At 36.4% G+C, this 72,089-nt stretch overlaps 2 protein-coding genes across 3 annotated transcripts; both read right to left on the bottom strand.

Annotated features, from left to right (window-relative positions):
- Positions 1-4,372: 4,372 nt before the first annotated feature.
- On the bottom strand, positions 4,373-10,794 carry LOC122139846 (overexpressed in colon carcinoma 1 protein homolog). Of its 2 annotated transcripts, none has more exons than XM_042739965.1 (5): positions 10,517-10,794; positions 9,142-9,166; positions 8,209-8,369; positions 6,333-6,367; positions 4,373-5,380 (listed from the first exon to the last, which is right to left on the bottom strand). In XM_042739965.1, the coding sequence occupies exons 1-4, from the start codon at positions 10,554-10,556 to the stop codon at positions 6,363-6,365; spliced, it is 231 nt and encodes a 76-aa protein (XP_042595899.1). In that variant the 5' UTR covers positions 10,557-10,794; the 3' UTR covers positions 4,373-5,380; positions 6,333-6,362. The 2 variants fall into 2 exon arrangements, with proteins under 2 accessions (XP_042595899.1, XP_042595906.1); XM_042739972.1 differs by having other exon boundaries at positions 8,209-8,324; positions 10,517-10,791.
- Positions 10,795-15,687: 4,893 nt separating this feature from the next.
- Positions 15,688-53,582, bottom strand: LOC109057221 (plexin-B2-like). Its single transcript, XM_042739984.1, is given in 38 exon segments — positions 15,688-16,286; positions 16,415-16,489; positions 16,955-17,030; positions 17,121-17,185; positions 17,280-17,427; positions 19,537-19,697; positions 19,815-19,966; positions 20,234-20,318; positions 20,972-21,072; positions 21,510-21,666; positions 22,205-22,351; positions 22,428-22,494; positions 23,195-23,376; positions 23,483-23,712; positions 23,873-23,931; positions 24,243-24,260; positions 24,427-24,590; positions 24,674-24,853; positions 24,995-25,204; positions 26,267-26,378; positions 26,530-26,709; positions 26,792-26,928; positions 27,943-28,078; positions 28,266-28,414; positions 28,881-29,041; positions 29,842-29,929; positions 30,228-30,323; positions 30,867-30,968; positions 31,107-31,218; positions 31,308-31,419; positions 32,137-32,293; positions 33,016-33,148; positions 33,452-33,552; positions 34,349-34,477; positions 34,757-34,945; positions 35,033-36,150; positions 53,205-53,419; positions 53,506-53,582. Coding segments are annotated over 38 exon segments (5,871 nt in total). The 5' UTR covers positions 53,568-53,582; the 3' UTR covers positions 15,688-16,181.
- Between the last annotated feature and the right edge of the window lie 18,507 nt (positions 53,583-72,089).

Consider the following 72,089-nt stretch of genomic DNA (forward strand, 5'->3'; position numbering starts at 1 on the left):
AATTACGTTAACATGTATATTGTTTACATCTTGTGTTTATACTAAACAGTGAGTATTTTAATGTTTACAAATTGGCCCCATTCATTTCCATTGTAAGTTCTGCACTGTTAACCATATTGTTGTAAAAGATAATTAAAATTATGAAATAAGTGCAGTATACTTAAAAAAAAAAAAATGTATCCTGTACCAAAACCGGAACATTCTTTAAAATGTTAAAACTTCATTGGTCAGTTTTGTTGGTCAACTAAGTTTAACTGCAAGGCTTAGATAGTCTCAGTTTTATGTTAGTATTACGATTACAGTGTTTTAAAATAGCTTTTTTTTTTCAGGTTTTATTTTAACATTAGTTTAAGTTTAAATTTAATTCATCATTAAGCTTTTGGCACTATACATCTCACACATTAAACTCTGCATTAAAGGGATAGTTCAACTTCAGTTGCTGGTCCTCTTAGACATGCGTGTATATATATATATATATATATATATATATATATATATATATATATATATATATATATATATATATATATATATATATATATTTTTTTTTTTTTTTTTTTTTTCCCAAGTCAATGGGGACCAGGAACTGAAGGTGAACTATCCCTTTAACCCCTAAACATTCAACCGACTGATACTCATGTAACCCACAGATGCAACTTTTATTTGGAAGAAATGTATTTTTTCCCCTCTCTCTATTTCTCCTCATTAGGCAGGTCATGGGTCACATTTGTAATACTTCTGTCTGAAGAATGCACTGTTGCATGTACCTTGTGAACTTGACTCTCTGCTTCCTCAAGAGAAAATAAGGCTTTTAAAAAAAACGAAAGAAAATTTGAGGCTAGTCAATAAAGATAGGCAGCTAATGGGATGTGTGTTTGTGTGTTTAGCAAGAGTTGCCGTTTTGAGCTCTGAACATCTTAATAGCACATAATGAATGGTTTCCTGAGCAATAATGCAAAATAAACTCAGCAACCCATGTTTTCCAAAATGCAAGATGGCTCTGAATCTCAGACAGACATATCTAAATCTGCAGTGCTGGACTGATGTGTTGCGACTTGCAACCCAAATAAGGATCACAGGTCTGTCCTGTCAAGATTGCTGACAGCAGAAGGGACAAAAAACATTAATGCAACTGATTATATAATTATGGATAGTTAAACTGTATGTAGTTTTGTTTATTTTTGGTGGAGAGTGGGAAATAAACAAGCCATTTGCCTTACTAGAAGTCAGTGTACTATCAGAATGAAAGTAATATTTCAAGGTAAAACACTTAACTATAAATAATCTTTTAAACTTTTAAAAAGGAGGAATGAAATCCCTTCCTATTCGTCGCTGACGACACAAGCTGTGCATCCAACTGCATTTTAATGCAAATTGCAGTGTCACTGGCTATAAACAAAAACTTGTGTATTACTGAACATGTGTATTATATATAGGCTATATATATTTAATAGGTCCTCTATGTAATATAGTGCAAAACATAATTTGTAATAGCTTAAAAGCATGTGCAATGTTACTGAATGCTTTTAAAAATAAGGTCTGGCTTTAACTGGGTAAACAGAACGGCCCTGCCGAACCTCACCATGTCCATCCATCTCTGCAGCAGCATATTTTAATCAGGAAGCACATAACCTGAAAAGCAAATTTAACTCTCTGTGTCTATTTTGAGGGCGGTATCGCTCTCGCTGTCTCTTGGGCCACTGGTGCACTTCTATGTGGGTTAGAGGGAATAAATTACATCTGCGGGCCTATACTCAGGACAATGAGAATAGGCAATTGTTGACCAAATCTGAAATTTAATACTTAAAATTTTTCCTATTCCTCAACAATCACTTAAATATCTCAGCATATTGGAGTCTGAAGCCCACAATATGTCCTTCAACAACCAAGGAATAATTGAAAAGCCAACTGTCTATTATAAAATATTATTCTTGACAGGTTTACAGACGTCCATAGCAGCCCATAATGTTATATTAATCAAGGTCATTTAAGAAGTAGATGCGCATTATCATTTAAAATTGCACTATGGCGCCACCTTATGACAGAAAGGCATAATTGCACGAAATGTGTTGAGATTATATCACCTATAGGATAAATATAATAAAGCTATACTTCCAAATAGTTAAAGCATATTGCTGAAATGCAGTTAATTCTTTAATCGTGTTAGACTGTGTGAGATATTTTAATTTCTGCCAGTCACACTGTTGGGGGTTCTCCAGTCCTAGAGGGATGTAAGCATGTGAGACTAATCTATGTGAAATGTCAGAGATAATGTATGGAAAAGTTGCCTTTAAAGTGCCAAACACAGCCGTGAGGAAAGGTTACTGTGCCTGCCACTGCTGCTTATTTCCTATCAGGCTGGTTGAAGTCTGGGCTTCAATGAATCATCAGGGGCACCAGTGAGACTCCAGTCTCCCTGCAGACACAGAACTGCCTCACATCTAAATAGAGCTAACCAGCTCTCTGATGGGGGAAAAAAAAAAAATAATATGTGAAACTGACAAAGAGGATGGGTTTGAAAATGTATGTAGTCCCATACAATAACAAATAATATGTACCCTCTATTTTTTGCCTTTTTTTTTTTTTTGCCCTACAATAATGAAGTAACAACTGTAATATATATAATACAATACACAATAATAATAATTATATAAAATATGGATATGAATTGAATCATGTGTTCCAGACAGCAGTGTAATATAAAATTCACTAAGTATTATACCAGTATTATTAGCAAGTGCCTCTTTAATCAAACATAAAGAGACTGATATAAAAGGAACAAACAGACATTGGCAGCAGTAATGAAATGCAGCACAGGAAAAGGCTGTTCACAATTCATTTCTAATGGTAGATTATAAAGCACATTGGAGAAAGAGAGCTCATTGTGCACAGGTTCTGGCAGAATGAATTAGTCCATTATGAGAGCTAACAACCATTACAGAACAAGTACAGGTGATAGAGATTCATACTGCATGCAAAACTGAACTCAGTCACTTGTGTGTGAGATTACAACAGAAATGTCATTGTTTATCATGGCCTGTACAATAACTCATTTCAAAATCAGATTAATTTCACTTTTATTAACATCATGTTGAAATTAAAGACCTTTTGATATGACAGTATTATGTAATAATAATATTTATGTTACTCTGAATTAATTTAAATGAGCATAAAAAAAACACATTTTGGAGTTTTTTGTAATTCCTGAGTACATAATTGGGCATAATTGAGATTTAAAATGCCATTTGTAATCAATCAACCAGTGTTACTGCTCTCAAACAAAGAGCAATGCTTTAACAGAGCCATTGTGCTACACCTTTCTAGAAAAATGAATGGAAATCACCAGAGCAATCACACCGGACATTTTGCCTTTGAACTGTCACTCAGAAGAGTTGCTGGTGGCACTGTAGCCACTCAAGCAGCAAAGAAAAAGGGTTTGGAGTACAACATTTTACAAGAATCTACTGCTTTGCATGTGAAGTTGCTGGTGAGAGCTGCACCTGAGGAACACGCTCATTTTTAGAATCTCTCATTTGTGATGTGTGAAAGAGCTGTCACACACTTGAGATGTGTGAGAAGACAGGTGCAAATGTACTTCAGATTTAAAAGAACTGAATCTCATCTACACCTAAAAATAGAACAAAAACATTCATACAATCATATATTATCTTATATATACAGTGTATATACATATATAAACACATATTGCCATCCAAAAGTTTGGGGTCAGAAAGATTTTATTTATTTATTTATTTATTTTTCAAAATGACAGTAAAGACATATATGATGTTACAGCAGATTTCGATTTCAAATAAATATTGTTTATTTTAAAAAACTTTGAACATCAAAGATTCATGAAAAAGGGTATAATGGTTTCCACAAATATGTTAAGCATAACTGTTTTCAACATTCAGAATAATAAGAAATGTTTCTTGAGCAGCAAATCAGCATATTAGAAAGATTTCTGAAGGATCATGTGACACTGATGACTGGAATAATGGCTTTATTCCTTAACATGAATAAATTACATTTTAAAATATATTATAACAGAGTTCTTTTAAACTGTAATAATATTTCAAAATATTACTGTTTTGCTGTATTTTGATCAAATAAATGCAGCCTTGGTGAGCATGAGACACTTATTTCTTTAAAAGAATCTTATTGACCCCAAACTTAAATTTAAAATCTAAAAGAATAATACTAACAACAATATTACTTTTATGATGTTTTATGGTAATTATTTGACCAGTACATTCTTCAAAAACACAAAATAAAAAAAAAACAAAAAGGAAAAAAAAAACATAAAAGCAAATAAATAAAAAAAAACAAATAAATTACAACACAAACTTTCTTTTTTTGGGAAACTTTCACGGTAGTCATGGGAGTTCAGCTAGAACCCGTGTCACAGTGTCGGCTCACATCCTGCCATCCCTCAGGATCCCTCATTCAGCACCCACTGTGACACAGTCTGGCTCAAGCAGTCCCTTTCTTTCTATCACTCTCTGTCTTTCTCTCCTCATCTCTTTTCCCCTGTGTCCCAGGAGTGTGTGTGTTCCAGCTGACCTGATGCTGAAATGTGTGAGCACTAGCCTACTTACGCAGTCCTCGGAGTTCTCTCAGGTCAAGCACTGCTAGCACAGACACACTCATTTTAAAACTTGTTCTTGAGAGGCTCTCACTGGGTCACTCTAATTGGATTACCGAGATGGAGGGACTTTAAACCAAATCACAAACACATAATCCTTGATTTCACCTCCAGAAGACAGTACAGGGCTTGAGGACTCACCTGATAGACCAGCAACAAGCTCCTTCAAAGGCACTTCATGTACTGTACTACTTTAGTCATCTTGCAAACATGACACTCACCAAATGGATTTTTCTAATACATGCTTATTGTTAAGACTAGAGAAGAGTGTCTGAAAGGATGTGAATCATGTTGAAAGAGTGAAAAAACAAAAACACAGACTCATAAGTGCATAAAAAGTGCCTTAAGAGTCCCATTACCCACTTGAAAACATCTTGTGAAACCTCTTAATAAACATGTGACACAGAGAGCAACATTGTGAGGGGAAAGGTTTGAGCTCAGAGACACATTTACAGCATCTTCATTGCTCTGTGATTGTCATTAACACCTGTGTGTCATTGTCCTGAGAAACAAGGTGCTGGTAGCTGAGTGATGCTAACATTATCAGATTTGTCTTTGACCTCTGACCTTGTCATCAGAACTAATTCTGAGTTCCAGTTTCCAGAGAGTTCAATTAGATGATTGGCTCTCAGAGGATTCCAGCATGTCCCAGCGAGCCAATCACCGATGAAGAAAATTGCGTCCTGTTGAGATTATTACACAGCACTTTTCAGCCAAAATTCCCTCCGGAAAGCCCTGTGAGTTAAATAAGAAAGTGAGAAGTCAAGGTACACACAAATACATTATGTAACTGTCCAATAAATAAATAAATAAAAAATCCAAAAGATAGTAAATGGCCATGAAGAACCTTGAACAGCCATGAAATCTTTGCAGTCCACAATATACTCTTTAAAATACAAATACTAAAAGAGGGTTTTCATAACCATGCAACAACAACCCAAAAGAACCTTTCAGTTCTTAAAAGAACCATTTTTTGTCTTAGTGTGAAAAATAGTTTCATAATCTAAATAACTTTTTTCCAATTTAAAGAACCTTTACTGTGCAATCGAAGGTTAAATGGATGTTAAAGGTTCTTCAAAGAACCTTTAATTTTTAAGGGTGTGGTGGGAAAAGGTTCTTTAGATTATTAAAACTTTCTTTACAATGACAAATGAAATTATTCTTTTAAGTACGGTTCACTTTGGGGAACCAAAAATGGTTCTTCTATGCATTGCTATGAAGCCCCCCTTTCGGAACCTTTCTTTTTAAGCAGCATTTTAAAGGTACGTCAGACACAACATCTGTTCCAAATGGATGTCAATTACCTTGTTTAAACTGAATTTTCAGGCAGAATGAATAACATACATCCTTCTTCAATAAGCTTAGTAAAGAAAATCCACTGTTAGCTTAGTGACATGCTAATGTCAAATTCCACTGAAATCAATTGATTCGTGTCACACAGAGTTGCTGCACAGCATTCCAAATCAGTCACTTATTACAGTTAGGTTCCCTAAAAAGCTAGCTACCTATGTACAGTAGGCAGCTCATTTCGTCATATGATTTATGTTGTTTGCTTTGCTTTTTAAAAGATGTCAAATTAAACACACAAATTTGTAAGAATTTTAAGCCACAATGCTATTAAATCAATAATGATTTAGTTTAAGAAGTGATATACTTTGAAGTTGTAAGAAAGCAAAGATGGGCTTACCTTCATCTGTGCCTTCAGCTCTGAATATCATTATTCTGTTGAAGAAAATATGCATTAGTTTATGTACATACACATACATGCATACAAGGTGAAAACTTTCTCCATAGGCGGCGGCTGACCCAGCTTACATCATACGCACATCTGCACATCTGTGTTTTTATAGTATTATTCATATACTGTTATAATATTTGTTGTTATTTTGAACAAACTTTTATTTTTATATGTTTTAGTAATTAAGTAGTTAAGTTTTAAGTAATTTTGTTGCACGGTTTTCTCACCTAATTTTTTCTAACATTTTTTAAAAATATTTCTTTAAAGCTTTAATTAGTTATTATTTTATGTTTAGTAATTTTAGCTTTTCAAAAATCTTTTTTTATTTAATAATTATATTTCATTTATTTCAATTACTGAAAATGATTTTTAATAAATGTAGTTTTTGTTACCAATAACAACACTGATGCTCTTCCCCTCACACACAAACCTTTAGCTTTGTTAGCACTCTTTTTGGTACTCCGCACTTTCCGCTTTCCCTGCGGAGAGATGTTTCTCCAATTAACACATCCCAGAGCCTCCAGGAACAACTCACCCAACACACCAACACACACACACACACACACACACACACACACACACACACATAAAGTGTCCTAACTCACACTGCAGTCCTAAATATAAGTCATTGCTTTAATTTCAGATTTTTATTATTTAATTTTTTAGAATTCTCCATGTCTCTATTAATTCTTTACATGAGACCAGAGTGAACTGAGGAAATTGGTTTCCATTGTGTGAGTAACAAGTTTCAGGAAGAGGAGGCCGATTCTTAGGACACTGAAGAAACTTTGTTCTGACTGCAGACACACACACACTTCCTCTAGCCTTCTTTCTCTTTTAAAATGTGTCTCTCTCATTGGATTAACAAGGTAAGGAGAGAAACAAGGTACAAAATTCATAAGTAGGTCTATTTTCGACTTAAAACATAATGCCACTGTTCTGGTTTAAGACAGCATCAAATTAACACTTGAACTAAAAAAAAAAATGTGTCCCGAGATTTGAACACCACTATATGTCCTGGATATTAATTTTCCTCTGACTATTACTACACTGACAACAATGACATCATCATAAAATAAGCATTCTGGATTGGGATTTTGTGTTGGGATTTTTTTATTTTTATTTATTTTTTACATCTAAACAGTTAAGTTTTAATTCTTTTTAACCTTCATTAGGCACCTGTTCTGCATTTTGATTGTTTGACACTGACTGTAAAAAAAAAAAAAAAAAAAAAAAAAATTTACATTTTCTTTCATTAGCTAAAACCTAATCAATACAAATCATTGTGCTCTCCCAGCTTAATTAAGTGCCAAGACTTATATTTCTTCAAACATAACAAAAGGTCTGCACTCTAAAGTCTTTTATTTAAATCAAAGCAGAGGAAAACAAACATTTCAGCTATCTGTCTTCATCAGTGTAACAATTCTTTGTTTTTCAATGATTATATAACAAACGACAGACATCAGGTGATTAACAAATCCACAGACTCCACCTTAACATCGAAAATTAATTACAATACCACCTCAGGCAAAAATACCATTTATAAACATTGTACCAAAAAAAAAAAAAAAAAAAAAAAAATAATAAAAATAAAAATACAGAAAACACGAAAGGTCAAATTCCTCATTTAAACCCAAATGTGACACACGGCGAGAAACTTTCACTTCTTCAGTGCTTATACTGTACATGTTAAGTCGTTCTATATCATGGTTACAATCAATAAAATGTCTGCGGAGAAGTAACGTCATGTCTATGAATGTGTTTTTTTTTTTTACAGAAGACACCTGTGGAAGGAAGTGCATGCATCACTGGGTCTGTTTCTCACCTTTGTGTGTGGAGGGTGTTTGTCCGGTAGCCACGTTGCTGAGGTCTGCAGGTAAGCCCACATACACTCCACCATAGTTCCTCCTCTTTTCATCATCCATAGATGAATCGTCTTGCCTGTGGGCCCAGAACCAGAACAGAACCAAGAGATGATCCAATGGGCTGATGTAAGAGGCAAAAAGCACAACTTAGAAAAGTTTGTTGCTTTATTATCCATATTACTGTAAAATTCTCAATAGCAACAAACCTTTTAGCAGCTCTGGAGTATAAATGATTGCATTCGACTGAACACAATTTGAGTATCATATCTGGTAAATTGTATGGTCCATTAAATCTTGAGGGGTCATGCATCGAATTGGGTTGAGGAGATTGGAGAGATTATCCTACAGAGAACCTTGATTAGAAGCTCTGAGAATTGATTAGCAGAGCTTTTAGTATGGCAAGTCTAATACTGTTCTCAAAAGAGACTTTTGTGAACATCTATGATGTTTCAGTGATGGTGTGAGGTGAGTGTGTTTTTTAGTGGCAGTCAAGGACTTGATATGTGCACGCAAGACTCTGTCCTGCTGTGTGGGTGCTTGTTGTTCAGATGTGAGAGAATAATTCCAGGAACTGTTTGGAAAATGAAAGCAGTGTTCAAAACCCCACAATGTTTTTTTTTGTTTGTTTGTTTTTTTTCTAAGAAGGCAAATTGATTGGCAAGCAGTTCCAAAAACTGAAGGGCACTGCGAGGATAACTAATATCTTCCCTCCTGTTCATCTTATCCTCTCATTCTTATAATATAATAACTGTAATTAATATAATTGTTAAAGTTTAACCATCACATTTCATTGCATCTGTGCATACAGTATATGCATTTACATTTTATTTTTTTATTATTATGTGAAAACTATGGGTGCCACGGTATATTTTTGCTGCCCTGGTAATACTCACACATCTTTGGCTGACTCAGATGGACCTGTGGAAATAAACAAACACACAAATTAGTCATGCCACATGTTCCTTGATCATTATTTACAGTATACAGTTTACACACTAAATAATTTTAAAAGAACATATTTATAACTCTCTTGAATCTGCTTAACTGACATTTCCACTGTTTGAAAGAAAACGGATTGATTAAAAATGGATTGATTAAAAATCAGTGTAAGTAATAAATATGTCATTATTGTGTTATTACATTGTAATAAAGCTATAGGGAAAGTGTTGTTGGGCAGATTTGTCATTTGCTGATATGGCAAGAGCTCCATCCAATGTCTGGTCAATCAAACTATGAGTCATCAGCGAACACTAATGTGTGTGCGTGCGCGCAAGTACAGTTCTTAAAGTTAACTGACAGGTGGTTGTGTGTCTATTAATATCATATATGAATACAAAAATACATATTGGCTAGCTCTCCACAGAAATATTAGACCATAGACTTCATTATATCATTACAGTACAATCAGTCATTACATTACATTACATTTTGTTAAGATATACTTTGATTATAAACTAATATTCTAACAATTTGAAATAAATGGAAACAAATTGTTGTAAGGTACAATCTAGCTAAAATCCATAAATTCCTGCAGACACAAGTCTTTATTTACAATGCAAATAACATCTTTTAATAGCCCTGTAATGCTTAAAAGGCTATTCAAAATGACAGTGTGTTTGATGACTCCACTAAGACCCTCACAAAGCAGTTCATATTTATTCATGCCCATTCCTGCCATGGCTCCTGTTTATATATGTGTGTGTGTACCCATGTGAGATGACTCATACTGGAGCGCTGTTCAGATTGCCATCTAACTCTGCTGATTTCTGAAGAAGGACTGAGGACAGAACGTTCACACACACACACACGCGCGCTCATCCACGTCCAGCCGAGAGAGACACATCAGTCTCGTAAGAGGTTCATAGACCATGCAATCCCTTCACAGTGGTGTAAACAAACACCATTCATGAATATAATTTAGTCTCAATGTACCTCCAGGCACTAAGAATTGACCCCACTCAAGAAAACTCTCTTTACTTCTAGCCATTAAACAACTGTTGGATATATATATGATCCAGTTAATCTATAAGGATTGACTGAATCTAGATGTGTGAAAGATTCAGTCCTGACAGACACTCAGAACTCCCATTCACAAAATGAGAGCATCTGGCCAGCAGCCAATGGTTTGTGGGGGAGAGAAAGATGACTGGATGGCTAAACTCACATGAGCAGACATGGGCTTGTTTACAGAGCCCACACACAACAACAAACAGATTCACACACACACTTGTGCACACAGACGAAAAGGTAGAAAAGCAGCACACTTACCTGCAGCTGTGCTGGCAGAGGTGGAATTCCCACAGCCCATGCTTTAAACTTAGTCAAAGTCGATCAAAGAGATGGAAACAGGAGAGACAGACAGTGCTGAGGGGGAGTGACAAGAGGGAAAGAGACAGAGATTACTGGAATTGGTCGGGAGAACGATGAATGGAGGGATGAGGAGAAAGTGAGGATAAGGGAAGTGCAGTCTGATGGCTGAGTCTGAATGTGTCTGAGCTGCTATACTTCCTGCACTTCCCTTGAGAGAGAGAGAGAGAGAGAGAGAGAGAGAGAGAGAGAGAGAGAGGAGGTAAATGTAGGTGGTAAGAATTATTCCTCCACCCTGGCAAGGTTGCCCAGGTAACAGAGATTGTGTGTGTGTGTGTGTGTGTGTGTGTGTGTGTGTGTGTGTGTGTGTGTGTGTGTGTGTGTGTGTGTGTGTGTCAGGAAGAGGAGTGATAACACTGTTGGAATTAAAGGCAAAGCTAATAACAATAAAAAAAAATGCAATGTGTGCAATTTCACATTCTCTTTAGATTAGTGGTTCTTAACCAGGGGTCAAAGCAAACTTGCAAAAAAAAATTCAGTTATAACAAATTATAGTTAATATATGAACATGTATATTAATATATAACATAATAATAATAATGTTTATTTTTAATAATTATAAGACATTTTCACCACTTTTTTGCATTTTGCATATTAATAAATACATTGACATATAAAGTATATTAATATGTAATAAATATAAGAACAATAATAATTTTGCAGCACAAATTTATTATTATTAATAATAATAATAATAATAATAACTAAACAATTCAAATAAAACCAACATATTTTCTAAAATGTACACTAACATTTTGTATGCTTTGCAACTTGCATATTATTACTATTTCTAAATATAAATATTATCTTTAAAGGGATAGTTCAACCAAAAATGAAAATTTGCTGTTTATCTGCTTACCCCCAGGGCATCCAAGATGTAGGTGACTTGATTTTTAACTCCAGCTGTTGCAGTCTCACAGTCTAATAATGCATGGCAATGGTAACAAAATCTATGAGAGTAAAAAGGACATGCACAGACAAATACAAATTAAATCCTGCGCCTCGTGACGATAAATGGATGTGTAAAGACACAAAAAGATCGGTCTGTGCAAGAAACTTAATAGTATTTATATAGTTTTTTACCTTTTCACACAATGTCCGAACTGTTAGAACTCTTGTGAACGTGCTTCACAGCAGCAGGTGCCTGAGGAATCTTCTTCTTCTTCTTCTTGCTTTATGGCGGATCGCAGACTTATAAGTGCATTATCACCACCTATCTCTCAAGTGGACCGTTGATACTCTATCTACAATCTCAATTAGGAGTGTCAATGAACCACTTGATAGACTTGAGAGAGATTGCGTGAATCAGAGGTAAAAAATAATATAAATACTGTTCAGTTTCTTGCACAGACTGATCGTTTTGTGTCTTTACACATCAATGTATCGTCACAAGCCGCAGGGTTTAATTTGGATTTGTCTGTGCATGTTTTTTTTTTTTTTTTTTTTTTTTACTTTCATAGATTTTGTCATCATTGCCATGCATTATACAGCTGAGAGACTGCAACAGCTGGAGTTAAAAATCACCATTTGTGTTCTACTGAAGAAACAAAGTCAACCTACATCTTGGATGCCCTGGGGGTAAGCAGATAAACATCAAATTTTCATTTTTGGGTGAACTATCCCTTTAAGTTACAAAGGTTGAGAACTGCAGATAAATACCACAATAATTACAGTGATGTAACTAGACAGAAGTATGTTGCATGTGAAAATGGTAGAATGACAAATAAACAGTAGATGGATTGTAGCTTATTAGGAGCAGGATTCAGCATCACACAGTAAATGTCTCAGTATCCATGCTATCAGCCTTTTGCCAGTTGTTTTAGCAGGCAGCAGGTGAGGACATTGACTAATTATACGTGCTGCTATGGGTGGAAATGGGTCTCTCTGTACAACGCAAGACAAAGAAGAAAAAAAGGACACTTTAGTGATCAGATGGCTAGAAGATATGATCAGTGAAATCAACAACGCCACACAGAGCATCAGAAAAGAATAAAGACTACAGCACTGTGCTTTATCTGTTATCTGTGGAAGCTTGTTGACAAACTCAGATCTGTAAGATCTTCAGAATTGTGAGATAAGTCACTTCTTTTTTTTCGTGGTGGGAAAAACAACAAAAACAAAAACAACAACAACAACTACTGTGAGATGTAAACTCAGAATTGCAAGAATGTTTTTATCTTGCAATTCTGACTTTTTTCTTCAGAATTGAGAGTCATATCTTGGACTTTATATCTTGCATTTCTGTCTGAATTGTGAAATAAAAAGTCACAATAACTTTTTATTTATTTATATTCCATGGTGGAAACAGGCGACCATAGTTATTTGACTGCGTGTGGATAGCAACTACTGATTAGATCTGTAAAGTTGTCTTCATTTTACGGTGGATACATTTTAGAATATAACTTATTTTCTTATTCTCTCTCTCTGTATTCACCCGGTAGTGAGTCATACACTTGGCCTTTACACAAGCTATACTTCTCTTCACCATGTGCCTCCACTTACATTAGCTTAAAACTCCCTGAGAACGCTTAATGCTTTAGAGTCATCAGGTCAGTCTACAACTCCATTTAGACCTTGGACTATTACGCCATAAACATAATCAAATGATATCCCACACTTTTTTTTTTTTTTTATACTTTCCCATCACAGGAGGTTAATGATATCGCAGGAACATGATTAATTGATTTTTCCCTCCTTCTTTGTCTAGAATGGGTGTAGTGAATGATTTGTGCAGCAGAGGGCAGTATATCAACGTTGTTAACAAGTGTTTATAGCTCATTTACAGTAGGTAAACAAATGTGACACTGGCATTCTATTCCTGGAACAGAGCACCAACATTCAAAATAAACCTCACAAAATGGGGAGGAAAAAGAGGTTTAATAGGCAGAACCTGAAGAGGAAAGCACCTGAAAATAGCTGGATAGTGAAGTGAACAAACAACTCCAGCACACAACATCTAATTTAATGTCCTTTAGCTTGTTGGCCTTCAGTAAATGGCGTCACAGCTTCGTCTTTATGTTGGAATTAACAAACATACTGTATGTCTATGTTTGACTCACACCGGGGACAGGAAGTGATCTGTGTCCTAGTTTACCCTGAAATCTCTCATGCCTTCAGGCAGGACCATTCAGGAGAAAACAACTATTAATGCCTACTTAAAAATAAAGTGAAATATTTAACCGTGTGGAGGGCTATAAGGAGAGAGGGGTTTTGCAATCCTCTTTTTTTTTAAATTCTTATTCTTAACCATGACTGGTCAGATCCAGTGCACAAACAACTAAACAATTATACATTTTCTGCACCACCGACATGCTCCGTTCCAGACCGGATTTCAGTCAGTGTTCCTTGCCAACATGTAAAGAAAAAAAAAACCTGACTTTATTTGGTACTATTTTTGTTGGCAGAGAAAAAAGAAAAATACACAAGAAAGAGTGCTGTTGTACTGAATATCAACACACACAGTGCATTTGAGTTCCTGTAAAACAGTGTTACTTCATATTTATATACTATTATAGTTTTTATTAACATTGATGAGCTTTTATTTTCACATCATTTATTTATTTATTTATTTATTTTTAGAAATGTTTTAATGTGATTTTGACATTTATATTAGTTTTTTGTTATTAGGCTTTTAAAAATATATTTCTGTAAGTTAATGTGATGGCATCCTAATCTACATGCATCACAGCTACAATTTCTTCCTTTAGTATTTATCTCTAGACTAACAGGCCAACACATACATTTAAAGAAGTAGCAATCAATTCTCACAAAAACACAGAAACATGACTAAGGACCCTATTGCAATTTTAATGCAGATACAATCACCACACAATTGATCATTATAACTCGTATTTGTAAGGCACTACCTGGTAAGGAAAGGCAAACAAGAAGCTTTACAATAAGCCACTGACACGGTCATAGCTAGACAACACAGAAGAATTGGCAGGAAGAGCGAGATAAAGGAGAGAAGAATATGAAATCTTGGCAGTTGGTCTATATTTACAGTTCAAAGGCATTTCCTGCTGTGTCCATCATGCTCAGAATTGGCGGTGCCAGCCTCTAATTGGCTGCAGTGTGACTTTGTCACCACCTACCAAAGGCAACACAAGTCACACTAGTGTAGTTCATGAAGAAACAATATTGTCCTCATTACCCTTCTGCCATTAAGAGTGTGAAGTGTTGGACACATTTGAGTCAGAACATACAGGTAGGAAAACCGTACCATTTACAGATTCTATTAGACGACTTACCATCAGCTGCCTTACCATTATAGCTTTTAAAAAAATAAAATTAAACTTTAAGCGGACAGCTGCAAAAAATTTATTTAAACTTTGGTAAGCTCTAAATAAAAATATAACATTTAAAAAAAGAAAGTAAGAAAAAAGTTTGTTTTCAAAATAAAATAGTACCAATTAACAAAATTTAAATTCTAGGATATGATGATTTAATTGGCAAATGAGTAGCTCTCAGTCCAAACTATTGCTGTTAAGGCAAAGTCACATTCTTATTTCATTATTACATTCAATAAAATTCTCTACCATACATGTGTAACTTATTTCTTTAGAAAGGCAACCAGCAATGCAAACTTCCTTGATAAAATCAAATATTGTTGATTTAAAATACAAAATCATAACTGTGTCATAAAATAAGGCAAGCTGTGTGTCAAAGTGCACATACATAAAAGCAAAGATGGTACAAAACATAAAAACGCAACTGCTGGATCAGGCACCAAAGCAAAGGGAGATGAAAGCTTCCGTGGCCTTTGTTCTGAGTGTCTGTGTGTCATGGATCAAATGCACTTTCGCTGTGTTTCTGAGAAGTGGACAAACGCTCAGAAATTATGGCCTGTTCTTTTGCGCTTTGGCTAAATTAGAATCGGACTTGATGACATTACTTTATGCAATCAATGATAAATACACTAAAAAAATTTGGGAGGGACAAAAGAAGCACTGGCTCGGACGTCAGCATCACAAACACCTATACAAACCGATAGTGGTACCACAAACTGAACCGTGAGCCAACGGCATCAAAGAACCCACAGGATGTGAAATCATCATTGCACAGGAATGAGAGTGGCACTTAAAATACACAGGAAAAAAAAACCAGTGGCCTTCCACAGAAACAATAATCAATCTCTTTTGTCTAAAGCCTCTTGCAGCCTTGAGTGTAAAAATATATTTACATATAATACTATTTTAATTCATCTACACAGGAAGAATATACTGAACATTTGATTATTGGCATAGCAGAACACAAAAATAAATGTTGGGTTTTCATTGTGCAGGTGCAGATCTGAGTAGTACCACAGTGAGCTTTTGCTCTCCTCGACGGTTATGATGTTCCCCTCAGGTCAGAGTATATTATACTGGTCCCTCTGAGCAAAGCTGAAAACCGTGTGGAGAGGAAGGGTCTGCAATTAGTCTTTATCTTTCACTTAACGGAGCAGAGGCTCCTTAAACCAGAGTCCTCCAGAAGGTCTGTTCTTATATTTGAGCCCATTAAATTGAGCTCTGTCTTGGATTTAGTAGCACTTCATCTCCTTTCTTGAGTCTGGGCTCCTCCTCCACTAAAGGTCGGTCACTTTATTCTCCAATGCGGCGGCGATCTGCTGCAGTCTGAGGGTCAGCTGTTTGCTCTGGGCGGCAGGATCGTCCTCCAGCGATGAGATGATCTATGGATGGAGAGGCAAGAGACAGAAATTTGTACCGTTTACTTATAAAGTGTACCAGAGTACTGTATGTGTGCAGGTATAGAAATGGCTGGAGTTCAACACATACTCTGATATGTAACAACACCTACCCCATCATAGTACTTGCTGGCATACTGGTAAAGCTGGTGCAATGCAACCTGGGTATTCAATGTATCTGTATGAGACTAGAGAAAGATAAGGAGTTAAATTTGCCGTTTTACAGTAACATGCATGAAATAAAATAAAATACAATATAATAATAAATAAAAAAATTACATCAAATTAAAAAATTTAATAAAAATGAGAAAAATATACATGACATTCAATAAAAAAAACTACTAAAATAAAAAAAAATATGAAAAAATACAAAATATTAAAATCACAAAATATAAAAATGAAAAATAAAAATAAAAATTGCATAAAATACAATATGAACTTGAAATGATACATTTATTAATAAAACAAAATAAAATGCAAATTATATTAAATAAAAATACAACAATAAAAATGACAAAATGATACAAATTTGAAAATACAAGGAAATACTAAAATAAGATAATGACTAAAAATAAAATGACACAATATAAAAATAAAACAATAAAACAAATTACATGAAATAAATAATAAACTTAATGAATAAACAAACTTACACGTGAAACTTCTGCAAGGTGTGTGTTCATGTCTTGGTCACTGACTGGAACCATCTGACGGATGCCTTTATAATAACTAAAGAGCACAGAGAACATGAGTGTGTTGTTGTTGTTTTTTCAACTGTGATTACACATGTACTAACTGATGAACAGAACAGAAACCTACTCATCAACCATCTTCTTATAAGTGGAGATTTCCTTTGCATAAAGCAGTTTGTTGCTGGGAGACTCCTGTGAAGCAGAGAGCAAAAGAGGAAACATGAAACAGAAAGCCAAGACGAAATGATAGGATTGATAAACTACAACTTCAACACTGGCTGCTCACCCGAGTAAGTTTGTGCTCAGTCTTGGTGCAGGCGTCCATGAAGGTCTGGGCGATGACGGACAGAGAGGCATCCACCACTTCAGTCACATGAACGTCAAAGATGAAGTGAGGGTTTTTCAAAATGTTCACCCAGAACCGGAGAGGCAGACTGAAGGAACAAACACACAGATCCACGTACATTTATTTATTTGCAGATGCGTTCTTATTAAATGACTTGCAAGGACAAAACAAAACAAAACAACTGAAAATTTAAAAAAAGGATTGTTTGTGTCAACATTTATAGGTGGAATTCCAAAAAATACAAATAAAATAAAAAATAATAAAAAATTTGTAGGACTGCAAAAATAAAAAAAAAATTAATTAAAATAAATATAAATAGTTTGAAGGACATTTTTTAAGATACTCAGGGCACAGATGGAAGTAAAATATTAATAAAAACCTGCCCAGATTTGTCAGTAACATTAAAGATAAAAATGAAAACCCAAGGTAAAACTTTTTTTTTTTTAAATATATCTGTTAAATTACGCACAAAGTACCAATTTAGCTTAATGAAGACAACCTCATCAAACTCTCTACTGAATAGAAATGTCATTTTGCTTTAAATGAGGCACTGTTTTTGTTTAAAGGAATGTAATAGCTAATATTTTCATTCCTCCAGAGCTGGTTTTTTTTAATCCCTTGATCTAATGCATGTACCAGCACCTCCTCATTCAATCAAAGAACATCATTTTTCAAAGAGAGAGAAAAAAAAGTCATCTCAGAGTTTGGTGTGAGATTTTAATATATCAACATCCCAACGGCCCTTTTGGGAAAGGAGCTGCAAGCAGTCCATAAAGAGTCTATACTAGAGTCCCGTTGGCCTCGACTCAGAACAAACCCTTGAAAACAAATCAAACCCTTTGTCATGACTTACCCAGCGGTCACAGTTCTTCTGCAAAACAATAACGAGAGGAGTAATTTAATGGACCGCCGATGGCGTGGAAGAGAGAGGGGATGTGAAAGAGAAGTGCGCACTTCAAGTGCGCTGATAAAGACTTCACATGTCAATGTCTTCGCTCATCGAACAACACACACTGTGAATATTTTATCAGGGCTCAACAAAGCCTGCATAATTTAATCTGCTGCTAATCTGGTCCAGAGTTTTCAAATCTCTGCTGCACAGGACGGTTTATTATTATTGTTGTGAGAACCGTAAAGATATGTGAACAAGTACCTAGTTATGAATAGATACTATTTTAATTTTGTACCAAAAGGTAGGAAATGTGTTTTAATTCAATTAATTCATTGTGAAAGTTAACTTTTTAATCGCAAGAGTTCATGTGTCAAACCAGCATAAAATTCAGTACCATAATTGATAATGAAAGACAAGGAAAGATGCATGGCTGTCACGTCTGTACAAGTGAACTGCCGCGCTTGTGAATTCATGTAGCAGAAAGCTGGTTTTTGTCACAGAAAGAATGTCTGTCACTTTAAACAACCACCTCCTGCTGTGCACATATTGTACAAAATAATACAGGCATCCTACTGTATGGGATGCATTCATGCACAACACAGCTTTATTAACTGATGTAATGACACAGCTGAATTCATTCAGATAATGCTGAATCTAAATTTCAGGCTGCACTGATTATTTGTCATTAATCATTAATAATATAATATAAATTTAAAATGTGTCATAATTATTAATAATATAATTAAATATTATATGTATTTATAATAATATATATTGTATATAATAATAGAAAATATATTTTTAAAAAAAAATTAAATATAATCCTTTGTTATTTAACTTCAAAACTTAATATAATATACGCAGCAAATTAACGTTTTTTTAGGTATTTTTAAAAAAGTCTCTGCATTTTTCCCCCATACAATTAAAGTCAAAAGGGTGAATTTACAGTTAATTATTATAATAAAAATTTTAATTAATATATTCATAATACTATACAATAATATTTTTAAAAGGAAACATTTGTCATTTAACTTTAATATATAATATAATATAATATAATATAATATAATATAATATAATATAATATAATATAATATAATATAATATAATATATAATATAATATAATATAATATAAGAGCCCAATGTTGTTTCATACTCCACTGAATTTCACTGTATAATAATAATAAAAAAACAACAACATAAAAAAAAACAACAGCTGAAACATTATTGGAAAAAAAACAAAACCTTTTTAGTGAACTGTCCCATTAAATGAATGTTGTTCAGAACCGTTAAATGTTTCATACCTGTTGGTCTTCCATATGTGGATGGTCTCATCATCAACATTGTCATGTTTTTGTGCTTGTTCGTCCAGGAAGTCAAAGAAATACTTGACTGCAGGAGGAACCACGGTCCCGGAAGACAACACACTGCGGAAGAAATCATCCACAAACTGCTGCAGCGTGCCCTGTAACACAAGCACATCACAGTACATCACTATCTAATTCAATTTCCAATTCAATTCATGTCTACATGTGAATGAAACAAACATGTTAAATGTAAGTAAATATTCAGTCTAACCCACCTTCATAGAGAGGAGTCTGGTCAGGTAGATCTCAGTGATGGCTTTCGTCGTGCCCTTATCTTTCATACTCCCTCTCTTTGATTTCACTTCATCCAACTCATCTGCTGGTCTCACCAGGTGAAATACTTTATCGTCCTCCAGCAAAGCATTTCCTATTCATCACAAAACAAGCAGATTTGTTTCCTGTTTGGAGAACAGTTATTTTAGGCATACTTGAGAGGCCCATTAGTTTGGGTTCAGTTCTAGTTCACTGTCTATTTAGTGCGTCAGCAGATTTTAGTCATTTCTGTGTTTTTCCATCACTAAGACTGTCAATATGTTTAGACTATTAAGGGGGGATCAATACGAAGCAATGCACTGGTGTCATTAAAGTACAACTGGAGTAGTTAAAAACTTCATTATAACTGAAAGTCACTAACTTTCTTCATGATTGTCTTGGTTCTGGTCAAAAGACTGCTGGGTGTGCAGAACTCGGGACAAGACCAGGGTGGCTCCATCCCTCACCTAATACACACAAACAAGAATATAACACAACAGTTATTAATTTTAATTAAACAAGGAATAATATAACCACACAAAGTGATCTGCAACAAGCAGAGATAATTTTCTATTTTAAAAAAGATCAATATTTAAATGTGTACCTCCCCAAAAATAAAATAAAATAAAATAAAATAAAGCCAGTGATTGAATAAAACAAAACACAATAAAAAATAAAAATCTGTGATCAAATTAAATAAAATATGTTTTAGATACTTTGGGCACAAATAAAGTAAAATATTAATAAAAACTGTCAGGCTTGTTAGTAACACTAAAGACAAGATGAAAACCCAAGGTGAACTGGTTTGTATACAACTCAAAATTATGTAAATTATACTTAATATTGCACTGTTTATATTAATTTCTTTTTTTCTAAATAATTGATTGACTCTGAAATCTATTTGTCTATTTGTAAAATTAAGAATAGAGTACAAATGAATAAAACAAAAATTATTAATCAAAAGGTTTAATCAAAATCAAACCATTTTAATTAACTGACAGTAATAGCACAGTGAAATGTGCTCTTCAAGACAACATTAATCAGCGAGAAACATAAAATGCCATAACTTTTCAAAACACTGAGTGTTTATGTGTATATTTATGTGTAATTGTGCACTCACATTGTAATGGGCCAGTGTGTTGATTCGTTTCCATCTTCCCTCTTTCTGTGAAGTCAAATCCAGATCGGACAGGATCTGGCCTGTAGAGCCAGGGCGCCACTCTGTGGCAAGAAAAGCAAGTATGTCAAAGAAGAAAACAAAAAAACACAAAAAGCTTGGCACGCATTACACTTGATAACCTGAGAAGAAGAAAATTCCTGGCTGGTTTTTCTCTACACTCCTTCATTTAACCAGATTCATCTTTCTGATGGATGATCCGAGACACTGGCTTTAACAATTCAGTACATTTAGAAGAACAACTCATTAAGAACTGCAGGAGTGCCGACCGACATGCACAAGATCCCACCATTAATCAAACCGCTATCTGTTCAGAAGCGAGTCTTCCTCCAGTACTTTTAAATGCAGTGCATTGTTAATAAAGAGAGCTATTTATGTGTGTTACTTCCATAAAGTTGGAAGCTTTTGGAAATTTTCCTGCCGAAATGAATCAAAAGTGCCTGGTGGTACGGCAATTCAAATGCAGGTGGGCAAGTCTAACCGAGTGCGACGCTGTCCACCGTGGGTCTCTGAGAGTAGGGCAGATTCCGGTACACCTGTTCGATGATCTTCTCCTTCACTTGGGAGATGCTGTCACAGTTCAGGACTTTGACAGGAGTCACGTCGGGACCTTCACCGTGAACCAACACCTGCAGGGTCTAGAGAGTTCAAACAGGCTTTAGTCCACTGATACCAACTGTACAAAGATCACCACATCAAATAAACAATTAGACTGAACAAACCGTTAGAGGCAAGAATCACCAATTACAAGTCAATTACTTAGGCGTAATTCTTTGTTTCATGGGAAATTCAACTAAATAAGAGTGCATTTGTTTGTTTTCCCAGATCTCATGAATGGTTTTTCGCTGAGTGGTTTCCTCCAGCGGATAATGGCTGTTCAGTCCCTGAGGAGCAGTGTTACTCATGAATGAGATTATAGACTCACTGCTGGCCAATGAAAGGCGTTAGGAAAACAATGATGAACACACACACACTGTCTCCGCTTTCCTGAGTCTCTCTTACAGCGAGACCCATTCTGTATTAATAAGCTTTCTCGTGAAAAGGTCCCTTACTGACCATTTCTACACAGAAACCATCTTTGGCGTAAACAGACATGCCACACATTTCAAAACCAAGTTTGGATGCTAAAATATGTCTTACAGGTAAGAAATTGTACTGAAAACCACTAGTACTCACCAAAACAGTGTACTCAACATCATCCCCTAGAAGTCCGGTGTCATTCAGCGTGTATTTGGCTTTCTTCATCTTGGCATCAACTGGACCTTTTTCCACCTGGTGTTTAATGGCCTTAAAGAGCTTATAGAGCGGCTCACCGGCTGAGTCCTGTGAAAAACACATTAGTCAGCCTTCACAGCTAGAAAACCATTTCTGCAATTCTATTCATAGCATAATTGCTCACCTTCAGGAACTGGTAGAGACATATGGACATCCAGTTACACAACATCCTCTCCACAACTGTCTCGGACCTAAACAGGAAACATAGACTGATGATTTAACTTGTACATACAGGCAATACCCTAAAAATGGCTTTAACTATTGTCTCATGTCCTGATCAATTATAATCTTCATTTGAACGATCCTGACATTGATGCTTGACATCCCAAAAAAATCTTTTCTCAGTGTCTAATCTCAGTGGTGGCACCAAACCACAAAACTTTCTATAGACTCCTCGAGAACAGCATGTAAAAACATACAACGCAACCTGATTCACAAACAACTGACTCTTATGAGCGGTTTTGTTTAATGAATGGTTCCAAAAGACATGTTGCCAGTATATATATAATTTTCAGCATAGAGAACATTTCTCTCTATGTAAGAATGTGTAAGCAAAATGGATATTATAACTAAAATATACCTGAATAAATCTAAGACAAATCAAAACAGGAATCAAACTGAATTAAGAGCTTGTGAAACAGAATCAAACTGAATCAGGAACTATCTATTAAAGTGTTCTGAGTGGTTTCAGCAATTGCCATGCTGTTTCTAGGGTGTTTAGTTTGTGGTTGTTTACTAGCACAAACCAAAAGGGCTAAGTCTATGATATTCTGGTCCAAAGTCCAGGAATTATTTGTCCGGATGCGAGTATGAATGCATAGAAATGTTAAAGCTAAGTATGAGCAACAATAATGGTGAATTATGTGAATTTGTTATGGAGTCGGTTCTGACCTGCGGAGCATGAGTTTAGGGTTCTTGCTGTGGACATATTCCTCCATCAGCTCCAGCAGGAGGGTTCTCATGATGTCTGTGTAGTACTCCAGCTTGCCATGTAGTGCCACCGTCAACAAGGAAGCAAAGTAAACCTTATTCCTGGCATTGAACTCCTGCCTGCCCTCCAGGGTACGTATGAACTAAAGCACAAAGACATGAGTACATAAGTCAGCTTCTACAGCAAATCCAGTAGTACGTAGACATGTCAGCAGAGCAATTTTATTAGGTTGACGTTGAGGGTCTCACATTGATGAGGAATGTTTTGCTGTTCAGGAGATTGGAAAACTGGTTTAGCGCCTGGTCTACAATGGCTCTGCGGTTTTCTGGGATGTCCAGCTTTCCAGTGATCATGACATCGTTGGCTCCATCTTTGGAGGGCAGGAAGAAAACACGGTTGGTGTAGTTCTTGTAGTCCAGGAATGGGATTCGAGCTTCATTCATATCACTAGTGTGGTCCTCCATCTCTATCATAAGATCTAAGAAACACAGAGAGTTAAGTGTCATATATAAGTTGAAGCTTTCAGAACTACAAAACCCATCCTTGCTCTTTTAACAACTTACCTAAAAAGGAAATATTTGCCGACAAATGAAAATGCCATAAACTGATAAACTATATGAGAAGCAGGAACATCTCACCTGTGAACTCTTTTTTACAGCGATCACGGACACTTTCCTCTAAATTCGCCATCTTACTCCTGCACACACTCAAACACAAACACTACCTTCCATCTACTCCAACCTAACACACTCAAAAACAAACATCATATTATCATTAACTTAAATATAAATTACTTCTAAATCTAATTTACTTCAATACCATGACTTAGGTGCCCTTGAGCAAGGCATCGAACCCCCAACTGCTCCCCGGGCGCCGCAGCATAAAAATGGCTGCCCACTGCTCCGGGTGTGTGCTCACAGTGTGTGTGTGTGTGCACTTCGGATGGGGTTAAATGCAGAGCACGAATTCTGAGTATGGGTCACCATACTTGGCTGAATGTCACGTCACTTTCACTTTTCACTTTCACTAATTTGCAGCATATTATTTTTAACTGAATTATTTATTACTTTTTAATGACAGAGAGAGGACAAGAAATTATGGAGGGAATGAGACCGTATTGAAAGAAAAAAAACTTGAGCAATATGTCTGATGCACTACTTTGAAATCAAAGTTATTAAGTTCACATTATTACAGTCTGGTGCACTCAGAGGTTTGTTACCTGTAGCAATAGATCGACACCACAATGAAGAGTACCATGGGAATGAGGACAGCAGGAATGATGATGTAAAGAGGAACCTCATATTTTCTCTCAAAGCGAACAGAGCCGACTTTCCACTCTCCTTTTCCGAATACGATCTGAAAAAGACAAGAAACGTTGAACGCAGGGTAAAACTAGTGAGAATAACTGGGATTAAAGCTTAAAGAGAGCAATTTCTGACCAACAGCTCCATAGCCTCTGAGCTGGTGTCTCTGCGCTGGCGTCTGGAGGTGGATTTCGGAGGGCTGGAGGGGGCCACGAGGAACAGCTTATCATCCTCCAGGAATGTCACTGTGCATGATACATCACCCACAAATGCCTGGGCCTCTTTGGCAGTCATGGCTTTAGATAAACCTTTACCCTGCATCAGAGAAAAGCAATGAATCAGTGATTTTTTTTTTGAAAGAACATTCAGCAATTACTGAAACGAAAGTCCCTTTAAGGCATAGCTTTTCATTTCATATTTTTCATCCAAAATCTGTCGTTAGCAAAAAACACTTGCATGAACGCTGATGATGCTGTTTTCCGTGATGGCTTTATCTGTCAACGTATCGAACGAGGGGTCTTGATGGTAAACGAACTCCGTCAAGGTCTCCACCAAGTTGTCCAGCTGGATGACCGTTCTTAAGGACTGGTTCATGTATGTCTTGTTCACAACCGGAGAGAGGAACTCCAATACGTTTTCGCTCTTGTTGATAAATTCTTGAACGAACTGCGGGAATAAAAAAAAAGTTAGTTTATCTCTGTATAAAACACATTTCACAAATGTCTGAGCACTAAAAAAGAAATAAGACAGCAGGCTGTCAGCTGCGTGATGAATGTTGCTTATTAACATTAAGAGAAGTGAGACGGAGGAAAGGAAATATTAGGAAGATGCAGACAGAAGAGAGAGAGAGAGCTTGAAATTGAGCAATGGGTTTTGACATCCAGACATTTGATCAAAAAAAGGAAATTAAATCAAAAATAAATTCTGACATTTCTTAAGAGCCAGTCAGTAACATCTGACAGAACAACAATAGGAAACCTGAAGATTTCAAATGAAAGCACAAGCGACTAAGTAAAAAAGCTTTCAATAAATAAGAACTTAAATTTCAATCTTTTCAAAGTTGTTGTATGGCTTCAAAAGATTGAATATAGAGCACAAATTGTTTAGGCTACATTTATGGTGCTTTTTAAAAATCAATTTTGAAGCCTGGAAAATAACCGTTTGCTTTTTGCGTTCCATGGACAAATAACATCTAGTGTTTTTTTAGTATTAATTTTAAACTATATTAATAGACATTAGTACTTTAAATCATTTCTTTTTTATATTTTCAGTTTTAATTTTTAATGTAGTTTGTTTTTGTAATTGTATGTGCTTTGTCATTTTCATTAGCTATAGTTTTTTCTATTACTATTTAGCTTTAATTTTTTTGTCAAGTTTTTGTTTTAGAAATTTTTGTACTTCAACATATTTTTTTTTAGTTGCCAAACCAAAATTTCTAATTTTATATTTTGAATCTAATATTTACATTTTATTTGGTATTTATTTAAATTAACAAAAAATATTTGTAATAGTTAATAAACGACAAAAATAATATTGCATCAAGTTTGAATGACATAAGGGTGAGTAAATGGTGACTTCTGAACCTTAAATGTACATTTTAGTTGAACTATCCCTTTAAGGAAACAGAATCAGAATCTTCTCTTTAAATTCCAGCCTTGCTTACTGTAAGTGACCACAAACTTTACCATAGAAGGGTCCAAAAATGATGATTACAAACATTACACGCACCTCCACATTGCTAGACTTGTGACTGAACTCGTCAGAAGAGGGCAGCACTCGCATGGTGGCTCTCTGCACCTGATCAAATCCAGATCCCATCACTATGATCTTACGACCTCCGCTGAAAACACACAACCATATATTCTCACCCCTGAACCATTAAATACATGCTGACATCTTATTTGTGATCATATTTTCAAAGATATGGCATTCCAACTTTGAAAAGCCCAATAGTGAGGCTGTGTGTGAGCGAGGCTTAAAAATGGACTTACCAAACAAAGCTGGCCCGTGGGGCGTAGTCTGTAACTTTGGGATTGGGTGAGTATTCGAATCCACTGAGTTCTTTGGAAGTGTCCTTGCCATACTTCACATTAACGAGAAACTTATCTGAAGGAATCTTCTGTCCATTATATGGGCCTGTCATGCAGGTGATCTCCTGGCCAAATGTCAACCTGCATGTTTAAAAAATGTAAAGACATGATCAGAATTGGACAAAGATAAATCAAATCTGCTTTTTAACACCTTGTTACTCACACTTTACATGGCACTTTGTCCACTGTGATGCTGATGTCATCTATACTAGCAGTGTCTAGGTACTTTCCCGTGATAGTGATGACAGTTCCTCCAGCAGCTGGGCCTTTAGAGGGGGACACAGCAGTTGGGACAGGATCCTGGGTGGGGGGCAACAACAACAACAGCAACAGAACTTTAACATTTTCTCACTCACAGCTCCAATAATAACAACCTTTTTTTTTTTTTTTTTACATCAGTCTAGCATTATTAAACATTAATAAGGCTATGCTCACACAGTCAGTGGAAGAAAACATAAAATGAATATCTGAAAAGATATACTGTTCAAAAGTTTAGGGTTACTAAGATTTTTAAAGATTTCTAAAAGATCATGTGAATACTGAATGCTGGAATAATGGTTGCTGAAAATTCAGCTTTGCGTCACAGGAATAAAAAAAAAAAAACAATTACGAAAACTGTCACTTGAAATTATTATATTAAAAAAATAACATTAAAAAAATCACAATATTACTGTTTTTAATATTTATTCTTATTAAATAAATGCAACTTTGTTGAACATAAGACTTTAAAAATCAAAAATACAATATCAGTTTCAAACGTACAACACAAGTCTCTCCTACTGAAAACTCTTGTGTTATGAATGCTGGTGTGCTTTCAACTTAAAACAGCATTAAAAAACCATTTTCCTTTTAAGATGTGACTTATTTCCGATTGAAACAATATTCTGCTTGAAAACAAAAGACAAATAAATAAATGAATGAATAACTAAATAATATATATATAATATATATATATATATATATATATATATATATATATATATATATATATATATATATATATATATATATATATATATTATATATATACACACACACACATAAATATATAAATTACTTAGTATATTTTAAAGAATGAAAACACACCTTTTCCTATTAGCCTGGAATATTTCTTAAATAAACTTTAAGTAGCAAGATTTAATTGGTCAACCATCCTTACTAGCTACATTTTGCTGGTTAACATCATTGGAATTCCTCTGTGTTTAAACTGGTCTTTTCAGGTGTGCAATTTACTTTAAATTTACATAGAGAAAGGCAAAAAGGATTGAGGAAAATAAACAGCCACAAAGGACTCATCATAGAGAAAGCATTTACCCTATAAGTGAATAACACATTCGACAGTCCTGTTTTCCCTCCTTCCACTTCCACTTCCACTTCCCCGGAATGGCTGTGGTCACTGGACAGGTCTCCAGAAGGTGGTGAGGGGAAAGGCCCGATCTCACACACAACACTGAGAGAAAAAACAGAAACCGAAACAGAAATCTTTTGTAACATTCTAAATGTCTTTACTGTTACTTTTAATCAATAATCAATATAATGTAACCTTGTTGCATAAATGTAATAATTTCATTTTTAAAAAATCTGGTACATTATATGCTGTGATACCACATTCATCTAATATGGCAGTCATGCTGTACCTGGTACTGACGGAGTATCTCTCCGGCTGATGAGTACATGGCACTTTAGCTACGGTGATTCTCTTAATGTCCTCCTGCTTGATGCCCAAGTTAGATCCTTTTATAGTGACAGAGATCTTTCCCTTCATCGGCCCATACCGAGGAACAATCTGGAACGATGCAGAACAGCACTCAAAACCATAAAATAGAGAGTTACAAAGATCACCCATAACCATTGTGCCCTTGACTGATCCAGCTGCTTTGGAGAAAATCATTTGCCAGATGACAAATAATAAAAAACTATCAGGTGCAGGTGGTGTGATCATTAGAGTCTCAGATGGATTCAACAAAACACTTTGTGATAACCAGCGAAGCCATCTATATATCATTTAGGCATGAGAAATGGTGAAGAGGAGGAAAAGAAATGGTGTTTTCTAGTGAAGAAGAAGAATAGAAATTTATGAAGTGCATTTAAACCGGGAATGGTGAGATTGGTAATAGCTGATGTCAGGCCAATGAGATATTCTTGGATGCATTTTGAGTTTAGCTTGAAGTGTGACTGAGTCTAGTGTTAGCAAAGTTTAAAATTGGGTTGAGCAACAGTATAGAGTAAAGAAAGTCAAGAATGGTCCTCACGTCAGTGATCTTTGGAGGAGGACAATCCTCCAGCTCCTGGCTGCACAGGTCTTTGTAGATGCAGGATTTTGTGGTGTCGCACCACACGCATTTATACTTCTGATCAGTGTTCTTACACAAACTGCAGTCCTCACGTCTAACTGAACAGTTGTAGAGCACCACTAGGTAAAAAAAAAATGGAGGAAACAAAACAATTCACAGAACTGACACTAAATTCATCATCTGGAACAAAATATGCTTTAAAAAAATTTTGTAGAGAAATAAACATTTGATTAAACTCTGCTGTTTATCTCTATGTTTTCAGACATTGTGAGTTAAGCAAATTAGGTTGTTTATTGTTGGCATGTGGTGATTAATTTGTCACATTTAGTGCAAAGATTTTTAATGCGGTCAACAAACTGTCCAAAATAAAATCTGATAAACACTGCTCAGAATATGTAGGCTGGCAGATATATATTTTAAAAGATATTGGCTCTAATGTTATGTGATTTGCTATGTTTAAGTAATACGTTGCAGCACAGCTTAGCGTAGCTTGAAGGGATATGTTTAGTTCATTTTTAGCAGATGAGCACTTTCAAAATGACATCTTCCAGTTGAAAAATGCACATCAAATAGACACCTGGATGATGTACTTATGCTAGCTACATGCTATTAATACTCTCATGTAGTTAAAGGGATAGGTCACCCAAAAATTTAAACTATCTGTAATTTTCAATTTTCAAAGTGTTCATCTGCTAAACATGTCTAAAACATTCCTAGTTGAATTAAAATAAAATAAAATAAATAAAAACAAGATTCAGCCAGTCAGTCCCCAAGATGCCAATGATATATAACATATGCTAATCTGCTTATTTTAAGAGGTTTATCACATTGTTTGTACACAACCTTTCTGCATCTTGACGATCCATATGTTTACTGCAGCTTCTGTAAGCTACGATGATGAAAATTCATTTAAATGTACCTCTGAGGGTGCTGTCAATCTTCCTTTCCGTGATTTTATCCTTTATGTAGAACGTCACATTCACTTCTGGCTCTTTGTCATATTCAAACTGGCATAAACAATAGAAAGTGTCATTAAACACACAGATACAGACAAACACATCACTGCATCTGGAACAACTGTGTGCTGCAGAAAATTTCTCCCCTGTCAAAGTGATATCTTTGTGAACTCGATCACTGTTTTTTTGTTACGCCTACATAGGACTGTGCCCTACACACACGTGCAGCTCAATAGCTGTGAATGCCATATGGGCTGGTGCTCAAACTCCAGAAACAAATCGATGTGTGAACAGAGAAGTAGAAAGTGAGGGAGACATAATAGGAGGAATATGAGTGGAGCATACTGACCACAAATCCCTCAAATCTGTACTTTGACCCATCAGCCTCCTGAGTCACCTCGCCCACCTGTTTCATGAGCTCAGTGCCGATCTGAAAGGTTCTGGTCTGAGAGAGATGAAGAAAGAGTAATGCTGTTTATGCAGACTCTAATAACAGGCATTTTACTCTTTAAAAAAAAAATAAAAATTCATCCTGACAAATTGCCTCGTTAAGATATTGGGTAAATATATTTCTTTATTGCATCTTCATTGCTCTCTAAAATATTTGATTCTGACTGGTCAATGGTTATTTTTCTGTGATAAATTATGTAGCTTTGGCAAGTAATATATGAAGTGACACAGACATCACACCAGCAAAAAATATGGAAATTCCTTAATAGTACAACAGGCCCTACTTTACAGACTTTTCTTATAGTGTAAAATCATTTGAATTTATTTAAATCAATCTCTCACATCAATGAAGCCAAAATGTCCAACTGACATGCACTATTTAAAAAAAAAAAGCTTCAAAAAAACGTACGGATATACTCCCTGCATATTATACACACACACACACATACATATATATTCCCTGCATACATTGTATACATTAATATACTAAACGTAACAAAAACACAATGTACCAAAAGAAGTAATGCATGCATCTTACCAAATATTTATCCAAATTCTTGCCCTGAAATTCGATGGGGGTTTTAAATCCAACAGGAATAAACAGAGGTTTTGAGATCTCAAACTGAGGACACATGCCATCCTGCAATAATTATTAAAAAAGCAAATAAAACTGTTATTAGTCCTCTTTTGTCACCAAAGGATGATGGCTCACCATATATTAAAGCACAAACAGACATAGTAATTTATATACGCATACATTCATCCTAACATGACTCACCTGCATGTGTTGGATGATATGATCACCCTTGACACTGTCATCTCTATCACTGCATGTGTGATCCTGACTATTCCATTGGCAGCCCCACTTACTGGTCACACATGCAATGCATCTGCAGAACACAAAGCCAGCCAATCAAAAGACGAATCTAAATAAATGCTATATAGTGTACACATTTTTAAAACACTCCCTCATACTCACGGTGTATTCTCCGATCTCTTCACCACAGCTGCGCAGTTGTAGAACTCAAATGCACTAGATGCTACTTCAATGCCGTCATTTACCGTGATCTTCACTGGCACTGCTACAAAATCTACACACATTCACATGGGAAATGGGAATCATGTTGGTTTTAAAGGTAGTAGTAATTCATACAGCCAGTTCTGAATTTTTTGAGCTTAAGAGGTGCTAGATAAGCCAAGGTCATGGGTTCAATTCCCAAGGAAAGCACAACGTGATAAAAGCTTTTGCTACTGTAGAATAATGGCAAACAGGAATCATATCAGTTTTTAGGCAGGAGTATTTCATACGACCAATTCTAAGTTTCTAGTGCTCAACAGGTGCAAGATATGCCAAGGTCATGGGTTCAATTCCCAAGGAAATCATGACCTTATAAAATCTTCTGTAACTCTAAAATCATGGGAAATTGGAATCACATCAGTTTTTAGGCAAAGGCATTTCATGTGGCTGAACTCAATACTGAACTTCTAGGGTTATAAGGTTATGGGTTTGATTCCCAAGGAAGGGAGGACCTGATAAAAGTTTTCTGTAACTCTAGAATCAATAAGTTAAACTTCAGAATCTATCTGCTATTAGATTCAGCTTCAGTGTAATTGTTACATCTGATCAGTCTCCAAATTAAAAATCACAAAACTAGCAAATTACAAACATGAAGAAATGAAAAACTTTTCATGCCTGACATAATTTTTAGGCAAACACCATCTGTTTGTTTATTGAGTAAAGGAGGCAGTAAGAGGCCGGCTTCACAGTAGGTGATTATTCAAGTTAAAGGCAAACAGGATGCTCTCACCTTGTGTCTCAGGTGTGTGTGGTATTTTCTCAGAGGTCGGGAGATCACAGATGACCTGTGTGCCTTCCATAGTTGCGTGACTTTTGTAGCCACCAAACTCACAGTGAAGACTATCAGCACTGCTGATACTGGGCAGGGAGAGGATGTCAATGATCACCTGCAAGTTTAAAGCAGAAAATAAGGATTCAGGAAAAATAAATAAATAAATAAATAAATAAATGTGGGAAAAATCAGTTCTCACACATTTTGAATTTATAGTTTCATAGTCTTTTATGATTATTAAATAATGATTTTTAAATACTGAATAGTCAAGAAAAAATAAATAATATTAAAAAGATTATAATAATAATAATTAATATTATTTACTTTTAAAATGACATTTTAATCACTTAATAAGGTTTAAGTGTTTACCATAAATGTTTGTGGTGAAAAACACTATTTTAAAATTTCCTGACATTTTCAGGTTTTGCACGACTCTATTTCCCCTGAAATATGCAATAGGAAACATAAAATAATATTGATTTCAGCAAATAAGTTAGAAGTATACTGCCTTTATTCATTACCACTGATCCAGGAAGTTAATAACGGTATACAGGAACCCTCTTTAATCAACCATGACCACTTGAGTTTCTTCTGAGACATATTAGAAATGCATGAAAAGTGCTCTGTGCGTTCATGTGGTATGATACGATAGTTTCAGACGCCTTGTTTAGTAACTTCACCGTGTCAGCTTATAAAAAAAGGATTAGAATTACAGACTGGATCTGTTACAGCCAGTAAATATCAATCTCGAGTCAATCCTTAAGAGGTTAGGGTTTGAAATAACTGCAGACCATATCACAGTGTGTGTGTGTTTGTGTACGTGTTATGCTTTAGTACCTGTGTACGCTCGGTTTTCTTGCAGCTGATGTTGGGGGGATTAAAGGACTGAATAGTTACACATGTTTGGTTTGGACTCCACAACCAGGTGTTCTCTAGTTCTGCTTTGCGACAATCCTTTTTCCTAGTACACCTGAAAGAGCAAAGCAGACAAACATGGGCAATGAGCCATAATGCATTCAATTTAACTGGACTGCATGCAGATATCTAATACATACCGCTTGCTAAAATGTAACAGACAAAAGACTAAGACTTAGATTACACAATATTTTAAACAATTTCAGATTCAGGTTGCTAAACTGTTTCCTAAACATACTTTAATAGGAGCCATGCGTCTTGTCGTGTGGCTGTGTTATTACTTGTCCTGTCCTTTACTGGACAAGAATGCCCAAATGATGTTGTGCTTTTGGTAATAAATCGAATCTAACACACTTACCGGCCTTCCAACACACACCAGCCACAATATGGGTCCCGCTGGGAGACGCATGACTGACAATCATACTTCTCTTCACAGGCCTGCACTGGCACTTTAGTGATCTATGCAAAAGAGAAACAATTAAGACAACAGCCACAACCTTTAAAACGGCAATTTGTTCATTTATTTAAGATGCCTAATAGCTGATGCATCTGCGATTGAAGGCTCTGCTTCTGCATTAAGAGTTTAAGGTGTGATCACATTATCAAAAAAAAAAGGTCCATTGTCAAGCAATTCATGAAATATTCCCACTTTCACATTAAGCATCTTTCTGTTGGTCAAAGTGGGGAATTTGTGTGTATCTGAACACAAGCAAAATCCATACGGGAAACATTTTACCCTCTACCCACAGATTCCTATTGAAATGACTGGATTACCCACACCTTTAGGACCCAAAAGTCATTAAACGTCATAATTGTAAAGTGAGAGAGCTGCAGTATGTCATCTCAGCAACGTCAGAAGTGTCGGTTTGCAAAATAGCGTTTGTTTACAACAAACTGCCAACTTATGAAGCAGCTTATTGCAGTTGAGTTGACTGTTCCACTTCAACACTCTCAGTTTCCTGCTTTTAATATATGGGCCATGTGAATGAGTAAAATGACTGACAGGATGAGAGCGCCTCGAAGTCTTCCGATTAGCTAAAATGATATGATACAGCCTGCTGTTACATTTTTGTGGCAGATTACAGAGTATAGGGATGTCACATGTGATATTTCAAGATATCTCTATACTGTTTGCTTTCTGTACCACTTCATAAAACTTTCCTTCAAGATTGGCAAGCCTACATTATTAAAACCAGTGGATGATCTCTGTTGACTTAATGTGATATAAGAGTTGTGGATGTGTTCATAAACAAACCTTTCTGCCAGTGGTGATGTACAAGATATCTAAAGTTGAATTAAAAAATAGGTTTTTGTTCACGCCACCATCTGTGCGTTCCCCTGGAATCTTGTTATAAAGGTAAGGGTGGCTGGGGTCAAGATGCACCTGTAAGCAGAAAGTTCATTCATTCATTCATTCATTTGGCAAATGCTTTTATCCAAAGCGACTTACAAGTAAACACAGTATTACGGGGCAATACAACTAGAGCAAGTCCTAGGATTAAGTGCATTTCTCAAGTGGTTGTAGCTCATAAATCAACCATTCTTGGGTTTGAACCAACAACCTTTTGGTTACCAGCCCATATTGTTACCCACTAATCCAGACCACCAAAGCAGTCAAACCACAAGAGCTGGGAGAGAAACCAGACCCTGGAATGGGACTCACCTTTAAGACATCTGCTCCACTAGTTCCCAAAAATGCCACAGTGTGCTCGTTCTCCACCGCCACAGCCACAGCTGTCAGCATGTCATTTCGGGTGAGGATGGGATTGACAGCCAGTGCGTACTCAGGTTTACTGGCAAGTGGAGACGGCAGAAAGTCTGCGCCACATTTATAGTCCTTCAACATCTCCTTCTGTTGGGCAAAAAGACATACAACTTTCAGAAGGGTCACAAAACACCATACAACATGGAACAGAGTGGAAGAAACACAACATCTCACAGTTCTCTGGGTCCCGCAGATGGCCTCGGCCTTGGAGACGTAGGGTGAATAAACAGTCTTTGGTTTCTTGTCCTCCAGAATTTCTCCTATGTAGCAGGACTCAATCACCTCCTCAAGCCTGGCATTAATGCTGCTGAGCGGGTACATGCACAAGGCAGAATGGCCACCATCCTCATCCGCGCTGAACACCGCAAACAGAACCTTATCATTAGGATTCGAAGGGATGATTTTCCCTGCCAAAACTTCTCCTGGTTTGGCCAGATATGCTGCTTGGACCTTGTTGTATGTGCTCTTCTGTTGTTCAGTGCTGACAGAGCAGTTGAGCTGAAGTTCGGTGTAAGAATAATAATGAGGGTCTTTCTCACACAGGCGTGCTATAAATGTGATCTTCCTGCTGTCACTGGTGCCCGGAGTACGCGAGAACAAGAAGTAGATGTAGCGGTCATCTTTGAAAGCAAGGCGAAAGTCGTGGAGGTAACGCTGGACGAAAGGACTAGCTTGCACAGTGGAAGCTTCAACCATGTTCTCAAAGATATCCATTTCTCCGTGCTCCTGCAGCAATCGGGTGCTGATGAGTTTCGAACTGTCCGAGCTACCATACCCCTTCCCCACTAGAAACACACTGAGGTTTGCATTAGTAGAAGCATCTATAAAATAAGAAATTACTCCCACTACGGTAACAGACTCCTCTGTGCTGGCTACATACGTCTTCTCGCCTTTAATGTCACTGTAGTACACCGATTTGTCCACGCTGTTGAGGTTTACCAAAGAACAGATACCCCTGAAAAGGCTTCCACAAACAATCAAAGTGCCGTTGGCGGAGTTAACCAGTAGGAGTTTGTTGATGTTGTCCATATCCTTTGCATCAGTGCACTGTGCAGTGATTGGTGGAGTGCATTGTGGGTTGTCCTGCCTAGGGCCTGTTACAGCACTGCTCTCCTTCTGCAAGTCATAGTTCAGCTGATAGATATGATTTATGGCACCCAGGTAAATTCGGCCAGTTTGAGGGTCCTGAACGACATTGTTGATGATGGTATCAGATGTGAAAGAATCATCACAGCAAGATGAGCCAAAACACAGCAGCAGTGAAAAAACTGCCAGGGCCCTCCACGCCATCTCTTGAAAAGAGAGAAAGAAAACAAGACACATATCACATATGAGGCCAGCGACCAAATTACATGCCGGTGCAATTCATACATATGATGACTTGAATTACACATCTCATATAGTGAGCATGTATTTAATTTCTGATTTAAAATACATTTTGATATTTTGGAAGGGCATAAAGTCAGAAATGTCAGGGTGATACAATTGTCTTATTATAATGAGTCTGGCATAATGTTTTTTTTATTATTATTTTTAGGGGAAAAAGAAGAGAAACAGTTTTGTCAAAAAAAATACATTAATATAAGAAAAACCTTTGTCTGCAAAAAGTCACATAGTGCCACCAACACAGAAAAAATAAAAACACAAAAAAAAAAAAACTTTTTCAAAAGTACATGAATCAAACATGAATACAAAGATGACATTTCTAAGAACTTGGAACACGAGTTTTAAACTAAATTAATAAAAGATTTTCATTTTTGTTAACTTATTTGTCATTGACCCAACAGACATGCTTGTCTTAGCAGGCAGCACTAATAAATTCACACTTGAAGACTGACATTTTTTTGGATGCTGGAGAATTTCTTTGATATGCATCATTATACTATAGTGAAGTAAGCACTAGTCAAAAGTGCTACCAACATAGACTAAGTTAAAAGAAAAATCGATCAGGCCTCTCAACATTTCCCTCAAAGGGGTTGCAGATGGCTGTGTGATTTGACATGCCCGATACAAGCAAAGCATTTCTAAAGAGGCTTGTCCTCCACCCCTGCACTCCTTTCATTTTTCCTTTTCATCCATCCCCTCAGCACTTCAGTTGGTCCTAAAAACACTGGGGCGGAAGTCAAGCGCTCATCAAAGCAATCACAGGGCGGCCTGATTCCAGCATAACAGAAGGTGGCTCAATGAATTATGGGTACAACCTCAGCAGGTGGGCCAAACAATCCTGTCCTCCTTCCTGTAAACAACCTCTATAATAACCAGCATGCCATGCAAAGTTATTTTGTTAGACAGGAGGATCTAAGTCGTTCCTTATATGAACCTTCTTGAGCTAATTTTAGATGTTTACATGTTTCAGCTTACAAAAGTAAGCAAAAGTAGCTGGGGTGATTAATACTAACCATATTTACTCAAAATTCCTGACCATTCCATCACTCCCCAGAATTCCACAGGAACTCAAACTTATGTGCATAAACGTTGTGACCAGTGGCGCCTGCAGGCGTACCATGAACGCTCAGACTGTCCTGAGATTTGCCCTGCAAACATTTCAGCAGTTATCATAGGCCTGCGTGTCCTGTATTTCTGTCGACTGAACCAGCCATGCCATTATTTATGAATTTATCAGTCTTTTGCATGCCAAAATCAATTTCTGCATACAAATATTACGCCAAATAGAAACCAAAAATCGTGCTATACGCACTTTCATGAGATCCTGTTAGCCTACAACAATTAATTTGTAATCTATGTTACAAATGGGAATACAATGAATTAATGACAATGTTTTACATTCAAGCTACCCTTAAAATATATAGTGAAAAGTACTTTAAAAGCATCTGGTAGCAATAAAGTAATTTTTTAAAAGCTGTTTTTAAAGCATTTGCTGCATGGATTATAAAAAAAAATTAAAAAAAACTTAACAACAAACACATAAAAAAATAAGTTACACAAAACACATCAAAACAAAAATATATAATATAATAAATATATAATATAAATAAAAAAAATATATAAATATAAATATAATAGTTATACAATTATTTCTATTTTTGATTTGAATGATTTTATTTTAAAGTAGTAATTTAAAGCTTTCTATATAATTTTATCATGCCTGTGAGGCAATTTGCTGAGTTTAGGTTCATCATTGTGAAGTGCTCCTATTCAAGCCCGAGACGGCAGAAAGTGTTTGTTTTTTTTATTTTATAAAAGCACAACGTTTTGTTGATATTGTGTGCACACAAATAAAAGTAGACCCTTTACAGTGTAGAATGATGTATTACTCTTACATTTATGAGCAAAAATGACTGCGTATTTTAAGTTGTTTCCACTGTTAGAAAAAAAATGTGAGTGATTGCACTGGCGCCTTCATGTCCTGCAGAGCATGCTTCAGCTTCCACTCTCCGCGCAAATGATTGGATATGCATCTAACAGGGCACATTTATATAGGTTAAACATTTAAACCAACACTGTGATATGCTTGAACTGTTTTATATCTATAGATTTTATTTTAGGCAAGTCATGATGATTTGAGAAGGCTAAATTGATCAAACATAGGCTATGATCAACTCACTGTCTGCCGCTGGCCACTTGGTCCTTATTTAAAAAAAAAAAAAAAAAAACTCTGTGCATACCCTCGGAAGAAATTCTGCAGGTGCCCCTGGTGGACACAATCCTCTGGAGTTGACTTCCACAAAACTGACTGTAATGTTTAGATTGCCAGAGCAAATACTTTCACTGCAAATCGAATGGCAGGAGTCTCTCAGACACCATGATCCTGGGCCCAGAGCTCATAAAGAATTCATGCTAAGAGTTTAGTGGATATTACAGCTCTTATTGGCTTTAATGACGGGGCTCCAGAGACACGATATGAGGCAGGGCAGAAGTGACAGGCTTTTTTTTTTTCACTTAGTGTCTCTCAGAGCTCTGTCGTGCAAGGCAATGAGATTATTGATTACTGTGGGGGGAGTGTGTTACATTTTGCATGTGTATATGTGTGAGAGAGTCTAGTGTTAACTGTTAACAGGAGGCGGTCTTTGCTGCTGATTCATAGCGCATGGGGGATTTGTCTGGACTGTACGGTTTTAGAAAAAAAGTGACAGGAAGGAAAGGTTTTGACAGGAAGGAAAGTTTTATTATGAATATTTAGACTGACAAACCCCACCCCCCACCCCCAAACACAAGACCAAATTATTAACAGGAACAATAATGCCAGTCTCTCAGTACAGACTTGATATTTGTGCTGTGTGCGCCACACGGCTCGGACTAAGCAAGTCATGTGATCACAAAAGATGACACACTGCTTGAGTTGCATGTTAACACACACAAACATTAGTCATTGATAGTGCTTGCTAAGGCAGGCTTTCCTGTTGTTCAAAAACAACTGTTTTTAAGAAAAGAATAAAAGTTCTTAGGATAAAAAGTTCAAAAGAATGTTCATAAGAGAGTGCAATTCTTGAAGAAAAAAAAAAAACACCCTTTGAACCAACTCTGGACTCCACGGATTGTCATTGTATAGACAAAAGAAAAAAAGGAAAAATAACAAATTTTTTCATAATATTGGTTCCATGAAGAACCTTTAACATCCATGGAACCATTCCACTGCACAAAAAGGTTCTTTAGATGTTCTTTAAATGTCCTTCACCATAGTTCTTTTAAGAACTGTTAAATTAAACGTTCCTTGGGGAACCCAAAATGGTTCTTCTATGACAGTGGTTCCCAATCCTGGTCCTGGAGAACCCCCAACAGTGCACGTTTTTGGTGTCTCTCTTATCTGACACACATTTGGGGTCTTGGAGTCTTCACTAATGAGCTGATGAGTTGAATCAAGTGTGTTTGAATAGGGAGACATCTAAAATGTGCAGTGTTGGGGTTTCTCCAGGACCAGGATTGGGACCACTGTTCTATTAGCCTGACTAGGTCAGACTTCATACTTAATTTCAGTTCGCTTCTGTACTCAGTCTGAGATAGCAAACCAGCTCCCAGATTTTCTCCAGCTCCGCACCAGCTGTCCAAACAATGAATAGAGGGCGGGCTGAGAGCTGTGACATAGACGCTAAGCGCCAAATTTAAGATTGTAGTTTAGGTTAGGGAAATCGAAAACGACAGCGGACATGGAGACACGGGATGCTATTCGCTCTGTTGTGGAGAATATTCCCGGCATTTGCCAACTTAAGCCTAAACAAGAATAGTGTTTGTTTCACATTTTGATTGGCGGGGATGTTGTGGCCCTACTCCTGAAGGTTTTGGGAAAAGTTTAATTTATCAAATGTTACCGATTGTCAGCGAGAAACTGTGGAGGCCAAAGTCCAGCGAGGCGATAATTGTGATTGTGTCCCCCTTGGTTGCTCTCATGGAGGATCAGGTCAAGGAGGCAGCAAAACTCGGTCTATGTGCTGCACAGCTTGGCGTGCACAATGATCGTGAAATCATGGAGGGGAATTTCAGCCTTATTTTTGGTAACCCCGAATTCTGGATTCTCAATCCAAAATGGCGAGCTATGTTGGCAGTCAATCAATTTTTTTTTGTTACTGGCAAACTTAAGGTCCCAGAATATCACACAAACTTATGGACAGTGGCACACTCAGTACCGTTTTGTCTACCGTCATACACAAACAAGCACACATTGCCAGAACATCCTGCCTACATGTGGCTCCACTGAGAAGGAAATATAATCACTTTGCTATTACATACAAAAACTGAACTATTTTAATAGCTGAAACAGTAGTATAAGCTGTTTAGGGACTGTTTAGCTGTTCAGATCAGACACTAGAGCATCCCTTCATTCAGACACAGTGGAGAATCTGATAAGAATCAGTGTAGAGGGGCCAAGTCTGGAAGATTTTGATGCTGGAGAGAGTGTGGCCAGCTGGTTTAGCCATGGCTAAAGATCAAAAAGGCCATACTACAGGAGTTGGCCATCCGAGTGGCATGTGACTGCAATGGAGGATAGTCCATAAGACATTGAGCCTTGAGATATTCAATTTGAAGCCCTTTAAACACTTAATTTAGATTTTCTTTTTATCTCATTTATCTTGAGATGTTTTAAGTTTAAATTTCAGCTCAGTGAAGCACCAACACTTTTTCAGTAAGTTACATTTCTTGTAGAATTGTGCTTCAAATAAAGAACTTTATGTTGACCAGATTGTTAGTTAATCATTTAAAAGTCAATATTGCCTATATGGACAGCGATTTTTTTTTTTTTTTTTTTAAAAGGGAACTTGTAAAACTGCGGTGTTAAATGCGATGTGGTTGAAAATTGACCTTAAAAAATGTAGTATCATTTTTTTTCTGTCCTGAAAACAAGAACCTAAAAAAAGTAAAAACAATTTTTTTACTTAGTCTAGAGCCCTGCTCTAGGGCTATCTCAACCTGAGCTGCCCCTAAATGAACTCGCAATGCAGCTGAAGTATGAACAGGAGAGGAGGAAAAGAGACCTGCATTTGATGCTCATGTTGTGAGTGGGAGTGTGTATTGCAGTTCGGATCAGCAGCACCAGTCTGTTATTCCTTCTCTCTGTGTTAAGAAACATGACCGGTAGCTCAGTACACAAGCAGACAAATGCTGAACCAGCACTTCTCTGACCGCGGGGCATTACACTGAAATTTCTCTGCCGACAGTTCACAGTAAACCCCACATCTTCTCTGAAACTCCCTCTCAGACTTCCCCTCTCGCATACAAACTTTGTTTGACCCTCCGTAGCAGCTTGTTTACTTACTCTCTCCACAGTCATGTTCAGCTAACCCATGCATCATTTACAATATTCCCTCATATTTTACACATTTCTCCCTTCTCCTGTCACAGCTTAATATGTACCTTTAATTAACCTATTCATTGGCTAATCTGAAAAGTGTACAAAATGTAGTTCTGCAGTGCTATCAAAACATGGCTGTTTGTTGGAGGATTTACTCAATAAAGCAACATCAGCCCATCTCATGCTGTTAGTTTGCTGATGGCAGATCGGGGTTCGTCTGGGAAAACTGCCTCAAACAAAATGTCATGGTTTGTTTGGTTAGCATGGTTCAGTTATTCCCTACTGGTAGATGGATGTTACTACATTGTCCTTTTTATATTTTACTATACTGTTAATATTTTTATTAATCCTTTTATCATTCAGCCTTAAAACAATGTTGTTGTCAAAGTCTTTTTTCTACTTGAAATGTAATTTTTCTATGCAGATGCATTCCTCAACAACTCCCCCCCCCATATCACTCTAGAATGATTATATTCAAATATAGCTATTTGAGTCATCTTGAGTTTTTTTTTTTTCATATTTTTCATATTGCAATATGCAGCACACAAATACTAAATATCACAATTTCAGCTTTTTTCCCTACATCATACAGCCCTATTCTTTACTCTAGTAGATGTTTTGGACCTCTTAAAACTCCACATGCTAACCAGTGCAATGCAGATAGATTTCTCCAGGCATTATAGACCTAGTTGGATTGAAAACAGCCATTATTTTAGCGATTCCGTTTGGTGACACTCTTAGGATGGAAATTACACACTTCACCTTTAAAACTTGCTGTTTGGTAATGCAGAATAGGATGCCAGGTTCTGCCCTCCTGTCATGGCTGCCCCTGCCTTTGCTTTTCAATGACAGTCTCCATGGACGGCTCAGAATGATTGACGGGTGAGACGGACAGACTAATTAAGGCTGGGATCAGAGGGACCACGAGTGGTTGGACATGTACAGGTAAAATCAGGCCAGTATTGAAACAGCTCTTTGAATATGTAAAAGGGAGAGCTTTAAACTATCCCAGTCTCTTTTGCCTCTCACTTTGGCTCTGTCCCAAATGGCACATTCAAAGTGGACTTACGTGGCCTTCATTGGCACGTGTCTGTGAAGTCAACAAGACTGTATTGTGTCACAATTATAGTTTAAAAGGGTACAACATATCATCTTAACCAAAAGTATCAGAATGCCAGTTTTAATGCACTCCATTACTTTGTCACTGACCTGAATTTAATGAAAATTAAATGAAAAGCTTCCATTTTAATTCCTTCTTCAGAGAAATCTAACATATGACTTCAGGAGACATGAAATGTAGTTTACATATTATTTTTTATAAAACATATATTGCACTTTTGTGTCATTTTGGATCCCAGTATGATGCCCATTCAATTTCACAATCAATAATAATAATAAGGTCATGCTCAAAAAATTAAACAAAAATATATATATATATATTTAAATAAAAGAATTAGTTTTCTCCCATTAGCATCCTGACATTACCAATTTTACAGATAGATATATGTATTATTTTTAAGTCCCATAAAAGATAATTTGAACACAATTAAGATAGTAATGTTAATACAGTCACTAGTGATCATCAGACTAAAATCAATAAGTTTTAAATATATATAGTTTAAATATACATCTCATATCCCTTTAAAGTGTTTTGTGTTTGACTGGAAAATGAAGGGGACTCGGGACAGAGATGCAGGATGGACAATTAAAGTGTTTATGACTGAGTAAAGCTGCACTGAGGCACTTACAAATTGAGGTTAATAGCAAGAATGCCCTTGTCTAACATGCGTATGTGTGTGTGTGTGTGTGTGTGTGTGTGTGTGTGTGTGTGTGTGTGTGTGTGTGTGTGTGTGTGTGTGTGTGTGTGTGTGTGTGTGTGTGTGTGTGAGGGATGAAGAGAGAGCGAAGGAGAGTGTGTTCACTGCCCAGCTGGTCCCAATCAAGTGAGAGACGAGTGCAAAGGTTAAGGTAATTACTCTGGCTGGATATGAACTAGTTCAGGGCTCTTGTGGTCACCAGGAGGATGAAGGGGACAAACAAACAGATAAAGAGCATTTCACCCTCTCCACTAGACTGTCTGTATTTGTGCCTTTATGAAGCTGCTGAATTTACCCTCTTCCTCATTAGAGTTCCTAAAACATCTCTATCACAATCTCTGCCTCTTGCTGTCTTTCCCTCTCACGCTCCTGGTTTTTTGCGCTCAATCACTGGTGCTGCAGATAATCACTCCATTCTACAGCTGTCAGCCGCAGAGAGAGAGAGTGAATGGGAGATGAAAGTGAGTGAAACACATAGCCCAGGCTTTCATAAGCCAGGTTCGAGCGCAGAATGCCCAAATGCAGTTTAGTTTCATAAATCTCCTCAAAAACAATTTTGATGCAATTTGTCAGCAACACATCAACTGCTGTTACATGGACAGAGATCAAAGTGGAGTGTGCATGTTGCGCGAGCGTGACGTGCATGTTGGAAGATCATAGGATCAACGGAGCCATGAGGATAGAGAGTCTCTGTTATGCTAATGTAAAATAAATGTCTCTTGTTAAGGACAGAGTTCATTAATGTCCTGGTATATCAGCCCATCCCCATTCATTTCCAAAAATGACAGAGATATTTAGGCATTCACGCTGCATTCTAGACATTTTAGAAATATTTTACTGACTAATTGAAAATAACCACTGGAATGGGGCTCGGGGTCGCACATATGACTTTAGTTAGGTGCAACTTTGATGGAACAGCAAATGTGCTGGGGGGTCGACAGCTATAAACCCCAGCTATGGGGTATGTACAGTATACAAATATATATATATATATATATATATATATATATATATATATATATATATATATATATATATATATATATATATATATATATATATATATATATATATATATATACATATACACACACATATACATAAACGTATACACACACACACATACATATATATGTATATGTTTATGTATATGTATATGCCATAGCTGGGGTTTGTGGGGCCATTAAAGCAACTCATGTTTGGTCAACTCATGTGGTTTATAAAGCTACTATAATAATAACATTTTTATTGACATTAGTATCACACTAATAATATCACACATTTTTCTCAGAGTATACATGGGTATTCTACATGAGTATATCCTTATTTTTTTCATATAGAAGTAAGCGCTTTCCAGTGAATGTGCAAGACTTTTGATTCATTAACCACTATACTGTAGGTAAATAACTAAAAAAAAGGGTTGTATACAGAAAAAAGTATTTGCATGAGTGTTTATGATGTTTAAAATTGTGTGAATAGCTTCCATCGTATTTAGAAAAGGGGTCCCTTGCAATGGGATATTATTTGTGCATCTTTGGCATCACCAAATTCAGAAACCCCTTGCCTAAAAATGTCCAGACATTTATTGGGGAACATTAGGAATGCATTAAGAAAGAAAGTAATAGCATCAGATTTGACTAAATTTGGACTGTTCTAAATTGCAGCACTGGCTTGATCATTTTCCTAAATGAAAACCAACCTATGCTCCGGGGCGACTCATCCACAATTCCACTCACACCTGAAAAACTCAAACACTAACAAATGTTGACAAGTTTGGTTCCTTTGCAGTCTGCTAGACAGAAACAAACTCATGGCATGCACGTATGCGCACAGACACACACAGACAGTGGCGTGGAGCTGTGTCATCTCTCCCAGTGGCTCATGGAGAACAGCAGGCATGTTGATTAAATTTGACTGCTCATTGTGCCGAATCTATAATTCTCTCCACTTCAGTGCCTTCAACAAGCTAAGAATACAGAGAGGATCCCCCGAGCCATTACCTCGAATATGCACACGCACACACAAAGTTAAGGGATTGTGTTCGCACCCCTGTGTGCCTCAAGTTCGCCCAAATGAACCCTCGACGTGAATACGAATAGTTTACAATGCGCGCAGCTGTACTCAACACCACTTTAAGTACTTTTATTTGGCAGGTCCGTGATAATACAACAAAATTGAATACTAAAGAACCGTTCGCTTCAGAGTGCCCTTGAAGTAATGCTAGGGTAGATGGTTCCCACTTAGTGCTAGCTGTGAGCCATTGTGCGCGTGTGCTAGCATGTTAACAAAAGACTCAGAGAGAGACTGCTGGAAAGGAAGAGAGAGTGAGACAATTAGAGACAGAGGAAGCCAAGTACGACTCGGCACCACCACAACAAGGCCGTCTTTGTGTGTGTGTCCGCTGGTGGGATCGTGCCCCTGATGGGAGTGTAAAATAACACAGCGATCCACATTCCAGACTACTAGCCTGCAAACTTGGCTTCGCTTACCAGCTAGAAGAGCAAACACAAGCATTTAGATGGAGGAAGAGAAGCAAAATGAATGAACAGATGGGTGAATAAACAAAGGAATTACTACATGGCAAAAAAGTATTTGGACGGTCCTGGTCCTTTCTATTTAAAGGGAGAGTTAACCCAAAAATGATTTACTCACACTAATGTCATTTCAAACCAAAATGTACTTTAAAAAAAAATTGCCCCTCACAAATTGCAAGTAAATTTCACAAATAATTACAAAGAAATGGAAAATAACGTCAAATTAAACATGAAATTAGGTGGAAAGGTTGAAATAGCATTTTCTATTAGAATAGATTTATTTAAAACTTTGAATAAAGTACAAAGTATGACTGTGGTGAAAAGTTTTCAGGGTTTTTTCACAAGTGATATTGTTCATATGGTTTTAAGTTGAGGGGCCAAAAACTCTAGATAAGTCAACTTACAAAAATAAATAAATAAATAATAATAATACACTTATTTTGAAATTAATTTGATTATAATTATATAGATATATAACTTGAATGTTGTTTTGGTCCCCATTGACTTCACTTGAAAAAAAACATATGCAGGTGCATGAAGTCAAGCATACAGCAAAGAATCTTCATAAACTATCACTGACAGTAGAATGATATGGTGTAATCTTGCAGTTAAGTAGTTAAAAATGTGGAGGAAGAGTTTGTTGACTAGTTTAGGGGGCAAAGTTTTCTTGGAGGCGGTGAAGCAAGGAAAAGCTTTCTCTGTTATCTATCCCTCCTTCTCCATTCCTCTCTCTCCCTGTTTTCCCTCCAGCTATGGAGTTTACTGCAGAGATAACGTATCTTTTCCACTTGATAGGTTTCCTAATTGCTCTCACTTAAACACACAACTGGCAGCTCCATCCAGAACACATTGTATTAATAAATTACACTGGGGTTTAATTAGCCAAGACTCCAATGCCGCAGGCCAACACACACGCACACACACCTTATTAGGTGTGACTCCCAGAGTCTTTCCACAGAAAAGTCTCTCTTTTGCACAGGATTGTGGCAAAAATCAAATAAATTTACAAAGAGATAGAGAGAAAAAAAAATAAACAAAGATATTATTACTGCTAAAGAGAAAAAGAGAGCGAGAGAGAGAGAGAGAGAGAGAGAGAGAGAGAGAGAGAGAGAGAGAGAGAGAGAGAGAGAGAGAGAGAAAGTGATTATTACTGCTAAAGAGGGTTTTGGGGAGCAAATAATACAATAGAAATCTGTCAGAAAGATCACATTGGGGTCAATTCAATTTGCCCAGAGCTGAATTTATTTGTAAAATCGCTGACTAGTGATACAATGTCATACTGGGCAGGTCAAATAAGCAGTGGATATTTTGACATTATACACATTGGTTGATAGTCTTTACTCAGTTGATTCAGAAAAGTAGTAGTTCCACCTGTGACAGTGATGAAACCTGACATCTGCCTTTACTAAACATACTTAAAAACTACATAAACAAAAAAAAAAAATAAATATAAACAAACAACACCCACAAATAAATAGCAAATAAAACAAAAAATAAACAACAAAGGAATGGCAAGTAACATGGAATTAAACATGACATTTTTAAGCAGAAAGACTACTAATACTACTAATAATCTTTTTCATTTATAACTGTATTTACAACTTTGAAAAATCTTTTTATACAGTGTAATATTTTGTTAATTTGAAGTAAAATAAAGACAATGTGTTTCAATTCATCAATATGCAGTGCATCTTATTTGCCATGATTACATGCATTTATCTACAGGTTTTTTTTTATATATAATATTGCATAGTTAAAAAGATACAAAACATTGCTGCAATCAAGCAACATGCATTTGACATAATATCTATACATAATTAGTAAATAATAATAATAATTAAATATATATATATATATTTCTATCCTGGAAAAAAATAAAACTAAAAAGAAAAACAAACCAAGTTAAATAAAAAAATAAATACAAAAATGATTTACTTCTGGTGATCAGGTGGACTCTGTGGATTATGGAGGTTTAGATAACATGTTCAAAGGGCAAATTATTCGGCCTAGCCCTCATAAATGGACCTTAGCCATCATATGCATAGTTCTTGTACTTGGACAGTAGAACATGCCACTACACTCATTACAGAGGGCTTAAAAAGCCAACATAATTTCCATAGTGAATAAATTCCAATAACCAACGGTGCAGCCATTAATACTTCACAAATCCTCTAGGGCTAACCCACTGTATGACCCATTTAATGCCAAAGGGGCTTTATACAGGAAATCCTACTAATAAGAAGTATGGTGGTCAGATCTCACTCTCTGGAACACATCGCCGTTCCCAACTAAACCTTGATACTCCAGTCTGATTGCACACCCTGAGCATTTTCAGTTCAAGAAGATCTGTCTGCTTTCTATTGACTGCAATATATTACTATAAGTGAGGTGAGTGTTTATAGTTAGACAAGTGAGTGTCATGTAACAATGGAGAATCCATTGTAAATATGTCAAAATTAACCTCCCAAACAACAAGGCTCAATAATAAGGATGATCTGATGGACTGGGGCCACCGTGAGAAGGTTTTGAGACAGCTGATGGACCTGTTTCTGTCCATCTTACGCACAATGATCCTGTGCATGTGCATTTTTATGACTTGCAAGCTTAAAAATCTGGAATTCTATGATGCATTAAATGTGCCATTGTGAATTATGGTGATTTAAATATGTCACCAAGTTAATGTATCTAGCTGGTTAATATAAATGTGGATTTGTTGAAATTGCAAGAATGACTTATGATCATCTTGGGTGCATCAGTTAGAAAGGATTGAAAAATTATAAACATGATCTGCAAGTGTATGCCATAGTTTTCCATCACTTAGTGTAAAAAATATACAAAAACAATTATAAATTATAAATCAATGAATGTATAATTTTAACATTAAAAAAAAAAAATTTATCTCCTACCCCTAAATTTAACTCTCACTGAACTCTTGTTGAATTTGTACATTATAATTAAAATATTTACTGTTTGCTGATTTCAGGTTATACTATCCTTGTGGGGCCAAGCTGTGGCATTTCTCTGGTTTTGTATAGCGCAATATGAATGATATTTTCTTATCTCTACCCCTAAACTTTAAAACTCTCACCCCTCCATGTAGGCAAATTCAGGTTATACTATCCTTGTGGGGATATTTGTTCCCCTCCATGTAGGCAAACGCTGACCCTCACACACCTTAATCAGTCAGCTCTACACACTCAGAGCGCTGATTCTGATTTTGAAGTGGTTCATAATTGCACCAGCAAAAACCACCCACGAGCACATCCACCACAGCATTAAGAGCCTTTCCAAAGCCCCTTGTGCGTACCTGTGTGTATGTGTGTGTATGTGTGTTGCAGTGCTGGCAATATTTTATCCAGCAGACAGTAGACAGACCAGAATTTTTCGTTAGTGATAGCACTTTCTTATGCAATCCCCATATTTACTACAGAAACACTTTTTCTATCAGGGAGATTTCTATTGACATCTTTTGCTTTTATACTGAGGACTTTTTCCTCCCCCTAAACCTCAAGCACCCCCCCAAACCCCCCACCTTGTTTCATCTGTTGTGTTCCCAGTCAAAAGTGACCAGCCTACAAAAAATTGCTGATTATTAAGCTATCATTAAGCTATTATTACCAAATATTGAATTCAATCTTTTTATTAACTTGTTTTCTTTCAGTTAGCACAGGTCTTGTTTAGCTTTTTGGACCTGACTTATCATTGATCATTGTTTAAGACACCATAAGTTGACGGTAGCCATCGACTTCAATGGCTACCGTCAACTGTTTAGTTTACGAACAGTATTCAAAATATCTTCTTTTGTGCTCAACAGAAGAAAGAAACTCATATAGGTTTGAAACAACTTGAGGGTGAGTATATTCTGATAAAATTAATCTTAATGCCTTAAGCATAGTTCCCATGAAAATGAAAATTCCAAGACAAAAGAGCTGAAAGTCCACAAACGCACGTACACATATCCCATTCAAAACAATACAACCAAAACCAAACACACGCGCACACACGCACACGCACACATACACACACACACACACACACACACACACGATTCATTCCCAGAAACCCATGCTACTGTTTCACAATGCACACACACACACACACTTTCAGGATGACACACACATTTCATCATCCAGAGAGCACATTGCTCTTTTCAATCCCCCAATATGCCCTTGTTCTCTGTCTATCTGTCCATCGTGCATTGAGTCTTCCAGACTATGTGTCTGTAGCTTTTCTTTTGTGTGTCTCTCACGCATCTTTTATGCCTTCCAGTGTTCCTCTGGATTGTTGTAAGAGGAACAACAAAAACTGAAATTAGAAAGGGCATTTCATTCGTTCATACTCATATAATCACCAGCAGGAGACTGTTTTTGTGGTAATAGCAGGTCGATGCATGTAGCTTTAAGGGCTTTGTTCTGATTATTCAAGAGAAAGTCATTTATAGAAAAGTGGTTGTGCACACAGTGACCGTTATGTGGGTGTTTTTGTGAATGTTTGAAATAGTGCGACTGATTTAGATGGAGAGTTTTTTTTTTTTTTAAGTTTTTAGCTTGAAAAAAGACTGAGTGTTGCTTAGAAGTGCCAGAACTTTTTTCTTTTTTATAACATTGTGGGGTTGAGTGGCCAGGGAGTCTAGGAATTAAAAAATACGCTCCTAACACACTCATTTTATACTTGAGCAAGATAAGCAGACGCTTGTATGAGATGAAATTTCTTAATTTATGATTCACAAGCATGAATAGTTTGGAGAAGAACCTGTTCAGTCAGCAGGATGGATTACACAATGAGAGTAACTGACATGTTTGGAAGAGGAATGCAGAGATGCATTATGTTTTGTGTGTGTGTGTTTGTATGTGTATATGAGAGAATGTTGTGTGTTAGTTCATGAGGAAACATCAACATAATTAAAAACATCAAACTGTAATATATAATGTGTCACAAACATGCAGAGAATTTGCACAAAGAAACAGAGTATAACAGAGTAAGAGAAAACCTTACAAAATATAGGACATTTTAATATATTATATTATATAAATTATTAAAAGCTTTCACAGTTTAACGAGCTTGACCACCTTTTAGTATTACCTGTTTTTTTATTATTAATATATGATATTTTATTTATAATTAATCAAATAAATAAAATAAAATGTGTGTATAAGTTCGACAGGGTTTTTTGTTTTGTTTGGGTTTTTTTGCTTTAGTTTGGTTTGCATAAAGTGTGATAACAATGGCAGTGGGTTAAATACCGACCTGTTTTGTATTTGTTAACATTTATTGTGCATTTTTGATGAGAAACTAATTCATTAAATGAGCCACTATTTGAAATGATTTTTTGCTAGATTTGGCAGTTGAAAATTGTTTTGTGATCAAAATAACTCTCAATGACAGTTCACATCTGCACAAAACTTATGACTTCAATATCTACTCTAAGAAGAAACTAGTTTTACAACAAAGGGTTCATGAAATGCAACCCAAATTTAACAATATTCCAAAACACAGCTTGCACTATTTGCCTAGCTTGACCACCTTAGGCTGGTATGACCTGGTTTTTCTAGCATTTCCCTTTCACACACTACTAAGCAGAAAGAAGAAAAATCAGCTTTAACTTCCCAAGTGTGGATGAGTCAACGTGATTTAGACAGCAAAACCAAGTAAAATTCCCCATGCCAGCTTTTCTCTTCAATAACATAACCACACACATCTCCACAGAGCTGGCCAGTACCCACACGCCATATTAAATCAGTAATAATATCTGCTGCATTTAGCTGTAACTGTAAAATGCAAGTGGTTATTTTCATTTGAGCTATTGTACGGCTTAAGATGGTGTGAGTAGGCTAATCGCTAATGCTAGCTCATGTGATGAGGCAAGGAGAAAATCTCTAATCTGTATTACAATACACATTCTTTTCAAATTCCCCAATGAATGGAAGGAATAATGCAGTGTTCCATTCAAATAGGATATGCAATACTCCTATTTGATATCTACCACATAACATTCATTTGTACAACACATGGCAGATGTGTAAAGAAACAAAATGGCAATGCTAGCACTTGCTCAGCGGGTGTACAATTAACAAAAGGGAATATTCATTTAAAGCTTTTTTTTGGATACCAGTGTTTCAATATATTTTCTAAATAAGATTTAAATGTATTAACTTTTACTTTTTGGTGTTTTTTAAATCTGCTTAAAATTGAATTTTTAGCTGCCTGAGTGCTGCCATGTTTGCTTAAATGCACATAACCACATCTAAATCAATTTATGATTCCATTAGTTTCCATCATGGAATTCTATGTAATTTCAAGTGCCATTCTATTGCACAACTTCAAACAGGAAGCTGGTAATTGCGACCTTCTGATGTATACAGAACCCAGAATAAGCATCAAACATGTAAACAGACAGGACAAAAAAAAAAGTCTGAAGGTTCAGATTTCAAATATTTGAGTAAGTTTGACCCAGATAGGCTATAGATAATGAGAAAGAGCTAGTTTGAGAGTCACAATTGCATACTTCATGGTCTAAATACCCTGCTGCTGATCCTTACAACAGATATTAGAAAGCAGGGCATTTTCAAGCTGCCTGGAGCTCTGTACTGGCTGCGTGGGATTCTGTTCTGGCTGCAATGCTCTGATAATTTCTTAATAGGCTGTTCAGAAACCAATTCAGCTTATGGGGAATAATGCAGAAACAACTTAGAAAAAAGAGAGAGAAAAGAGTTCAGACTGGTGGTGGTAACGATCTCCATTAGTGTACAATAACTATAATCAGTATGTGTGCATATTGGTCTGCCTCCAAACATGCACGCAAACACAGTTCGCAAGTTTCAATTGCAAAGAAATCTGGCCTGTGATCTCATCAGCAATGAAAATAAATGCATGCATATATAATATAATATAATATAATATAATATAATATAATATAATACAACAATCTAAGTGAAAAGTTGAAGTGAAAAATTGATATGAATTTCAGAACTACTTTGTATTTGCAGTTTCCCGTTTTGCTTCAATGACAGCTTGCAGTCGAGCACTCAGACATCTGTCAAAGCCCCGGAAATGATGACTAGTGAAATAACTGTACTTCTGTCGAGTAAGCAAAAGGATCCGTCTTCCTCTGGTTCTGCTCTCATAACTTTTTTCTTTTAATATATCTGACAAAGTGCACGAATTGCACTCTCTTTTCCAGGCAAAGATAACCATTTCTAAAGAAATAATATATCATTCCAGAGAAAGTGAGACAAAATAAGAGAATGTACCAGAGAGATTTGTCCTCCCTTCTGTAGTTTTATCTTTGCATCCAGTGGAAAGAACGGAGGAGGGAAGATGCAGGGCTGAGATAGCAGGAGGAAGAGGATGGTTGAGGAAGGAGAATCGATACTCTGAGCTGAAACTCCTCAGCGGGCGGCATAGGACATGGCCAGTCTCACTGCATCTGACAGCTAATTGTTTCTCAGGAGCTTCCAGAAAGACACTGTCACAGTGAGGGAATACAATCGTATTATTATCAAAATACCAAGTGACATAGTGAAAGGTCAACAGAATCGTTACGTGTCATACCTGTCTGTGTCTGTCAAAGACAGAGGAAAAAGGGAAGAAGCAAGCAGAGAAGCACTTGTCATAATGCCAAGACCTGATGTGACCTCAAGTCAGAAGAAAAAAACCCTCAACAAGCAGGGAAAAATGTTACAAGTCAATTAAAACCTCATTCGGAGGCCAAAGTCAGTGTCAAAACAGCCAGCGGAGGCCTGCGGATTTCCTTTCAGAAGCTCGCTCTCACGACCTCTAACCTCAGTCCTTTCTTTTATCAACCTAGTTATAGACGGACAAGAGGCTGTTTACTTAGAAAAGTCATATGGTATGTAAGAATATCATACATTAGCAAAATCAGCAAAATAAGACATTTTGGAATAAAATAAATAGTGCCCACCGGTGCAAAACTCACTCCTTTGATTCAAGGGTGTTGCTAAGTAGCTTTTAATAGTGATTTTTTGCACGTTGCAATTATGTCATCTGCTGCTTTAAATGCTCAAGCCTTTTTCAGAATCTCAAATCAAGCAGATGATTGGCTGTCAAGGTTTTTATCGTACACCAGCTGGAAAGAGATTTTTCTAACGATATTGCTCCTCTGTGTCGTTATCATTATAGTTGTGTTCTGGACTTCCATATTCTCACAGAATTGAAGTGATTATTAAAACTTTGTGGTTATAGTTATCATCCTTAGTGTGAATGTGAAACTTGCCATGGCCTCAAGTTAATATTTTTTCCCCTAAATATGGCCTCAGCATGCCATATATTTGAAGTATGACTCATGTCTGTAGCAAAACAGTGCAGGATAAATTTCATATTGAAGTTTAATACTAAAGGTTTTGGGTGATGCTTGCTAAATAAACACCAATGTGTAACAAATTGTACATTTTAATTTTAAATGAGAGGATGAAAACTGGTATATTTGTTGTGGCAAATTCACTAGGATCAAAGATTACTAAGGTTGTGAATGTGTTTTAGCGAGCAAATGCTTAGACAGAACCCAGCTCTAATTCATTTACCCGTTCATCCCCCTTCACTTATTCACCTCACTCTCCTTCGCTCTCCTTCCAATCTTTCTGTCAGCTCCTCTGGGTCAAATTACCCCTGCCATGCATGACGAGATGTTGATGCTCTCCCTCCGTTTGGTGCCCTTAAAGCTTTAAATCGAACTATGATGCAGGATCGGCTTGAGAGTCAAATACAGGTCTGGAGGCTAAACTCAGATCAGAAACTATAAAGCTTAGCTCAGGATCTCAAGGAAATCAACTTCCCCTCCCCCTCACACACCATCCTGAACCGGTAAAACGCTCCATCTCCTCCGCTGGCATGCCATGTCATGGCCTCTCTGCTAGATCATGGATCATGGAATAGATTACAGCAGTGCAGACTTCTGGGATAGATCTCACCTATTACTGCTGAGAGAACAAATATATCCATCAAACCAGAAACTCTTGCTCCATTCCAAAAACATGAAGAAAAGATGTTAATTAAGATGACTCCTAAGATACCTTGTTTAAGCCAAATTTCAAGGCAGCATCTTAAGTAGAGAAGTAGAGGCAATGCCAGAATGCACTGCAACAATCTTAGTGAAAACAAATTCTAGATGGTGGACAGGTGGGCAAGTGAAATACTGACTATAAATAAACTTGTATTTCAATAAAACAGAGAAATACTGATAAAAAAGTTAAAATTAATTAAAAATGTAATATTGTACCAAATATTTGTGTATTACTACTTTTTATTCTTAGAATATCAAGCTGTTATCTTAGCAACATGCTAACAGCAAAACAAGTCTCCTGTGAGAAGGCACACAAGTTGCTGCCTATGAAGAGCGTTAAAAATCAGTAATGTATGAGGATCTATTAGGATGCTGTCTTGGAAGGTGTCTATCTATAATAAATCTGTTGACTAAGTTTACAAACGGAGCTTCTGAAAACATGCGTCTTTCCTGATACCGTCTTGGTTTGGATCTATGACCAGGCTTTGGGTCTATTTCCTGAAAACTGCTATGTCCCTGCTCTGGCTTCCCCTTTCTCACAGATTATGAACTGGGGGGGAGGACAGGTGAGACCGCCCATAATTCTTCCACAGCAGAGCGTCGATAATTTCAGGAAGGGGCTATATATCTGACTCCATAGCTTATTATTACACAAGGGTCAAAATTCTCCAGCACTGGATGTATAAGACTGCAGAGTTTAACTGTATCAGAGTCGCCTGGCTAAACTATGACTTCAAACAATGCAGCTGAGCCTCTAACAAATAGGGAGTGCTGTCAGAAATGCATGCTCACATGTATAGCACCAAATTAAATTTCTATCAAATTCTGCCAATAGCAAATGAGAAGATTTTGAGTAAATAAATATTTCTTAACAGTCATAAAACTGTACTTTGCATTGTTTGTAAATAAAAGTAAATATCTGAAATAGAGAAATTGTAATAATAATAATAAATTAATATATAAATAAATAAATAAATAAATATATGTATAAAATGGATAAGTATATTATAATAACACAATAATAACGCAAATAAAAAATAAAGTAAATAAGTGCAAAATGAAACAAACAAATAAAAAAATATAAATACAAATAATTATATTAAGTAAATAAAGACGTTTAAATAAACATGTAACTAAATTAATATAAGTACAAAGTGGACAAGTATAATATAAATATAAATAAATAATTCAAATAATTCAAGAAATAAATACGTAAAAAATGACAAAGAAAAGTGATAAAGTAAATTGCTAATTATAAATAAGTATAAACAGATAAAATAATATGTAATTAAACAAATAAGCATAAATAAATAAACATAAGGTAAATAAGTAAATGAGTAAACAAATGTGTAAATAAAATAATACAAATTAAATCAAAACAAGTTTGAAGTAAATAAGTACATAAATAAATAACTAAAAAACTAACTAGTTGTATTTTTTTCCCAGCAAAAAGGACATTTTGACTTACATCTTGAAAGTAAATTTTGAATCCTGCTCATACACATGCAAAGTACAGGAGTGTATGGCACTGCTCCAAGCACAACACACCAGTCACCTCGTCTCCATCTCATCCTGTGTGTGTTTGTGTGAATCTGGGGGTTTGAATCATTGGTAGCACTCAAGTTAACTTAATGTAAATTTGTTATTACTTGCCCTTTGGGCTCCAAAATCTCTTCGAAAAGCAGACTTCTGCTCAAACAGAGTTCCCTGACATTTAAACGCCAAGAGAGGCCCTAAAGACCTTTCATTCAACACAGCTGTTTGAATAAACCATTAAAACTAATAACGCCAAGACCTACAGCAAGTAAGCATGTTCGACAAGAGGTGATGATGGTTTGACCTCTTCGTAAAATGATGTTATGCCTGGTGGCTGACAAAAAGTAATCACAAGAAGACCCACCCAATTACTTTATACTTACTCCGGCACAAAAACACGAGTGCACACTAAAATCCACATGAATCTTTGAGACTCCAGAGGCACTTCATAAACAGACTTAGTCTCCAAATCTAGAGGCAAATGGAGACATGCTTGAAATAATCACTTGTTCTCTCTCATATGTCAGCAAGTGTATTGATATTTCAAAATGCACTGTTAGCTATTAAACATTCATCAAGACGGGCCAGACTGAAGCTTCTTAGCCTGCAGTAGGGCAGTTTAGGCTACATGGGCTATGTGATCTGGCTTACAAACAAACAAACTTTTTTTTTTATGCTAATAGACTAGTCCATAAATACTATATTTATATAATTAGATTTACAAACACTGAGTCTGATACATAAAACATGAGCAGAACAAATTTTTGCATAAACTGCTCAAGGCTTTTTGGCCCACTGAATTTTTTTTTTTTGGTGAAATTGGACTAGGATAATTTTGTATATACATAAACATCCTACTATGGCTCCCAGAACATTTCCTCTGTCACCCTTTGGTCGATTCCGTGCCAAGTTCATGCCATTAGTTGACTCAATGATGAACAACCAGATATTGACTTTAATGCATCTCAGATCAGATTGCAATCCATCTTGTATGTTGTCTTTTTATAATCAGATAAAACAAAATTCACAGTAGTTTAGGGTCTGTAAGATTTTTTTTCCCTGAAAGAAATTAATATTTTAATTTAGCAGACACATTAAATTGAAAAGAATGTAAAAGCTTTATAAAGCTGCAAAAAATTCCTTTTCAAATTAAAATTTGCTCAGCAAAAAATTTGTTTCCACAAAATATTAAGCTGTACAACTGTTTTCAACATTGATAATGACGTTTATACAGCAACCAATCAGCATGTTATTGAATTAATGAATTTGCAAGGATCATGTGACACTGAAGTAATATTTCAGTAATGGCTGCTGAAAATTCAGCTTTGCAATCACAGGAATAAATGGCATTTAAAAAAAATATTGAAATAGAAAATGGTTAATTTAAATTGCAGTTATATTTTACAATATTACTGTTTTTACTGTATTTTTAAGTAAACAAATGCAGCCTTGGTGAACATAAGAGACTTCTTTCAAAAAACTACTTCAGAAACTACTAAAAAACTTCTGATTCAGCTACTTTTGATTCATTCCAGTCACATCAGTACCACTGACAGTAAAAAATGATTTTAGGTCTTAGGAAATGGCTGAAGCGATGAGATAGTCTCTGTGTACAGGTGAAAGCTGGTGAACATGCTTTAGTATAACTTTTAAGTAGCGCAACAGACAGAATTTACACACAACATCGCACACTTCCTGAGTGTAATCACCTACTGAGAAACAAACGCGTACACACACTTATTATCATAGTAACATGACTGACAGGAGCTATTAATCATTGCCAGCGACTGAGACGAAATCCACATCGAGGCTTTATGGAAAATTGTTTTTTTTTTTATAGCAGTGCAACGTAAACCAAAGTCTCGCTCTCTCTTTATGTATGTGAAGCTTATACTTTCTTTCTGTAATAGGAGCACAGTGTCCATCGTTGCCGCTTAATAACTGGCAAAAAAAAAGAAAAACTAGGAGTCGGGATCTCATTGCAAAATCAAGAGCATCTCGTAATCTGCCTCGCAATCAGAATTTCCCTGCTGCCTCATGAAAAAAAGCAGACGGCCTCAGGCTTCAATATAAATGCAATAAGGTAAGGGTGGAAAGACAGAGTGTGTTTAGAGTACTGAAAGCGCCTGCGCTTTTTTCTGTGGTTGGAGGGTCTGGTTTCATGTTTCATTGACCTTCTTTTTATAAAAAGCATGGATCCAATCCTTTACTGAAGGACAACAGAGACCGCTGCAGCCAATAGCAGACATAAGTCAAGAGCAGGAGATCAGGGAGTGGCTAGAGAACCGTTCAAGACAATCTCGTGAGAAATTACCGCTCTCAGGCACCTTCCATACTACTTAGTTTGATTCTCAGATTGTTAGGTAGAGAAAGGAAAAGCAATTTATCCTATTAAATTACTTCCTTTTTTCCACTGAACCTCAAGAGGAATGTGTAAATCTACATTTTTATAATCAACTTGGTGAGTTTTCTGAACAATCACTTGTCAAGCCTTATATAATTAAACAATGATGAAGTCAAGCGCATTTATTTTTATGTGCATATTATTAATTATTTCAAAAACAGAACAAATGATGAGATAGGTTAACAATAATAACTGGTAAATGATATCAAAATTCTATACTATTTTGTTTATCTACAGTACCTTTCAAAATTTGGGGTCTGTGATTTTTAATAATAACATTATGGTATATTATGCTAGGAGTGCTCCGATCAGGATTTTTGAGGCCAATCACAGAAAGCAGTATCTGCCAATCCAATCAACAATATCAATCTTTTTAAAGCCTTCTTTTTATCAAGTAGAATTATTTATAGTGATGATCCAATCAAGATTTTTAGACATTTATTCAGGGCCTGAATTTTATTTTTAAAAATTACTTCCTCTCTTAGGTGACTCTTGTGAGAGGATTTATTTCATTTTTATTTTATTTTATATTTCATTTTATCTCACCTAAATGTTTGATCATACATTGTATTTTTGTTTTTACAATCGTGTAATTGTTGCACAATAGCTTACACAGCGCAAGCCTGATTTTGTGAGCTGTATGTGAGGTTCACACATACTCTGTTTGCAGTGTGTATGTAGTCCATGTGTGGTACAGAAGCAGCACGGACTGTGCTTTCACACAGGAGTCTGCTCCTAATCCACAAACCACAAACACAACATTTATCCATTATTTAAGTAACTTTGTTACTTAAAATGCCTTTTCAACAGTGTGATTCTTTTTTTACACAGTACAGTAATACAATCTTTCATCAATTATTAAATGCTTTTTACTTTTGCATTTACTTTAAGATTTATATATTAAGTTGCTAAAGCAAAACATTTAAACTACTTTCTTATGTTATCACAAACATTCTAAATTAAAACTTACCATTGATTTTGAGAGAGAAAGTGAGCGCGTAGTGATTCATTCACTCTGTTTGTGAAATTATGTCTCACAGAAACTTTTTCAAATTACTTTAGAAAACCAAAAGAATGTGTATGCAATTTTTTTAAATAAACATACTATAATACTTTACTGCACAAAACAGTCACAGAACTCACATTTCTCACAGCAGGCGATTTAGATCCAAAAAAATAAAACTGTCTTAAAATTCATTCATTAAGGTGGTGAATGTGTTAAAGTGCTGTTTGGATGGATGCAGTAGTGATGCTTTAAAATACTATAAGAGTTTACACCGCTGACAGACTAACAGCACACTTAAGAGCATCACGCTGTCCACATGCCAAAACCCTTTCTGAAAAACTGCATCTTGGTATTTATCCCTTTTAAAGCACAAAATAGTAAAGCGAAGACAGAAATTAGAAGCAAAATGTAGATTAACTAGCCCATCCCCACTCCTTACTGCCAAACACAGACTTACATCTCCTTATTCGCCACTTACTTTTGACTTTCCCCCTCTCTCTCTCTCTGCTCTCCTCCTCCTGTTGTTTCCTCTGATCCTCTTGAGTGCTGCTGCAGAAACACTACAAGAAAGAAGGAAAGAACAAAGGTCATTATAACAATGAAATGGATGGAGAAGCACACACAAAAAACACCAATGAGCAAACTTCCAATTCTGTGCCAGGCACTCAGATGAGGCTAGAGTCAATTATGCCTCGGCTCAGCCTATTCTGCAACCCGATTCAATTATTTAAATGCTAAATTTGCAATGAAACCTATGAGAGAATTAAAAAGGCATAATTTGGACCACAATTGACTGTGGGTTATTGCTTTAAACCACTGAAAATTGACAATAAATGAACAGTTAAGTACTGGGTGTGTTGTCAGTGAGTAAGCAATACTGGAGGAACGATGACGGCTTGTCTGCGTTACTTTTGATATCTGTGAATGTGTGTTTATATGGGTTGAATCACATGCACAAGGAATTTTGATTGGACATGGCCTATTTTTTCTAACAGTGGGTGTTGGAAACAGGAAAGAACAACAAAGGAGCCTTCAGACACAGGCTGGATCAGGGCTATGCCAAAGTGAGTCTAAATAAAGCACACAGTGTAACCGATATGAGGAAGAATTAAGAATGTCAAAAGCGCTGGAACCAGTCGATACTAAAAGAAGAATTATTGGACTCAATTTGGTACCAGACTCTTTGTGTTAAAAAAATATTTGAGTATAACATAAAATTACAGCTGTTACGAAAATTACAGTAATTTACAGCAAGAGCAGAACAGGCCTGACTTAACCCAGAGAGAATGTGGTTTATAGACGAACAACATGGTGAGGGTAAACGACAGACATGTTTCATTAGTGCTAACGTCATAGATGAAGAGTCCCTAAAGAGCCTTAAACACACTTACACACTCATTCACTCACACTCCCTCCCTCCTCCATGCATCAGCAGAAATGCATTTATCCATGTCTACAGACTCACACACCTGTCTCTCTTCTCTCGGAGCAATCATTGTGTTAATAAGATGAGCTCACATATGGCAGCTTCTCTGAATCTGTGACAAAGATCTGAATCAAATACTACCATAATGCATACGGTGTTGCATAATATTCTTTTATTATTATTTATTTATTTATGAATCACTAGACAGTATTCCATGATAACCATGTTAGTGCCATCCAGTTACAATTATAACATCTTGAAAACAAAAATTACTTTTTTTGTCACTTTTATTTTTTGAGATTATATATTTTTTTAATTAATGGAAATAAGACAAGAAGCAAACAAAAAATGCTTAAATACACAATGTGATTCAGTTAGTTTGCTAACAAATATTTTTGTTATGGAATAAAAATACAATACAACATAGAAAATAAAATAATAGTGATATAACAATAATGAAAAATCTCAATTAAAACAGTTCACCTAAACACCCATAAATGAAAATTCTGTCATTGGGACTCTCAAGTTTTATTTATTTTTTTATTTTTTATGTTGGTAACACAAACAGTTGATGGTAGCCATTGACTTGCATAGTAAGGAAAAAAAACAATCCTATGGAAGTCAATGGCTACCATCAGCTGTTTGGTTAACAACATTCTTCAAATGATCTTCGATGAGAGAATTTTCATTTTTGTGAGCAAATGATGAGAGAATTTTCATTTTTGTTTGCTATTCTTAATATAATCTTCCAACATCATCCCATCAGAATGTGTGCACATCCATTCATTCTGATGATTCAGTTAGTTTGCTATTCTTAATATAATCTTCCAACATCATCCCATCAGAATGTGTGCACATCCATTCATTCTGATGTCTTTCACATATGCCGAGGTTGCCCTGGCCTGTTTGATGATTTCAGAGGCTCAGTGTCAAGGGTTAAAGGAATTGGGTGTGGGCAGAGAGGTGGGCTTAAAACGTTAAGCTCTAGCTATTTCACTGCTGCCTCAATGTATGTTCTCATTCAGTGTGTTTCATAAGTTGCCATAAGTTTTGGCTCCTTAGTGGATTCACCAATGAGAAGCAGATGTGTGTAGTCATGTTTCTGAATTCTGATCTCCTTCTGTCGCTTTCCTCCTCAATCACACACCCAATACATGCACAAACGGGTTTATAACCAAAAGGCAAATCATTCTTTTTTACTCCAGCCAATCTGCATGATCTTATCCAAGCATGCAGACAAAACACACACAAAAACGTTTATCAACAAACTGCACAATGTCCATAAATGGGTTTTCAATAAACTTAGCGTTGAGGCATTTAGGAGCCAGCGAGCCAGAAAAAAAAAAGTCTCTGTGAGGAACAAAGGCAGTCCGTAATCAGAGCTTTTAGGCACAAGTTGTTCAAAACATTCAGAATTTTCTTCAAAACTTGATGTGACGTGACGTGCCAGAACCCGAACGTTCCTAAAAATATTTTCCAGAAGCAAGCGGAGGGCTGTTTCAGTAATCTGTCCCGCAGCTAGAGTCGGTCCGCTCCTGGCGCACAACACAACGCTGTTCCAACACAGTGAAAAACCCACCAAAAAACTGGCAAAAACTTCAAAACCTGCAGTTACCACTCATTAAACACACACACCGCAACCGCACAGTGCTGATTGACAGATCAAAGAAACATCAGGGTCGAAAGTTACAAATGCAGATCCTTTGCTGGCATTCCCTCATCCAAGCATCAATCCATCCAGAACTAGAGGGAGGAGAAGGAGGGTGATTTGTGCTGAATGAGGGTGAGCATGATGTGATGTTGGGAAAGATCTTTAGCCAGGATGGGCTCGGAGACTCGGCTGGGAAAGTTTACGGCTGGAAGTAATGAAGAACCCATACACACATACAAAGAAGCAAAACACACTGTCTGGAACCGACCACTGAACCACAAGATGACCTTTATGATCAAGAACACACGCACACAGACATAGTCTGCAAACAATTGTAGACCACCAAACGCTCTTTATAAACACACACATATGCATAAAAACACACAACATAAATTTAAGGTTCACTCTGGAAACACTGATGGAACCACCACCATCTGTGATCTCTCAAACACACACACACACAAACACACACAATGTTCTGATAGAGAGGTGGGTGTGAGTGAGGACAAAACGGACAGCCATCAACAATTACCACAATACTGCCAAACATGAAACTCCAGCATGCTTGAGCTTCAGATCCTCACATTCAGGGCATTCCAGAGATTCTTCCAAACAGCACTTTGACCTATTCTGAGTGTACTCTGACCTTTCAGAGTATACAGTTACCACTTTTCTATTTTTTTTAAACACCCAAAATGACTTAATTCAGAATATTTCTGAGGTGGCTTTCATTTCTTCAATAAATAAATCATTAAAATATATTAAATATATTAAATATAATAAATAAGACTAAATATAAAACAATTTTAATAAATCAATTTATGCATACATTTTAGATCAACAGGGAAAATAAAAGTGGCTGTAGTAACTGCACAGTGTCAAAAACAAAACGAGTGTGTCCATTAACTGAATGTGCGTCACATTGAGCTATTCCAGCACCGCTTGATTATAATAGAGGCAATCTAGTTTGGTTTTGAATTGAGTTGCTGCTTCAAAAACTACATAGTGAGAACATTATCAATAATAGCTCCTGGGTCAAGAGGGTACAGAGACAAATTTTACAGTGTAGAATCACATTTTCTTCTGTGGAAATTCACAAAATGGGTCGACTGGGCATCGGAATTTGCATCAGAACCTACACTGTGTTGATGAAAAACATGTAAGCATCATATAAGATTAAAACCAATTCCTTCTTCAAAACACAATCTCAGGCTCCCTCACATCTGACAGTGTAGGAACACAGAGGTCCATGAAACAAAAACCAGCCTCACATACAATCACAGAGCTCCATGCTTCCTGTCTCGATTAGCTGCTCCATATCTGGGGCTTATGGCTCCCAGGCACTGAAACCCTACGCCAAACACACACACACACACACACACACACAGTGATAAATGCGATCTTAACTGCAGCAAGACTTCATGAAGCTAGTGCATGGTTCAGAGACTATGTTTTTGAGGTGGGTGTGTGTAAAAAAGTGATAACAGTGAGCGTGAGCACACACACCATCACACACATTCATTGACCCTGATGACCTGTGAGGACACGAGCGAGCATGTGACAGCCGATGGCTAGCGATGTATCAGTTTGCACTTTGGTCTTGTTTTCCAGTAAGTAAACATCCTGCACATTCTTAAAACAAGATAACTGGTAATAAACATTATCAAGGCTTTTTTGAAAGAATAATACATTAATACATACATTCAGCAAAGATGCATTAAAATGATCAAAAGTGACATTTATTAAAAAAAAAAAAGATTTCTATTTCAAATAAATGCTGTTCTTTTGAACTTCTAATTCATCAAAATAAAATCAGAAAACAATATTGAGCAGCACAACTGTTTTCAACATTAATAATAATAATAAGAAGAAATGTTTCTTAACCATGAAATCAGCATATGAGAATAATTTCTGAAGGATCATGTAACTGAAATGATGAAAATTTAGCTTTGTCATCACAGGAATTAATAACAGAAAACAGTTACTTTAAATTGACATAAGATTTCAAATTCTGTGTTTGATCAAATAAATTCAGCCTTGTTGAGCATTAGAGGCTTCTTTTTTAATTCTTACCAATACCATATTTTTGATTTGTTAGTGTAGTCAGTTTTAAATAAAACAAAAATAATTAAATATTACATAATAATACAGACCCTAAAACAACACTCTACTGACTGTGCAATCCCGACACAAACATCAATAATCTAAACCACTGTTGATCCATGAAGTTTGGTTTGTATATGCAAATATATAAGGCCCCATTCCCATGACAAAATGGCAAAGTAAACCAGTGGCATATGGAAACTGGGGCATTAAAGACTCATATCAAGACATGCCATCTGAGACTAAAAGAGCGGGAGATGGAAAAAGAGAAGAGATATAGACAGACTGGGCCCGGCTCCAATGATGCCCGCTTTCTCACACACACACACACACTGTAAAGCTCGAGAGCTGGCAGCATTGCTCGGGAACCTGCTCCCATGGCAACAACAACCCAGAACCTAGCGACACTAGCGCCTGAGCGAGACGACACGGTTTAACACAAGAGGACAACGAGCCTGAGACCTGGAACTGGTGCGGAGAGAGTAACCGTCACAGTCAAACACTAACCGCCAATACCATTTTTCAACATCGCTTGTGTGAAGATCAAGATAAGAAATAGTTTGCGTGTGTGCATTTTTGGAGGGCATTCAGAACCCAATTCTGAAAATAAAACGCTTGATGGTACACATGAAAATGCTTCACAGCAGAGAAAGCAATTTAATTTCATATGAGAGACAGACAAACTGAAAATTGAGAGAGAGAGAGAGAGAGAGAGGAGTTGGTAAGAGTGTGTGTGCCTGTGTGTGTAAAAGGAATTATAGGGCCGCAAAAAACCATTTCACTATCCATTTCTTGTGAAATGGCAGCTGACAGCGCTTCACACGGGTTGTCTAGGTGAGGCGTCTTTGCTTTTGTTTAAGCAGTGACACCCAACCATGGCTCATAGCACACACAAACCACCATCCCTGCTCTGCTGTCATGCAACGGCACACCGCATACTATCTGTTAAACACATGTTCTCCTCACCACGCTCCTCACCAAAAGAAAGAAATGTAAAAGATGGAGAAAATGTCAACTGGCACCTTTCCCTGGCATAAAATGGCTGTATTAAAGAAGGGAAAAACATGTTGTAGAGAAAATTCTTTCATTACTCATTCATCCTCATTTTATTCCAAATCTGCATGACTATCTTTCTTCTGTGGAACAGTAAATGAAACTATTTGGATTCGTATTGCTTCAGAAAACTTGATATGCAGCAAGTGAGTCATAACTGTCACCATAAACAATCTTTATGGTGTTTATTTGTCCCATTTCGGAGATTAAAAGACTACAATAAAGACTGTCATTGTATGGAACAACAGCTGCGTGAACATTCTTCAAAACATCTCCTTTTGTGTTCTACTGAAAAAAAAACACGGCATATGGGTTTGGAAAGCAATAAGGGTGAATAATGACTGAATTCTCATTTTTTGGGGGTGAACTGATCCATTAAGACTGGTAGATGTGGGAATTTGAAGCAGATGTGTTTTCATTTCCTTTATTTTATTTTCATTGGAGAGTTTCATTTCGAGATTCTGATCGGGATCCAACACACACGTTCGGGTCTTGCTTGACAGGTATGCAGAGTAGATGGAAGCCCCGCAACTTGTAAAAAGTCTATTCCATCAGCAGGTACTCAATTTATCTTTGAAATGAGCTGGAAAAGAAATCATTTGTGGGACTGATTGAGTGAAATTTGAGAGTAGGTATGTTTAGACTACAAGCTAAAATACACTGGCATTCGGAAGCAGTGTTTAAGCTTGTTTATTTGTAGATTGACAGAACATACATGTTTCTAGTGCTTGTCAATCAATTATTTCTTGGGGGGGGGGGTGAATAGCCAGCCAATTAGAATTAGCCTGTTAGCATTAATCTGAATTCATTTCTACTCCCACTGCTTAAAATTATATAAATTAAACTGTTGTTTATAAATGAATGTGATCTGCAATGTCAAATTTCCAGAGGCATCAAATTATATTTCATCATATCACATGTTAACATGAACCTCCCTCTGGCAATTAGACTCTCAAATGCTGTTTGCAGATCAGTTTTAGATCAAAACTCTGACTAGACAGTTTCCTTGGCCATCTAAACTGATCTCGAAAATCAAAAAAGGCCTACGAATGAAAAATCATAACACATTCCAGCCCTAGAGACCCTTGACCTAGTAATTTTGCTTGGAAAATCTGATATATATCCAAGTAGATTATGTAAACAAGTTACAGTGGCCATGATAACATTTCTGTCATTTTTGTGGGCTGATTAGTTTTAAATATGAAATGGGCTGCCAGTACAAATTCAAAAAAAGAAAAGAAACAAATCAATTTGGAAAAAAAAAGTGACATTAAGCTGTATAAACTCCGACCTTTTCATTCTCAAAGTAAATATTCGAAACAGCCACATAAACTAAAATAACATGGTTTATAATGGATTTCACATTGAACTCTTAACGTCTAACAAAAGCACTCTGTCGTTTCACAAGATCTCTGCATGACTTTCCAGAAATGTCTACTGCGTAAGCCCATATGCTCTAGAAACACACAAACACAGATGGCCAACAGGCAGCAGAAGGGCTCGCAACCCTGTTCCCACAAACTAAGTTCTCTTCCATCTGCCGGAAAAAAATAAGGTTTACAGGTGGCACAATTTTCTTGCCAGCTCTATTTTAGATCATGTTTGGTGAATGATCATGTTTGGTGTGGTAATGCCCTCTGAGCCTTCCTGTGGTGCAGAAACAAGCCTTCATCATTATGATCATTTACACAGAAAAGGCAGAAACTCTCTCTGTTTATTCTGAAGCGCTATAAATCTTTGATATTTGCAGAGAACACCCTTATCCACCTTTTCTTAGTTGACAAACAGAACATAATAATCCACCTTAAATATAGAAACTGGTAATCATTAGCACCTATACTTGAGACGCACCATGGCAGGTTTCAACTAAAGCACAAAAAGAAAGATCCCACGTACAACAATTCATCCCTAGCCCTTACTATATGATCAGTTCACATACATATATTTTTATAGTCACAATGTGTAATCACAAAAGTTATTTTTGCTGCATATTCAACCCAATAATAAGTGACATTACTCAGATCACATCTATTACATCCACAATATCCATCTATAGTGGAGTTTGTGATTAACCACAAGAAATTTAGCAGTGTCATGAACCAACAGCAAAAAAAATAAAATAAAATAAAATAAAATAAAATAAAATAAAATAAAATAAAATTAAAATAAAATAAAAATAAAAATGAAATTAAATAAACTAAAAATGAAAAATAAATAAAATAAATAAAAATAAAATAAAATAAAATAAAATAACAAAATAATAAAATAAAATAAAATAAAATAAAACATAATAAAAATAAAATAAAATAAAATAAAATAAAATAAAATAAAAGCAAGTCTTCCCATTTGCGCCCACATACCGTAAAGACAAGCTCTGCTACTGATCCACATTCTTTCAGAGTATTCCAAGGACTGTGTACTAGATACTTGAATAACTTGAATAAAGCTGGAGGAAAAGCCTCAGGCAACTGAACAGAAGCTTCCAGGTCGGCCAGCCCTCTGCTCTGCACATTAACTGACCTGGATTCTGTAAGCATGGATGGCAGAACTAAGTCTGATGCTCCTTAGAAACTTTTTTAGGGTTTACTGGTCCAGACTGGAGCATAATAACGCTTGGCCTAACCTTATTTTAGGTCAGACACTGAAAAGAGTCTACAATTGGAAGCCACAGCCTTTAAAAGGATCCTTACCTGGTCATATTTCCTGTCCCAAGGGGGAAAGGCATGTAATACATTTGAATTGTGTGAGGCAGAGTGAGATGTGGAACCTGACAGAAAACAATCCAACGGCCTGGGGCCTTAAATGAGTTCAGCAGACACTCGCGGAAATAAAATGTGTCTCCTTATGTGCTCTCCTTGTGCAGTATGCTTTATCACAGAAAGGAAATGATCCTTGTCTTCATTTCCTGCATGGAGTGTAGCACTCGCCTCATAACTAGAAGTTGGTGCAGAATAAATTGGGAAGTTGATCTAAAATCATTCTGAATGTTGTCCTAAATGTTGTTTCAAAAAACATTTAAAAGCCCACTTTGGGATGGTGCAGATATGTAAAATATTTCTATCAATGAAGAACGAGCAGCGAGCAATGTCAAATTTTTGGAATTTTGCATTTTATAGACACTCGATAGCACAAAACTGAAGAATTAACGGCAAAGTTGTGCTAGCATGTTACACACATCCTTTGTGTCTATGAAAAATGACTACACAAGAGAGGCGGGAAATACCGTATAAAGATTTCCATGAATATTGTTAAGTCACAGGTGTTTTGGATAATACACTGTTTTCTAATGAAGGGTGTGACTGCTTGTTTCCTGAAGGGAAAGCCAATGTAACTCTTGATTACAGGCATAATTAATTTACTGAAACTTTAGAAAATCACAAGGAAGAATTTGAGTCTTAGATGGGCATTTTAATTAGACCACACTTTTCTTGCTGTGAAAGTACTAACTAATGAACCACCTCACTGTTTACTGCCTACATAGGCTACAACCTTGTACGACAGCACCGTAAATGAAATGTTCCTCATGCTTGACTGATTTCAAACACTTGACACAGTCAACAACTACACACAACACAAATACACACAATGCCTTTCATGAAGTGCACAAGAGATTCAATTCACAATTGATTCCATTCATGTTTACTGTTAGCAATTCGCTATAACACTGAGAGTGTTGCATGGCATACTGAGATTGTCTAATCTGCCAAGGAAACATACAATGCTGCCCCTAAATTGCAAAAAAAAAATCTTATAAGGCATTAGCTTTTGTGTCATAAGTGTCCTAATATGCTGTCTAACTATGCAGCTAACTGGGTTTTGGAACAGAGCTCAAGAGTGTTTGATCCTCAACATATTCACTATGCTTTCACAACTGAGGGGAAAATCCCACACAAAAGGACATTTAAAATCAAGTAAAGCACATTATTGTGAACATTAAGTTCTCTAATGACCTTTTTAAGCAACTTTTTTCATAATTACACAAGAAGCTAATGTCAATGTGCATGGGTGGGGGTGAATGAAGAGGTATAAACAGTACTTTACATACACAAACACATGTATTACAACTACATCTACATTTACAAAAACTCTTAACTACGGTAACCAATAAGTCTTGACGCCATTACGCTCTACTGGGCATGAAACAGGCTCTTAAGCCAAGCAGAGTCACTGACACAGAAATGTTCACACATGCCTTGTCACAGAGAAAGAGAGAGAAAAGAGAAACGAAAATCCATCATTACGTGGGTCCCATCTCCAAGAACAATAGTTCAGATCTAAAATAATAATTCAAAGAGGACTTGGGGGTTTAAATAAGAGATCTTAATGTATTTGATAGCAATATAATATATATATATATATATATATATATATACACTGATACATTTACCAAATAATTTAACAATTCGAATGTAAATGTGAATTTAAGGCATTAAATAAAAACATAAAATTGAGAAAACCAATGTAATGAGATGCATTTTCATATTTTAAAGGGTGTTGGAGATTGCCTCAGTATGGGGACAGTCAGTCAGTCCTGTCATGCAACACCGGCCACGGCGGTCAGACCCTAACCCAATTAATTTTGACTTCACTTTCATGTTCCAAACATGAAAGAACTTGAGTGAAAGAGAGAGAGAGAGCAACAGAGCTCTATAACAGACATACTGGAGATGTTGAGGAGTAGGACAATGACACAGACTGAGAGTAGCAACAGTAGCAACCTGAATCCACCCTTCTCCTACCCAGAATTCTCTCTTGCACTCAGAGTTAGTTTGTGTGAGGCCTTTTTCAGATGTCTTAAAATCAATAGGTCAAGGTTTTGGTGAGCTGGATGTTCAGAGGAAAAAGCCTGTCATGCCTAAGTGGACAGGAAGTGCAGAAATGATCCGCAGCAGAATGCCTCACGACCCAGTGAGGAGTGAGAGAGAACTCTGCCAGAGAAAGAGCAATGACCACACGGCTCTTACAAAACCCTACAAATTAAAGAAAACTATCAGAGACAGTACACACATGACGTACAGAGATTGGACTTTTTAGAGAGAGAGAAAATGAGAAAAAGATAAAGAACTAGGTGGACTGTTGAAAAAATGTACTAAATAAAAATAATCAAGAAAGAGAGAGAGCAAAAGGTGAGATTATAGACAAGGTTTTATGCCAGCTTTTTTGTTTTGTTTGGTTTCATTTGCTTTTGTTAGGTTTCACCTGGTTTTGTTTGCTTTTGTTTGTTTCTTTCAGATTCGCTCAGTTCATTTAGTATTGTATGGTTTCAGCCCAGCCCTACCGCAAGGTATCACCAAAAATATCACAGTACACAATAAATATTTAAACAATAAATATATAAAATTGGTAGTAATGCACCGAAATGAAATGCTTTTACCAAACCCCAAAATAAACTTCAGGGCTTACAAAGTTTCAAAATCCCTGGTAGCCCTTTGGGCAGGCACTCTTCAGATTTTTGCAGCCTGAAATAAATTTAACTAGCCCGAGAAAAAAACAAACAAAAAAAATAAAAACAGAAAAAGTGACAAAAGTGACGTGACATACAGCCAAGTATGGTGACCAAGTCATGGTGACCCAATCCAAAAGTGCACACACACACAGCAGTAAACACACACCAGACACACACCATGAACACACACCCGGAGCAGTGGGCAGACATTTATGCTGCAGCGCCTGGGGAGCATTTGGGGGTTCGGTGCCTTGCTCAAGGGCACCTCAGTCGTGGTATTTCCGGCCCGAGACTCGAACCGATAACCTTAGGGTTAGGAGTCAAACTCTCTAACCATTAGGCCACGACTTCCCCACAAATTTGGATAGGAGTCAAAATGTCAATCAAAAACATTTTCAAAACACAAATATCAAGGAAGATATCAAATATCAAGGAAAATATTAAGGAGATTCATTATTTACAGGTTATCTGTAAATAGCAGCACTGAGCTC

The sequence above is a fragment of the Cyprinus carpio genome, chromosome A4, assembly GCF_018340385.1.
Source record: "Cyprinus carpio isolate SPL01 chromosome A4, ASM1834038v1, whole genome shotgun sequence".
NCBI lineage: Eukaryota > Metazoa > Chordata > Actinopteri > Cypriniformes > Cyprinidae > Cyprinus > Cyprinus carpio.

Excerpts from the sequence above, each read along its gene's own strand:
- LOC122139846 (XM_042739965.1), bottom strand. The coding sequence starts at position 10,556 with ATGGGCTGTGGGAATTCCACCTCTGCCAGCACAGCTGCAG. Across the intron at positions 9,167-10,516 it reads CTCTGCCAGCACAGCTGCAG|GTCCATCTGAGTCAGCCAAA; the intron begins GTAAGTGTGCTG and ends TTATTTCCACAG. Across the intron at positions 8,370-9,141 it reads TCTGAGTCAGCCAAAGATGT|CCCATTGGATCATCTCTTGG; the intron begins GTGAGTATTACC and ends CTCTTACATCAG.